The following is a 72,089-nucleotide window of genomic DNA, read 5'->3' as shown; positions in this document are numbered from 1 at the left end:
CAAGTAGTACCCTTCCTTAGCTAACCATACCATGTATAAAACGTTTGTAAACAGTTGTAACATGTATTCCACCCCCGTAGTTATAAAACTGAAAACAGTTAAAAGGAAAAGGGGGACATGAAACTCACAGTCTTGCGTCTTCGGGTCACAGTAACTCAAAGCTCCTTCGGTGAACACGACTACCTACAACGTACTAATGTTTATCAGACGAACGGGTCGTTCCTTGGTTTAGTATTAGTGTCTTTGAGTTGTCTTTCTTTCATGCCTTTGGTATTATTCCAAGTTATATAATTATTGTCAAAATAATTAATATTTTAACTTAAATTATATTTATCACAGTTTGGAATAATTGTTTAAACAATATATAGTAACTTAATACTTCCCAAGTATTGATACTTGTATTTCCTTCCCAAGGATGGGGGTATCTTATACATGTGTATTCGTATTCTTGAATTTGTATATCTTGCCATGTATTGGTGTTGTGTTCCGGTGTGTATTTATACGTGTGAAATACGTATTTTATGGTATGCATTAAGTATTTATATTAAACCTTCCGGAATATTATCTCTAATAAAAGTCCACCAATACATATACATATCTCCAAAATATGTATATTTAAGAAATATTCCTTAGAAAGATTATTTATAATTTTTCACTTGGCAAAATATTTGTAGTTCCAAATTAATATGTTTTCAAGTCTAACTTTAGAAAATATATATATAAACTTATTTTTATCCAAAAATAATGTATTTCAAGTTTACTCAAGAAAATATATATATTTATAGTTGTCAAAAATGCTATATTTTTCCTTTGTCAAAATATGATATAACTTTGTGATATTCATAAAAATCATATTTTTGTTTCCTTGTGTCCAAAATATTATTTACCAAAATACACTTGTGAATTTAGTTCCGGAATATTTTGTAAGTTACATTTCTTGTTCGGTTTTGCTAATATTTTGTGTGTAACTTGTATATTTATTCCTTGACACTTTGGTAATATTTTGGATTGTAATTTTTGGTGTTTTAATGTGTTATGTTATTCTAAGTCCTAAAATAATATAACTATTACACAAAGTATACAAATAATCACACATGTGTGTCTTTAATGTATATATATTCTAAATATATATCTAGCCACTTTTATTTATAAAAATCAACCTCCAATATTTGTATTTTGTAACCAAAATTTATGGCAAAGTTTATGTAACAATTTATGGTTTAAAATACACTTTGTTAATATTTGTTTGAAAATATTTTTCTAAGTGTTTGTATTTTTAGAAAATTTTACCATAGTTTCCCATAAAAATGGAGATTTCCATGCATTCAAGCATATCATTTTCTTTTGTAAAATCACCACAATCAATTCACAATCAACTTTAAACAACTTATACTTACCAATCTTGCCAAAATCATGCATATCCTTTTACTTCATGAACTTGAAAGCTTATGAAAACTTGTAGTAACTTGGTAGGGTGTTTAGTGAGTTTAGTTACCCTTTAAAGTGTGGTTGTTTATATAAACATCATTCTTGAAAGACTTAGATGTTTACAACTTGTATTCATGTTTTACAAAAATGTTTCTTTAAGAAATTTTCTTGTTACACAAGTGATTCTACACTTGTTTAACCACCAAAAATAGTGTTTGTTCATGTAAGAACCAAGTTTTAACAAAACTTATATTTTTAACTTGGTTTCTTTAGAAATCGTCCATAAAATTCCTAGATCTACAAGTATCACAACTTACTTTGATCATCATTTTACAAGAAAAACGATTTGTACTTCAAGTTCATGACTACATAAGGATTATCTATTGATTTCTTAACATAATCATCCTCTCATCTTGCCATATCATGTTTTTAATCATGATCTAGCAAGATTATATGATGATCTACATCATTTACGCAAGCTAACAACAATCATCAAGTATAACAACACATAAATAACATGATTTCTTCATGATTTCTTAAAGTTTAAGCTTATGTTCATGTTTCTTTCTTGTGATTCTTAGTGCTCTTCATAATAATCAACATGTAACACCTTTTAACCACTAAAAATAGATGTAAAATAGAGTGTTTAAGGATCTTACCACTAGCTCAAGGCTAGGGATGATTCAAGTGTAGAAAGTGAGTGGATAAAAGCTAACAAGAGAGGTCCTTCAAGCTCCAAAGCCACCAAGCTTCCATGTAGGATCTCTAACACCTTTGTATGTGTATGGATTGGATGAGAAGTGAATGAAGGTGAGGGATGTGGTGGAGGGTGTGTTCGGCCGAGAACAAGGAGAAGAGGAGGAGAGAAAGTGTGTGTTGGTGTGTGAAAGATAATGATCTCATAACCTTCCGTGTTCTTCTTATAACCACGTTTAAGCTTTAACCCTTGTGTAATGTGTTTAGGATAGTACTAACAAATCAAATAAAATCTTGAAATCAAATCTCCTTGTGGGACCCTTGTTGGAGCCGAAAATAGGTTGGGGGGGGGGGGGTCTAGCATAGGTTTTAACCATTAAGTTACCATTTAGTTCAAATCCAAGTGTAAGTTAAGTGTTTTAGTTACCAGATATTTTTCATGGGGTGTTATGATGTTCGGGGACCATAACTAGCTTGGAAATGTTAAAACAATGCTTCTAGTGTAATTTTGATGTTTCGGGTAGTGTCCGGTTGTTCGGTTAGTTACTAATTCGTTAAAGTGCTAAACTATACAGTTTAATGTTCTTTAGGTACCCTTTCGTGGCACTTTTTATTCCCGACACTTAGGAAAGCATTCAGGACCATTTTACCATATTTCTGCATCATATTAATGTGTTTAAATGCTGATTTATGCTGAAATTTGCTAAATTCACCACTTTGGGTGAGTTTTAGGCACTTTCCGACACTTAAACTATCACCTAGAAAAGCAGTGTTGTGATCCTTACTTCCCTACACTCTATACTAGTGTAGTACTTAGTTTCTGACTCAAACTATGTCTCAATACAACGTCTGTCTATGTACTGAACTCCGCCAGCATTTTCCCGGTTTGTCTGTTAACTGTGCTTTGTGCATCATTTATGTTAATATGTTTGCATGCAATAATGATATGACATTATGCAATATGTGATGCACATATGAATATAATGCAGTAATCAGAAAGCAGTTCAAGTCATTAATTGTAACTCGGCACAGTCATTAAGCATTAATCAAGATTGATTAATTGTACGGATACCTGGATTTTTGACAGTTGTCACATTCTCCCCCTGTTAAGAAAATTTCATCCTCGAAATTTTAAGCTCTACTATTAGTTGCTGGGGTGTTAGGAAATAAGTGCGGGTATTTTGCTTTCATGCGGTCCTCACGCTCCCAAGTAAACTCTGGGCTTTGACATGCGTTCCATCGAACCTTAACAAGCTTAACACTACTCCTCCGAGTCTTGTTAACTTTCCAATCCGTGACCTCAACGGGTTCTTCTGTAAAATGGAGTGTGTCGTCAATGTGAACTTCGTCGGCAGGAATAATCACCGTTTTCTGTGTTGGACTCTTTTCAGATTAGATACATGGAATGTATCATGAACACCATTAAGTTCCGCAGGTAGGTCCAACTTGTAAGCCACAAGACCAATCCTTTCCAGGATTTTGAACGGTCCAATATATCGTGGGTTTAACTTTCCACGCTTCCCAAAGCGTGCCACACCTTTCCACGGTGAGACTTTCAACAAAACCATATCTCCCACTTCAAACTCCAAAGGTTTCCTTCTTTGGTCCGCATAGCTCTTTTGTCGATCACGAGCCGCCTTAATGCGCTCTCAGATCTTCATGATCTTATCTGTCGTTTCTTGAACCAACTCGAGACCAACTAGCTGTCTATCGCCCGCATCTGCCCAGCATAACGGAAATCGACACTTGCGTCCGTAAAGAGCTTCAAACGGTGCAGCTTGAATGCTTGTATGGTAGCTGGTGTTATAGGAGAACTCAACCAAAGGTAGATGAGTGTCCCAACTGCCACCCAAGTCCATTACACAAGCTCGCAGCATGTCTTCAAGCGTCTGAATTATTCTCTCGCTCTGACCATCCGTCTGTGGATGAAATGCTGTACTCAAATTTAGTTGAAAACCAAATGCTTCCTGGAAAGATTGCCAAATCATTGACACAATTCTTCCGTCTCTGCCAGAAATAATCGAGATAGGCACTCCATGACGTGCTACTATCTCCCTTAGGTACAGCTCAGCTAGCTTACCAGTGTTATCCTTTTCCCTGTTCGGCAAAAAGTGCGCAGATTTTGACAGTCGGTCTACAATTACCCAAATCGTGTCATGACCTCTGGGTGTCTTTGGTAACTTTGTTATAAAATCCATTGAGATCTGTTCCCACTTCCACATGGGTATCTCGGGTTGCTGCAGCAGTCCTGAAGGCTTCTGATATTTGGCTTTTACCTTGGCACAAGTTAAGCACTTTCCAACATAAGTTGCAACATCACCTTTCAGTTTTGGCCACCAGTAGAAATCCTTCAAATCCTGGTACATCTTGTCCGATCCTGGGTGGATCGAGTACTTGGATTTATGAGCTTCATCGAAACCGAAGAGGGGAACCCAAATTCGTTTCATAAAACACAATGTTCCTTCCTTATTGGGAACCAACTGTTTCTCCATCCCACGGAGATATTCATCCTTAAGATTCTCCTTCTTAAGAGCTTCTCTCTGCGCAGCAAGAATGCGCAACGATAGGTCTGTTTGTATAATCATCTCCAAAGCGCTAACCGTGTATGGGCTTAATCCTCTCTTTTCGACTCAAGGCGTCTGCCACCACATTCACCTTTCCTGGGTGATACTTGATTTCACAATCATAATCGTTTAACAACTCAAACCATCATCGCTGTCTCATATTGAGCTCCTTCTGATCAAATATATGTTGTAGGCTCTTGTGATCTGTAAAGATCGTGCATCGGGTGCCATACAGATAATGTCGCCAAATCTTTAATGCAAACACCATTGCGCCTAATTCCAAATCATGTATGGTGTAGTTCTTCTCGTGAACCTTTAACTGGCGTGAAGCATAAGCTATAACCTTCTATCGCTGCATCAGCACGCAACCTAATCCCTGACGCGAGGCGTCACAGTACACCACGAAGTCATCGGTGCCTTCGAGTAGGGATAAAATAGGTGCATCGCAAAGCTTGTTCTTGAGCAGCTGAAAAGCTTCTTCTTGTTTATCTCCCCATTCGTACTTCATATCCTTTTGAGTAAGGGAGGTCAACGGTTGAGCGATTTTCGAAAAATCCTTAATGAATCTGCGATAATATCCTGCCAAACCCAAAAATTGTCGGATTTCGGTTGGCATCTTCGGAGTTTCCCAGTTGTTAATCGCCTCGATCTTGGTAGGATCCACATGAATTCCATCTTTGTTTACCACGTGACCAAGGAACTAAACCTCACGCAACCAGAACTCACACTTTGAGAACTTTGCGTATAATTTCTCTTTCTTGAGCAGCTCTAGGATGGCTCTAAGGTGTTGCTCATGCTCTTCCTTCGTCCTTGAATAAATAAAAATATCGTCGATGAATACGATTACGAATTTATCGAGATATGGCTTGCAAACTCTATTAATCAAATCCATAAATACTGCTGGCGCGTTTGTCAACCCAAACGACATTACTAGAAACTCGTAATGTCCATAACGAGTTCTAAAGGCAGTCTTTGGAATACTCTCCTCTTGAATTCGCAGCTGGTGATAACCTGATCGAAGATCGATCTTGGAGTAGTAACTTGAACCTTGAAGTTGATCGAAGAGATCATCAATTCTCGGTAAAGGGTACCGATTCTTGACGGTTAACTTATTTACCTCTCAGTAGTCGATACACATGCGAAAAATACCGTCCTTCTTCTTGACAAACAGAACTGGAGCTCCCCAAGGCGAGAAGCTTGGTCTGATAAATCCCTTGTCCAAAAGCTCTAGAAGTTGCGTCAACAATTCTTGCATCTTGGAAGGCGCAAGTCGATAAGGTGCCTTGGCTATAGGCGCGGCGCCTGGAACCAAGTCAATATGAAATTCGACTTGTCATTGAGGCGGCAATCCTGGCAAGTCTTCAGGGAAAACTTCAGGATATTCCCTTACAACTGGGATATCTTCCAGCTTTGGCTCATCGGCTTCCTTGTCCACAACGTGTGCCAAGAAGGCAGCACATCCATTCTGCAAACATCTTCGGGCCTTCAAATAGCTGATAATCCTTAGAGGCGTATCATGCTTCTCTCCATGCACTACAATCGTCTCTCCATTCGCCAGCGGGATGCGAATGATCTTCTTGTGGCATACGATCTCAGCTCGGTTACTTGACAACCAATCCATTCCAACTACCACATCAAAGCTTCCCAACTCGACTGGCAGAAGATCAGGCGTAAACTCATGCTTTCCAAGCTCTATTGCACATCCTCTAATTACTTCGTTCGCTTCTACTAGCTTTCCATTAGCTAGTTCTATCGAGTATGGAATATCTAGCTTACTAGCTACAAACCCAAGCATTTTCTTAAATTCTAAGGATACAAAGCTATAATCGGCACCAATATCAAACAGTACAGATGCAAAGTGTTGGTTGATAGGGAACGTACCCGTAACTACGTTCGGATCTTGGCCAGCTTCCCTAGCTCCAATGTTAAAGACTCCCCCTGAGCTTGGTTGTTCTTTGGGCAATCTCTCTTGAAATGCCCAACATCACCACAGCTAAAGTGTCACACCCCAACCGATGGTGGAATCATCGGGGCGCGACACTGAGCGAAACAGATTGTCCAGAAGTTTCCATAAAAACTATATTTACCAAATATTTAAAGCAACACGTCCCATACCATGTCATAAATGATAATGCAATTATTACAGAAAGATCTAGTCAAATTGTTCTGTTCCGACAACTCAGATTTTTATTACAGACAATTATTTATTGTTGACCTAGGTCTTTCCTAGCCTCAATATCACAGCAAAGAAAGCAAATAAGCATCCTAAGCACCTGTGACATACGTTAAAGTAAAAGTCAATACACATAGTGTAAAGGTGAGCATACAAGTTTGGTAGATATAATAGAGTTTGAAATTGTTACGCATAACCAGCACGTACACAGTGTAAAAGGAGGCATGTTAGTTATCGACATGAACCTATCGATACCAATGACTGCGGGTTGACTGCCCAAGGCAGTTCGCGATACACACTCACCACTGTGAGCCATGTAACTAATTGTCCTTAACAACCCCTGAGTAAACAGGTGCTGAGTCCAAACTATAGTACTATCGTTGCTAAGGCAGGAAGACAGCATTCCATGTGTAAACATAACAAACAAGCATTGATTAAGTCACGTATAACATGCGATAACGGTTAGCGTTTAAAGTATTTCGTAGTGTGTTCGATGTGATTTTAGAATAAGTAACGTATGTAACACCCAAAAGTGCGTAAAGCGAAAAGGGGATCGAGTATACTCACAGCGATTGGTGGATTGAAGGGAGCGCTAGAGAGTAGGGTTAGCCTAAACAGATTGATAGCATAACGATAAGCGACGCGTAAAACGAAACAAGTGCAAGTGGGTCGGACAACAGTTCGATCGGATGGTAGTCCGATCGCATAGCCGGTCGTTCGAGTGATAGTCCGCTTGGATGGTCATCCGATCGGGTGACCTTTCGAGTGGATTGTTTCTTCCTTTGAGAAGGATGTGTTTGTGTATGATGGCTTGACCTTTGAAGTTTTCGTTGTAGCATTTTGAAAACACAGAAGTATCACTACCTTTCAGGTCGGTCGATCGGACGGTCATTCGATCGGACGACAACCCGATTGGTTAAACACTTTAGTGAGAACAAGTTCACCGCAGTTTGTCATCTGATCGGATGGTAGTCCGATCGGGTGGCAATCCGCTGGTATTGAAGCATGTTGAAAATTGTCTAAGTGTTGAAGTCTGAACATTACATGGTTGAGTGGTAGTCTGATCGAGTGGTAATTCGATCGGTCAGTACTTCGTTCAATGTTCATCCTTCAAAGGTTTGAAAATAAAGTTGATTGTTGGACCAAGGTGCAAGTCGATCGGGTGACAACCCGTTCGGGTGACAAACCGGTCAGACGGTAGTCCGATCGGACGGCATTCCGTCCTGGTCGTTCCGTTCGTCTTACACTTGGTTGTTTTGATAGTTTGTCATTTTATCGAGATGATGTGATAACGTGTTAACCAACAGAAACCTCGTCGATACTTGGTACTCCTGATTGAACAGGAACCACCCAAATCCGATCAGTTAACTGTTCGAGACGGTGTTCCATGTTTAACCCGAAATCGGTAAACCTCGTGGATAGAATTCAGATCTTGGACCAACACAACCACATGAATGAGTAGCAAGTCGGTACAAGCTCCGACTCTATCGATTTTGGTGCATTGAGCGTAAAAGAGTTGAAAGAAAGTTGGAAAACCTTCTCTCAATCCTTTTCACCGTGAATATGTTTAGATCTTATGGAAGATCCTTGTTTTTTATGTGGAAATCGGTTAGATCCGAGTTGTTCTCGAAGGATTGAAGCCAAAACATGAAGTTCCTAAGAATACCATGATGACATCATCCTAGAACACCTCAAATCTAGTGATTTCACGGTTAAAAGTTAAGATTCAAAAGATAGAAAGGTGTAGAATCGAGTGTAGATCAAAGATGTACAAGATTTAGGTTGAGATCTTACCGGAATTGCGAGAAATCGGAGAAAAAGCAAGGTTGGAGCGCTGGTCGGGAGTCAGAGAGCAAAAGTGGAAAGTTTGATGGTGACATCGGGTATTTATAGGGTTACCCAAAGTGGAAAGGGGTTGGTCGATCGGGTGGCAGCCCGATCGAGTGGCTGGCCGATCGAGCGGCAGCTCGATCGATCGGCTGGTCGGTCGGCTGGTCATCTGGTCGATTAGCGTTTGCGATTCAATTTCGATTGAGTTTCGATTGCATTTCGATTAATCACCACAACATAAACATAAATAAACATGCACAAGTAACACATAAAAGGCACACACACGTATAACCATAACCCTGACACATAATTCGAGTTGCGAGCGCGATTGCGATAAGCGATAAACATCGATAAATAGCGAATAAACTTCGGTTATCAACAGGTACTCCACATAATACAACTAACGTACACAATACAATAGACAAATTATAAGTCAAAGAAGTCAAAACAGGATTAGAGCAAGGAGTGATAGATCGCAATTAGCAATCTTTTCTTCCTTTGACTTCAATCTTGACTTTGACTTTGACTTTCGAACACGGGGTGTTACAACCTCCCCTTATTTAGGGAATATCATCCCGAAATTAAGCTTCGGCCGTAACAAACAACTGTGGGTACTTCTCCTTCATGTCGCTTTCGAGTTCCCAAGTGAACTTTGCGCCTCGTTTGCCTTCCCACCGAACTTTCACAATAGGAATGCGCGAGCGTCTGAGCTGCTTGGTTTGGCGATCCATGATTTCGACAGGCTTCTCCACGAAGTGTAGTGTCTCGTTTATTTGGAGATTCTCGAGTGGAACTTGGATATCATGCTCAGCGAGGCATTTTCAGAGGTTAGACACATGGAAAGTCCGGTGAACGTTGTTGAGTTCCTCCGGTAGTTCGAGTCTGTAGGCCACTTTCCCGATCCTTTCCAGAATCTTAAAGGGTCCAAAAAATCGAGGCGCGAGCTTTCCTTTCTTTCCGAATCTGACCACACCCTTCCAAGGTGACACCTTTAGGAGTACGCGGTCGCCAACGGCAAATTCAAGGGGCTTGCGTCGTCTATCGGCGTAACTTTTCTGACGACTCCGAGCTTTCAGCAAGTTGTCTCTTATTTGGAGGATTTTGTCAGTTGTTTCTTGCAATAGCTCGGCACCGGTTAATTGCGAGTGACCGATCTCGTGCCATACAATAGGTGACCGACATCTTCTTCCGTATAAGGCCTCGAACGGTGCCATTTGGATGCTGGAATGATAGCTGTTATTATACGAGAATTCGACCAGAGGCAGGTATGTGTCCCAATTACCACCGAAGTCTATAACACAAGAGCGAAGCATGTTTTCCAAAGTACGGATCGTTCTTTCAGTCTGACCATTGGTTTGTGGATGGAATGCGGTACTCAGATCAAGCTCAGTACTGAGTGCAACTTGAAACGTTTCCCACAGACGCGAGGTAAACCGATCATCACGGTCAGAGATGATGTCGCGAGGCGTACCGTGACGACAGATAACTTCGTTTGTGTAGATTCGGGCTAATCTTTCTACGTTGTAGTCTTCTCGTATTGGCAGGAAGTGAGCTGATTTGGTCAAACGATCAACGATAACCCAGATGCTATCGTGACCTGCGGTTGTACATGGGAGTTTGGTTATGAAGTCCATGGCTATGCTTTCCCATTTTCACATCGGGATTACGGGTTGTTCCAGCAAGCAAGAGGGTCTTTGATGCTCGGCCTTAACCTTCGAGCAGGTCAGGCACTTTCCATATAGAGAGCGATATCCCTCTTCATGCCTGGCCACCAGTACTTGTAACGAAGGTCCTGGTACATTATATCGGCACCGGGATGAATAGGATACTGAGATTTGTGGTCTTCGTTCATCAAAATATCTCGCAAATCGTTCGGCTTAGGGATCCAAATTCGGTCCAGATAATGGAATATCCCATTCGATTTATTCACTAGCTGGGCTGCGTCGTGATGAATTCTTTCCTTCTCCAAAGTACTCTCGGTAAAACATGCATGCTGGGCTTCGTGAATGAGAGACTCGAGATGATGCTGGGCTGGAATGTTTTGGATGCTATGCAGATAGCTTCGTCTGCTGAGAGCGTCGGCAACGACATTTGCTTTGCCGGGGTAATAACGAATCTCACAGTCATAATCGTTGAGAAGTTCTACCCATCGGCGATTGACGCATATTAAGTTCTTTCTGGTTAAATATGTGTTGTAGGCTCCTATGGTCGGTGAAGACCGTACACTTTGTACCATAAAGGTAGTGTCGCCAGATTTTCAACGCAAAAACAACTGCGTCTAGCTCGAGATCATAGGTTGTATAGTTCTTCTCGTGGATTTTGAGCTGACGAGACGCGTAAGCGATAACCTTGTTCCGTTGCATAAGAACAAATCCAAGACTAAGGTTCGAGGCATCGCAATAGACGATAAAGTCATCGTTTCCGTCGGGCAGAGCGAGAACGGGAGCATTGCAAAGCATGTGCTTGAGGGTTTGGAAGGCAGTCTCTTGTTCATTTCCCCAAACAAAAGATCTGTCTTTGTGCATGAGAGTGGTAAGCGGCACGGTGATCTTGGAGAATCCTTCAATAAATCGACGATAATAGCCCGCTAGCCCGAGAAAAGAACGGACTTCAGACGGGTTCTTAAGTGTGACCCAACTCTTAACTGCTTCAATCTTCACGGGATCGACATAAATGCCTTGACTATTGACAATGTGACCGAGGAATTGAACCTCCTCCAGCCAGAATTCACACTTGGAGAACTTGGCATAGAGTCGATTTCCTCAGAGTAGCTCGAGAACCAAACGTAGATGTTGCGCGTGTTCGGTTTTCGACTTGGAATAGATCAGGATTTCATCGATGAACACGATGACGAAGCGGTCCAGAAATGGTTTACGCACGCGATTCATCAGATCCATGAAAACCGCTGGTGCGTTCGTTAAACCAAAAGGCATAACAACGAACTCATAGTGGCCGTATAGAGTGCGAAAAACGGTTTTGGGTATATCCTCCTCTTGGATGCGAAGTTGGTGATAGCCTGAGCGTAGATCGATTTTGGAGAAACACGAGGCACCTTGTAGCTGATCAAACAAATCATCGATTCGAGGCAGGGGATAGTGATTCTTGATGGTCAACTTATTCAACTCCCGATAGTCGATGCGCATCCTGAACGACCCATCCTTCTTTTTGACGAAAAGGACTGGCGCACCCCATGGAGAGGTGCTCGGGCGAATGAAGCCTTTATGAAGTAATTCTTGGAGTTGGCTTGAGAGTTCACGTATCGACACAAAACAATTATCGGCTCCAGTATCAAATAAACACGATGCATAAATACCTTTCACAAGGAACGTACCATTGAGCACGTTGTTGTCGGCCTGGGCTTGGCGCACATTGATGTTGAAGGTTCTGGCGTGGGCGGCTTGTTGCTGATGCTGTTGCTGAGGCTTCTGCTGCTGCTGAGGCTCTTGTTTCACTACCCTGTTCAGGCACATGTTTGAGAAGTGGTTGGGATCACCACATGCAAAGCAGACTCTGGCGTTGACCGCGGGTATCTGAGCTGCTTGTTGGCCTTGAGGAGCGGTGAGAAGAGCTTGTTGAGCAGGAGCGGGAGCTATGGTGTTACGGGGGCCAGTTCGACAGTTGGCGGTGAAATGGCCATACATATTACAGTGAACGCAATATCTGCAGGCAATACCCACCGGGTGATGGTAAGAGCATATTGGGCAAACTGGGTGGGGACCGGTGTATGCACGTTTAGCAGGAGGTGCATAGGTGATGGGAGCAGGAGCTGATCGGTGTTGTTGGTGTTGCGGTTGCTGTGGAGCTGGAACTGCTTGAAGAGGAGCGGCGGTAGTGATGGCACAGTTCTTGTTGCTGGAGCTGCTGTTGTTGTTCTTCCTCTTGCGACGAGAGGACTTTGACGATTGCGGTGCGGCAGTGGTAGCTTGGTGCAGGTTCTTTGAAGCTTTATCCCAAAAACCAGCTTTTACTCGCTTGTCGTTGATTTCGGCGGCAAGCAAGTAAGTTTCTTCGATCGTTGCTGGCTTTGCGGCATGCACAAAATCTGCAACACAGTCGGGCAGGGCTCGAATGTACTTCTTGATCGTCATGTCGGTTGTCTTGACTTGATCAGGACAGATGATACTAAGCTGCTTAAAGCGAGCAGTCAGAGCTGCATTCTTTCCATCCTTCTGCTTGATATGCCAGAATTCGTCCTCCAGCTTTTGGCGTTCATGGGGAGGGCAGAATTCATCCATCATAATGGCCTTCAGCTCTTCCCATGTCAGCTCATAGGATGCGTCATTTCCGCATTTGTTCCTCTCGGCCGTCCACCAGTCTAGCGCGCGAGACTGGAAGACGCCGGAAGCGTTTAGAGTACGGAGATTTTCAGGACATCCACTCTGGCGCAGAGTGACTTCGACGGAATCTAACCATTGAAACATAGCTGTTGGGCCATCTTCGCCAGTAAATTCCTTTGGTCCACAAGCTTTGAACTGCTTGAAGCTGAAAGCAGTCTTTGGAGTAGCTTTAGGAGCTTCGGTTCTGGACTCCTCGGATGATTTGCTCACATTTTCATAGATTTCACTCACGATCTGAGGAACTACCTTTGCTACTTTCTTTGCGACGAGAGCAGCAAGGCGTTTGTCTCTCTGTTCTTGGCGAGTGATTCGTGGGTGACGGGGTCCAGATGATGGTCCAGTCGACATTGTCTGCAACAGACATCGTCTTGGGTCTCAGACATAGTAAAATCGATTCTCACCTCACACATCTAATACTACTAAAGCTCAGGAACACGTATAATCACGTAACACATAGGCATATAGTCACAGATTCACATAAGTACAGAAGCACGTAAGCACGTAAGGCACAGAATTACAGAAGCACATAGTTCTCCTTGAAGCACACAGATGCAGTCAGAATACAGAAACCTATCATTCAAAGTCGTGCGAGCGTTCGAAAATAGCGATTGCGAGTACTTAGTGAGTCGTATAGCATAAGCGAGCAGCGATTCGTGTAGTGTGGTTTGTGTGTCGATTGAAGCGAGAAATGAAAGGCGAATAAATCATCAAAATCGAAGTGTATAAACAGTAAATCCATACATAAACACATATAAAATCAGCAAATATCAGAGTCAGTAGTTGCGGGCTCAGAATCGAAACACATAAAAATCAACGAAATTGCGATATCGAAATCGAGTGTAGATTGTCTTAGGCTGATTGACATTGACAACCCAAAGCGATTCGACTATTCACAATGACTTTTCGTACACACTTTGGCCTTCGGGACTGTGCTCTCGCCTCGAATCTGGGCGAATGGCACGCATCCTTCCAGTTACGGTGTGACTTCAAGTCGCTGGAGTCCGTCGAGACCTTGGTGGGAGTTTTGTAAAACAAAATAAGGGTTGGAACAAGTTGTCAAGGTTCGAGTTTCACCCCTAACTCAACAGCTTCGTTCCTGTTTTGATGAAAATAGAGACGAAAAATCCGCGTTAAAGTACGGATTTCACTCCTGTTTCAACGCAAATTCTCGTGTTTTATAGATAAATACAAATCAAATAAGCAATTTAATCGAGAGTTTGCGGTTTTCACACCTAATCTCGATCAATTACTTGTTTAGTTTCGAATAAGTGTGTAGTGATGGTGTAGTGCAGGCGAGAATAACGAGATATAGCAAGTAAACTCGTACCAATCCCTAAGGATCCGTACAAGTTGGTCTGTTGGTACTTAAACTATAGACTAGGTCGTTTCTAAGACATCGACCCGGACTAGGTCGAGTCTGGCCTAATTCCCTATAGTTATGGCTCTGATACCAATCTGTCACACCCCAACCGATGGCGGAATCATCGGGGCGCGACACTGAGCGAAACAGATTGTCCAGAAGTTTCCATAACTACTATATTTACCAAATATTTAAAGCAACACGTCCTATACCATGTCATAAATGATAATACAATTATTACAGAAAGATCTAGTCAAATTGTTCTGTTCCGACAACTCAGATTTTTATTACAGACAATTGTTTATTGTTGACCTAGGTCTTTCCTAGCCTCGATTTCAATGCAAAGAAAGCAAATAAGCATCCTAAGCACCTGTCACATACGTTAAAATAAAAGTCAATACACATAGTGTAAAGGTGAGCATACAAGTTTGGTATATATAATAGAGTTCGAAATTGTTACGCATAACCAGTACGTACACAGTGTAAAATGAGGCATGTTAGTTATCGACATGAACCTATCGATACCAATGACTGCGGGTTGACTGCCCAAGGCAGTTCGCGAGACACACTCACCACTGTGAGCCATGTAACTAATTGTCCTTAACAACCCCTGAGTGAACAGGTGCTGAGTCCAAACTATAGTACTATCGTTGATAAGGCAGGTAGACAGTATTCCATGTGTAAACATAACAAACAAGCATTCATTAAGTCATGTATAACATGCGATAACGGTTAGCGTTTAAAGTATTTCGTAGTGTGTTCGATGTGATTTTAGAATATGTAACGTATGTAACATCCAAAAGTGCGTAAAGCGAAAAGGGGACCGAGTATACTCCCAGCGATTGGTGGATTGAAGGGAGCGCTAGAGAGTAGGGTTAGCCTGAACAGATTGATAGCATAACGATAAGCGACGACAAAACCAAAACAAGTGCAAGTGGGTCGGACAGCAGTTCGATCGGATGGTAGTCCGATCGGATAGCCGGTCGTTCGAGTGATAGTCCGCTCGGATGATCATCCGATCGGGTGACCTTTCGAGTGGATTGTTTCTTCCTTTGAGAAGGATGTGTTTGTGTATGATGGCTTGACCTTTGAAGTTTTCGTTGTAGCATTTTGAAAACACAGAAGTATCACTACCTTTCAGGTCGATCAATCGGACGACAACCCGATTGGTTGGACACTTTAGTGAGAACAAGTTCACGACAATTTGTCATCCGATCGGATGGTAGTCCGATCGGGCAGCAATCCGCTGGTATTGAAGCATGTTGAAAATTGTTTAAGTGTTGAAGTCTGAACATTACATGGTAAAGTGGTAGTCCGATCGAGTGGTAATTCGATCGGTCAGTACTTCGTTCAATGTTCATCCTTCAAAAGTTTGAAAATAAAGTTGATTGTGGGACCAAGGTGCAAGTCGATCGGGTGACAACCCATTCGGGTGACAAACTGATCGAACGGAAGTCCGATCGGACGGCATTCCGTCCTGGTCGTTCCATTCGTCTTACACTTGGTTGTTTTGATAGTTTGTCATTTTATCGAGATGATGTGATAACGTGTTAACCAACAGAAACCTCGTCAATACTTGGTACTCCTGATTAGACAGGAACCACCCAAATCCGATCAGTTAACTATTCGAGACGGTGTTCCATGTTTAACCCGAAATCGGTAAACCTCGTGGATAGAATCCAGATCTTGTACCAACACAACCACATGAATGAGTAGGAAGTCGGTACAAGCTCCGACTCTATCGGTTTTAGTGCATTAAGCGTAAAAGAGTTGAAAGAAAGTTGGAAAACCTTCTCTCAATCCTTTTCACCATGAATATGTTTAGATCTTATGGAAGATCCTTGTTTGTTTATGTGGAAATCGGTTAGATCCGAGATGTTCTCGAAGGATTGAAGCCAAAACATGAAGTTCCTAAGAACACCATGATGACATCATCCTAGAACACCTCAAATCGAGTATAGATCAAAGATGTACAGGATATAGGTTGAGATCTTACCGGAATTGCGAGAAATCGAAGAAAAAGCAAGGTTGGAGCGCTGGTCGGATGTCAGAGAGCAAAAGTGGAAAGTTTGATGGTGGCATAGGGTATTTATAGGGTTACCCAAAGTGGAAAGGGGCTGGTCGATCGGGTGGCAGCCCGATCGAGTGGCTGGCCGATCGAGCAGCAGCTCGATCGATCGGCTAGTCGGTCGGCTGGTCATCTGGTCGATCAGTCACTTGGTTCGAGTGTTTGGTGCGACGAGTTTGGCCATTTCGATTGCGATTGCGAGCGTTGCGATGCGATAGAGTTTGCTAGTCAAATTACTTTTAATCCCAACTACTATATCTACAATATAATCATCCTATTTCACTTGCGTTTAGCGTTTGCGATTCGATTTCGATTGAGTTTCGATTGCGTTTCGATTAATCACCACAACATAAACATAAATAAACATGCACAAGTAACACATAAAAGGCACACACACGTATAACCATAACCCTAACACATAATTCGAGTTGCGAGCGCGATTGCGATAAGCGATAAACATCGATAAATAGCGAATAAACTTCGGTTATCAACAGGTACTCCACATAATACAACTAACGTACACAATAAAATAGACAAATTATAAGTCAAAGAAGTCAAAATAGGATTAGAGCAAGGAGTGACAGATCGCAATTAGCAATCTTTTCTTCCTTTGACTTCAATCTTGACTTTGATTTTGACTTTCGAACACGGGGTGTTACATAAAGCAACCTTGTCTATTCCCAGTACTACCCTGATTGTTGTTTGCTCCACGGTTTCCACTACCAGCTTGGTTTCCAAAACCATCACGATTTCCATTTCCTCCCTGGTTGTTTCTATTATCATCGTCGTTTCCACCACGGCTTCCATTGCCATTTCCTCTCTGGCCACCATTCCCACGTCCAGTACCAACCCAACACGTCTCCTTCGAATAACCATTCTTTCCACAAGTTTCGCACTTCCTAACTCTACACTGGCCGGCATGATGATACTGACATACATTACATTTGAGCAAAGTGCCAAAGTATCCTTTTCCTTTGATCTCAACCCCAGTAGCAGCACCAGTAGCAGCAACTTGTGCTTCAACTGGCGGGTTAGCGTCCTTACGCTTGTTGACATTGCTCGCGCGAGTACCCTTCTTGAAGTTGGAGAACTTCCGCTTGTTCTCTCCAAACGACTCGACATGAGTCTCCTTCTTCTTTCCATCAGAGATTTAGAACTTGTTCAGCCAATCGCTTCTTCCGTCAATGCCACGCTCAAATCAATAGCCTCAGTGATCGTTGAAGGCTTTAACATCGTCACCATGCTCATGATTTGGGGTGCCAATCCCCAAATAAAACGCTCGATTCGCTTGAATTCCGGATCAACCATGTAGGGAACAACGCGAGATAAGTCATGGAATCTTTGCACATATTCAGCAATCTTTGGACCATCCATCTTAAGATTCCAAAACTCGGTTTCCAATTTCTGGATCTCAACCCTTGAACAGTACTTCTTGCGCATGAGATCTTTCATCTCGTCCCAAGTCATGCATACGCAGTCTCTTCTCCCAGAGTCTGAACTTGGAGGTTCCACCATGATAGAGCTCCGTCTAAGAAAAGTCCAGAAATGTAGGTGACCTGGTGCTCCAGCGCACACTTGCTCATTCTCAGCACAGAATCAGTTTTCTCAACCCATCTAATGAAAGCTACAGCACCTCCAGTGCCGTCAAAATTCAGAGGCTTGCAGTCAAGGAACTGCTTATAGGTACAGCCTGTACAAGCAACATCATTCACAGAAAGCATTAGCAAACGCACATGGAATATCCAATTGTAACGTAATGTGTCTTTAGTGACTTGAACATTACCATGAGGTGGGTTAGTTCCTGAGGTACCTCCGATGTGTTCAGAGCGCAAGGCCTCGTGCTGTGCTATTGCTTGTGAAAACCGTTCTTGTAGTTCAGCCTCTGTTGTGGGCAACTGGCTGTTTCTTCGAGGAGGCATCTTCTAAAGAAGATTGTACAGGTCAGGCCTTATGCATATATTAAGTAAGTAGTACGTGTAATAGCATTTATCAACGCAGGTAAGCATATAACATCACATTCATATCACCAATGTATAATTCAACAATGCATATAATGAGAATGTTGCGATTGAGCTTTCATAAATGATCGACCACAAATACAGTTACATGTTCTACAAATGTATCGTATCACATCAAAAGGGACAACAGGGTCACACCACCCTTGTCCAAAATGTCTATCAGTCTACAACAGTCATATACTCAAAAAGCGGTCTCCAAAAGGCTCTGTAAGCTAGGCTCAATAGCGACATTCTCATCAAAAGAAAGCTACCTACATAAAACCAAAAACCAGCTATGCTGATGGCGGTAGAGGAGGAGGTGGACGAACAAAAAGCAAGAGATAACTGATCTAGATCATAACCGTGTCGCAACAGATAACTGATCTGCTGCTCCATGGTGATAAATCGAACTTTAAAATCTGGATAAGGCAAAAGAGGAGCAGGTGGAGTCGCAAAAGGTGACGGACATGAACAAGGTGGAGGACGTGGAGTCCTCTCAAGCTCCGTGACTCTACGACACAGGATCTCCTGCTGAAGCTGCAATGAAAAGAGTAGCTCATCCCTCGTGTAACCAATAAAGTGTGAAGGATGGTAGGGATCAGAAACTGGCATGGTGTTCGGCGGAAACCATATGAGTGGCTCGCCTGGCGGTGCAGAAGTAAAATGAGCAGTAGGTGTATACTGAGACATGTGAGGAAAAGCTGCTGACACGTGTGGAACATGGCTAGGCTGCTGGCTAGACGGGCCTTCCCCTAGACGGGGTGTGGGTATGTCCTGCAAGAAAGTGACAGGTAGGTCGGTGCGGTGAACATCGGACACAATCGGGTGAAAAGGGGCGACATCAACAGGTGCAGGTGCATGTGGGGGAGTAACGGGCTCAACGAAAGGGGGTACATCATCATCATCTATCCACCCATTGCTTGTGAAAGCGTAACGAGGGTCTATCTGATCAGCAAAAGCAACAGGGTCAGCGGGTGCAGGAATCGGGTCTGGTATGAGGGGTGCAACATCAGGTATGCCAAGTGGTACAGGATCAAGATCAGGCAAAGGCTCAGGAGCAAGTATAGGCTCAGGGTCAGCGGGTGCATCAACAGGCTGATCGTCGGGAGCAAAGTCAATCTCATGTCCAGGCTCAACGTCATGTGGAGGAATCGCTGCAGCCGACATGGCTGTGTCGTCATCAGTATCAGGGGCGTAACGTCGCAGTCCCACTGCATGCAAGGCGGTGGATGACACAGACTCGAAAGAATCTAGAACAGAATGATCAGAGGAAACCTCAATGATAGGAATCTCAACGAGTGGAACAACAATGACATCATCAGCTAAAACTCCATCTCCCTGGGCATCATCAGGGGGACCATCAATGAAAAGATCGACATCATCATCAGACAAGTCATCAAAAGGCAAATCCTCGAGAGGAAAGGCCGCAAGAGGCAAAGGGGTGAGGATCGGAGCCACGACATGCTTACCATCGGGATGTCCGAGGATGAGGTGGTCCTGGTCAGGAATAGGAACAAGAAAGGGATCCTCGTCGGGGAAACCATCAGCATGCGGTACATCATTGCCAAAGTCAGGCAGCGCAAAAGGATGAAAATCGTCATCGTCATCTGACATCATCTCCGGGTCACTCTCTGTGTTGGAGGTAAACATCTCCGGCTCTGGGATAATCTCATCGTTAGAAACAATGGCCATGGGGTCGACAGTATCAGACAGTCCACTCTCAGACGAAGACATAGTGTCTGTAACAAAACAATCACAGCATATGCACATATATCAACAATCATCAATAAGCATGTAATTAATAACAATATATTCACGTATCCATCCTAGTCTTCCCAGATTATCCCACCCAGCCTCTCAGACTGAACTTCCTAGTCTCTCAGACTAAACCACCCAGTTTCTCAAACTGAACTACCCAGTCTCTCAGACTGAACCATAAACATAACCCTTGAAATGTGTTTCATGCCTTTTGTTTGTAAAAATGTTTGTTTCCTGGATCTGGGCGTTTCGTGTATGCAATGAAAGTATGTTGTGAAAACGTTTTCATGAGATCCCTAATGATTGTAGTCTAGACTCGAGTAGGAATCCTAGTTCGCTACAATAGAAGCTCTGATACTAAGTTGTCACACCCTGACTTTTGCGGAAGCGTGATTATGGTGTGACTTTCTTAATATCATTGCATTCGATCATAACAACAACTATATGATAAAAACCATAGATTTGTCATCCATTAAATAAGTTTAAACGTAACGACATTGTTTTAAAACGTAGACTTCAAACTCAAGTTTTACAAACCATTCAAATTGTTTATGAGTTCACTAAGGACTCATCAAAAGATATTAAATAAAACCAGGGTTTTGAAAGACGTGTCTTGTCCAGGAATAAGACACACTGACCAAAACCCAAAGAATCATGGATAACACCTTTATTCCCTACGCAGCATAAAACTTCCAACGCCTGCCAGATCCACTTACTAATTCCCTGAAATACATGTAGTTTAAAAACATCAACAAAAGTTGAGCGAGTTCATGTGTTTATTTGTTTGTATGAGTAAACCTTTGAAAGTATGTCTGTATGTATGTAAATCCTGGTATGAAAGCAACAAGGAAAACAGATCACCAATGGTTTGCAAGGCCATTGATATGTGTGAAGTGATGCAGGAAAACTCAAACCTAGCAGATTTGTCTCCAGGAATAAGACATAGTCACCACATGGGCCACCCTGGTCCGCATGGGTGTGGGCTCGCTACACCTAAATAGATCTATCACGCATGTCCCTCGGTCCTACAATGAGGATTAATGGCCTTAAGTGTTGTACCCACCACTCACATGATCAAGTAGTACCCTTCTTTAGCTACCCATACCATGTATAAAACGTTTGAAAATAGTTGTAACATGTATTCCACCCCCGTAGTTATAAAACTGAAAACAGTTAAAAGAAAAAGGGGGACATGAAACTCACAGTCTTGCGTCTTCAGGTCACAGTAACTCAAAGCTCCTTCGGTGAACACGACTACCTACAACGTACTAATGTTTATCAGACGAACGGGCTCTGCCTTGGTTTAGTATTAGTGTCTTTGAGTTATCTTTCTTTCATGCCTTTGGTATTATTCCAAGTTATATAATTAAGTTCAAAATAATTAATATTTTAAGTTAAATTATATTTATCACATTTTGGAATAATTGTTTAAACAATATGTATTAACTTAATACTTCCCAAGTATTGATACTTGTATTTCCTTCCGAAGGATGGGGGTATCTTATACATGTGTATTCGTATTCTTGAATTCGTATATCTTGCCATGTATTGGTGTCATGTTCCGATGTGTATTTATACGTGTGAAATACGTATTTTATGGTATTCATTAAGTATTTATATTAAACCTTCCGGAATATTATCTCTAATAAAAGTCCACCAATATATATACATATCTCCAAAATATGTATATTTAAGAAATATTCCTTAGAAAGATTATTTATAATTTTTCCCTTGGCAAAATATTTGTAGTTCCAAAATAATATATTTTCAAGTCTAACTTTAGAAAATATATATATAAACTTATTTTTATCCAAAAATAATGTATTTCAAGTTTACTCAAGAAAATATATATTTTTCCCAAAAAAATAATATATTTTCTAATAATTCCAAGGAAAATATATATATTTATAGTTGTCAAAAATGCTATATTTTTCCTTTGTCAAAATATGATATAACTTTATGATATTCATAAAAATCATATTTTTGTTTTCTTGTGTCCAAAATGTTATTTACCAAAATACACTTGTGAATTTAGTTCCGGAATATTCTGTAAGTTACATTTCTTGTTCGGTTTCGCTAATATTTTGTGTGTAACTTGTATATTTATTCATTGACACTTTGGTAATATTTTGGATTGTAATTTTTGGTGTTTTAATGTGTTATATTATTTTAAGTCCTAAAATAATATAACTATTACACAGAGTATACAAATAATCACACATGTGTGTCTTTAATGTATATATATATTCTAAATATATATCTAGCCACTTTTATTTATAAAAACCAACCTCCAATATTTTTATTTTGTAGCCAAAATTTATGGCAAAGTTTATGTAACAATTTATGGTTTAAAATACACTTTGTTAATATTTGTTTGAAAATATTATTCTAAGTGTTTGTATTTTTAGAAAATTTTACCATAGTTTCCCCTAAAAATGGAGGTTTCCATGCATTCAAGCATATCATTTTCTTTTGTAAAATCACCACAATCAATTCAAAATCAACTTTAAACAACTTGTACTTACCAATCTTGCCAAAATCATGCATATCCTACTACTTCATGAACTTGAAAGTTTATGAAAACTTGTAGTAACTTGGTAGGGTGTTTAGTGAGTTTAGTTACCCTTTAAAGTGTGGTTGTTTATATAAAAACATCATTCTTGAAAGAATTAGATGTTTCACTTGTATTCATGTTTTACAAAAATGTTTCTTTATGAAATTTTCTTGTTACACAAGTGTTTCTACACTTGTTTGACCACCAAAAATAGTGTTTGTTCATGTAAGAACCAAGTTTTAACAAAACTTATATTCTTAACTTGGTTTCTTAAGAAATCATCCATAAAATTCCTAGATCTACAAGTATCACAACTTACTTTGATCATCATTTTACAAGAAAAACGATTTGTACTTCAAGTACATGACTACATAAGGATGATCTATTGATTTCTTAACATAATCATCCTCTCATCTTGCCATATCATGTTTTTAATCATGATCTAGCAAGATCATATGATGATCTACATCATTTATGCAAGCTAACAACAATCATCAAGTATAACAACACATAAATAACATGATTTCTTATAGTGTAAGCTTATGTTCATGTTTCTTTCTTGTGATTCTTAGTTCTCTTCATAATAATCAACATGTAACACCTTTTAACCACTAAAAATAGATGTAAAATAGAGTGTTTAAGGATCTTACCACTAGCTCAAGGCTAGGGATGATTCAAGTGTAGAAAGTGAGTGGATAAAAGCTAACAAGAGAGGTCCTTCAAGCTCCAAAGCCACCAAGCTTTCATGTAGGATCTCTAACACCTTTGTATGTGTATGGATTGGATGAGAAGTGAATGAAGGTGAGGGATGTAGTGGTGGGTGTCTTCGGCCGAGAACAAGGAGAAGAGGAGGAGGGAAAGTGTGTGTTGGTGTGTGAAAGATAATGATCTCATAACCTTCCATGTTCTTCTTATAACCAAGTTTAAGCTTTAACCCTTGTGTAATGTGTTTAGGATAGTACTAACAAATCAAATAAAATCTTGAAATCAAATCTCCTTGTGGGACCCTTGTTGGAGCCGAAAATAGGTGGGGGGGGGGGGTTCTAGCATAGGTTTTAACCATTAAGTTACCATTTAGTTCAAATCCAAGTGTAAGTTAAGTGTTTTAGTTACTAGATATTTTGTATGGGGTGTTATGATGTTCGGGGACCATAACTAGCTTGGAAATGTTAAAACAATGCTTCTATTGTAATTTTGATGTTTCGGGGAGTGTCCGGTTGTTCGGTTAGTTACTGATTCGTTAAAGTGCTAAACTACACAGTTTAGTGTTCTTTAGGTACCCTTTTGTGACACTTTTAATTCCTGACACTTAGGAAAGCATTCAGGACCATTTTACCATATTTCTTCATCATATTAATGTGATTAAATGCTGATTTATGCTGAATTTTGCTAAATTCAGCACTTTGGGTGAGTTTTAGGCACTTTCGGGCACTTAAACTATCACCTAGAAAAGCAGTTTTGTGATCCTTACTTCCCTACACTCTATACTAGTGTAGTACTTAGTTTCTGACTCATACTATGTCTCAATACAACGTCTGTCTATGTACTGAACTCCGTCAGCATTTTCCCGGTTTGTCTGTTAACTGTGCTTTGTGCATCATTTATGTCAATATGTTTGCATGCAGTAATGATATGACATTATGCAATATGTGATGCACATGTGAATATAATGCAGTAATCAGAAAGCAGTTCAAGTCATTAATTGTAACTCAGCACAGTCATTAAGCATTAATCAAGATTGATTAATTGTACGGATACCTGGATTTTTGACAGTTGTCACAGATATAAGGTATGACGTAGTAGCTACAATAACACATCAGGTATGAGGTATAACTAGCTGTGGTCGTATTATACACTGCTTTGGAGTATGGTACGCTAGTCCCTTCTTCATCACCGATGTATGTTGCAGGGTAAGTGATGCGTGTGTGGTGTGATATATTTTTAAGTATATTTTTAGCACTTTTTAACACATTAGTCAAGTTTTAAATTTATAAAACACGATATTTACTAACACCAAACACACATATGCGCAAGTGCACCCATCGTGAGCGTAGTATAGTGTTGGTAAGATACCGAGGTCGTCCAAGGACATAAGAGCTTTTAATACCGGTTTATCCTCAACGTCTAATCAAATCAAAAATTTAGAAAAAAGGTTTTAAACTAGAAAATGAAAACTAAAAATGCTGAAAATAAAAATAAAAATAAAAACAGATAGACAAGATGAATCACTTGGATCCGACTCGCCTTTAGTGTAACCTTTGATTATTTCCGCACTTTTGCACTTTTTAAGAGATTATCTTAGTTATAGTAGTAGGCCCCTCTTTTGAAGGTGACGTTACCCTCAACCCAGTAGTTTGAGTTAGCAAGGATACAATCCTAAAGGGTTTGATTATTGAAAGATAATTAATTAAGTTATTAATGCGTAATGTGGTAGGCCCCTGTTTTGAAGGTGACGTTACCCTCGGCTAAGTAGTTTGAGTCAGCAGGGATACAATCCTAAGTAGCCGGTTAATGTTTTAATAGTAGCTTACATATGAGGGGATCAAGAAATTCGAAACCCCGCCATCCAATACCAGTGGGTATTGAAGGAGGTCCTACTAAGCTTGACCAAGGTCCTTGCAGGATCAATACACTGAATAAGGCAAGACTCTTACCAAAGCATTCCCTTAACCCCCGACTAGGTAGCCAACATATCTCCATATAGACCGTGGAGATATGAATGCTGTAAATCTTTTATTTTATATAGACAATAAAATAACGCCAAGACACCACGGACAAATGATAAGGAAGATTCACCTTCAACATAAGAAACTAGTTATTAAAGTCATTAATATATAACCAAATAAAAAGTGCGAAAAGATTAAAAATAAAAAGTGTTACACTAAATGCTTGTCTTCACCAAGTGATGTAAGAGACTTAGGCAAACATGGCCTTTGATTGTCAAGAACTCTTACTATCAATCTTGGATCCCGAGACTACTACACACACTCTATGATGGATGATGGATGATGGTGGTGGATGTGGGTTGTGATGGTGGTGGTGGGTGGGTGAAGTGTGAGAGAGGTGGTTTGCCAAGGGATGATTTGCAAGTGAGCCAAGCACCCCTATTTATAGCCTGCACAGAAGCCCGGACACGGCTCCATGTCCATTGGGCACGACCCCGTGTCCATCCATCTTCTCTTTCTTCATTAAATGCAGTTTGTCTGCAATAGTTGACCATGCCCCCGTGTCCGCTGGGCACGACCCCGTGTGCAGAAGCGTATCTGTACTATCAAGATTTTCCTAGATTCTGCGAATCTTAGAGTTGACCACGGCCCCTTGTCCGCTGGGCATGCCCCCGTGGTGGGTGATAGAAGCTTCTATAACTTTGTCTTTTCTGCAGACACTTGGGCACGCCCCCATGCTCATTGAGCACGGGGCGTGTTCAGCCTTCTGTTCTCTTGTTTTTGCTTGGGAAGATGCTGTCGAGGGGTCGGGCATGCCATATTTATTCCTTTTCTTGTATTCTTGTTAGATTTAGCTGGCTTTTTGCTTATTTTGTTCATTTGAGCTCATTTAATCCTGAAAATACAAAAGGAAGACAAAAGCACACTTTTTCCAACATTATTACTAAAAAATGATTAGTTTTATGCCTCATTTAATGTAATTTATATGTTGCATTTTATACACATCAGTAAGACAGGGGGCTGGGGGCGTATGGCTTCAAGCATCAAAGTGATTTACATAACACTTTTTCTTAAACATTCTATTTACAATTAGATCATAATGTTTTATATCTAAACTCAACTTTAATGATTCACAATATAGTACAGTAACACCTAAAGACCTGAACCTGCTCCACTTATAAGTATACATCAGTAACTTAAAAGTATAACTTCCCATGTTTCTTGAGTCAACATTAATTTAAGTTCGTATTTATCCTCTCACAACACAATTGGACACTTTTAAATCTCATATGAATACCTGTCATAGGCCATAATTCCCCTTCATTTTCTTCCATGGATTCTACTAATTTCACATTAACAGATGGAACGAATGTTAACAGCCGTACATTACAATAAATAACTAAATAGTTGTGGCTTTCCTACACATTGATAGTGTGATGGTAATTACAATATTCACCAGTTATTAATCATAACTCAAAGCATCAAGTATCCTCACATTTATAACTCTACAATTAATATTTTACTAAGTGTTACTATATAGTCATAGACACACACAAAAAAAAACTATTCGAACAAATCATAAAACACTCACCTTTGCCCGTAGGTTTTACCGTATCTTGCTTTCCTTGTCCGACCCATTGGTTGGCAAACTCCAACAATAATACCAACTTGCAAGTTCAATACCGCACACTTAGCATACGGATCACGATTATTTCAATATAAAATTTACATAATACACCAGATGGCGTTATATTCCGTTTCACTTATCTTGACCCAGTACATGGAGTTTATATGAAACCACTCAATTTAGTAACTATGGTTTCTTTGTGGCATTTTATCGAACATCAGGTGTGCATCAACATTTCTACTACTTAAATATCATCATTTTGTTTATCTAGACTTCTAATTGAAAACATAACAGCTAGACTACAAACATTGAGCTATATAACACATAGGTTTTAGTACTTGTCATATGGAAAACCAGTTTATATATTATCGTGCACCAAAACTAGAGTGTATGAACTTAAAACATATTTTGATCACGTGAGAAGCATAACTAGCCATTATTCATAAAGATTTCAGTTCATAAATCGCTATTCCGATTACATAAATGTAACCCATCCTTCATCTAATGAGTAGATCAAAAAAATTACATACTTTGACTCACAATGGCGTCTAGATCTTAATCTATCTTCAATTTTGACATGCAACTATTTGTTTAAGAGATCCATACAAGTTTTTATCCTTTGATTTTGAGTGTTTATAGACGGCTCTTTGCTACCAGAAGACAGAGCCCTACCAGAAGTGTTCTTCAATTTTGGATGAATAATGAGACAGAAAATGGAACAATGTATAAAGATGATGGAAATAAGGTTTCCTAGTTTAATTTTCTAGGGTAACAAAAAATATATAATAATTAAAGAATATATATAGTTTCGATAAAATACATGAAAATACAAAAATCTTTAATTAAAACACCGACCAACCAACATGAATGAACATAAATGAGCGCAAATAAATAAATGTTCATGAATGTGTTCACGAACACCTTACTGAACGTTCATGAACACAATTGAACGAACGGGGCTTTTGTTCATGTTCGTTGATTTAATGAAATTTATTATTCATGTTCGTTCGTTTAATTAATGAACGAACGTAAAGGAACTTCCCGCCGAACCGTTCGCTGAAAGTTCGGATCGTTTACGGCCGTGATGGCTATTACGTGTTTCTATTATTTTAAGGTGCGCTCTTTGTTGGCAAAAAGACGATTCAATTCGAATACTCGTGATAAATCTTTATAATTTAATTAAAAAGACTTCATAGTTTATTTACATTTTAAATAGTGGGAATGCCCGCGCGTTGCGGCCGGTGTCCCGACTGATATCAGATTCATTTATGACGTCTATTACGAACCACAACCCATTCCGGATCTCTAACATTTTATTCCATTCAATAAAAATAGACGAAAAAGCTATAAGGTCACAAGCATGCAAAGAAAATCTACAAGCTCAATATAAAGAGTTAGATTTATTAAACCATAACAAATTTTCATCAAAACATCAACAGTAGGTTTATTTACAACGTTATTGTCATAAATGATATTAGGGAGATTAAATTTGTACATGTCCATATACTTCGATCCAATCCCGTTCTCAAATAATATACTTCAATGATATACGTCCATTCTATCTCTACCATGAAACTTGGTAAGATACAAATTTTGAACCCTCTCTTCCTTCGTCTAAAGCAAATGATGAAAACTTTTATCAAAAAGGACATTAAGCCTTGACCAATCAGCTGAACTAACAACAAACAAAAATAATAATCAGCATCCATAAGGCAACATATGTATATACCACAATATGCAACGGTAATGTACTTCTGATAGAAAGGAACGGAGAAAAGAATGGTAATATTACCTTTTTCAAAAGAATGAATTGTTCTTAAAATCTGACCGAACTCACTAAGTGGCCAACTTGGTTCGCCCTAATGTAAGCAGCTCAAGAACGATCAACTGGACCAGTGCAGTAATGTTACCGTCGACAGTTTTTTAATAAGTCCGACATTATCCATTTTATGAAACTGTTATGTTACCGTAAACCAGTAATGTTACCGTAAAATCTGACCGAACTCACCTAAGTAGTCGCGATTCTCGAACCCAACATCACATCTGACGAAGACGAATCGTCTCCCTTAATTGGCGTGTGAGGCCCACGCATAATGCATTTGGCTTTTGCACCGTATTCCAATGTCGATATTGTCTTATGCATTTCCTTTGGATCCGGGCTTGCACATAATATCATAAGAATCTTTGACTTGTCACCTTCGAACGAATCCTGTTGACAAATAGCATTTAGTCACCCATCTAGCATACTCATACATAATATAGAGAGATGGCGTGAATAACATGCTGGGATTTTTTTTAAAGCAAGTTTGGGGCGGGTTGAACCCCCCCAATTTGAGGGACCAGTTATAAAAATTCTCATATTGTATGTGGGGGTTCTTAAATCCTAATTATGGCATGAATAACATGCTGGGATTTTTTTTAAAGCAAGTTTGTTTGTGAGTGCACAAATGAAAGCAAATTTTGCACACTAATCAGAAACAAATTTCACATCTTTTGCTTATAAGTTGTCTTTAAGCATATCCAGATGGCCTTTTTGTGAGCGGAGAATTTAAAAAGTATATGTACATGTAAATGGTTTGATGTAGGTTAAATAAGAAATTTCCCAACCTCTTAAATCTTTTTATTTTATGATATATTAGCTTGCTATTGTATATTTGTATTACTGTTTATAATGGTCAAAAAAGTCAATAAAAAGACACAAAAGTGTTTGCGGGTCAACCCAACCTGACCCAGTCCATTTTTGTACGCTAAAAAATTACGAACGGGTCAAACTGTAACCGGAGATTCTGGTAAGGCCGATTTAAACAGGCCAGAACAGGATGAGTTGAGCTTAAACAACCTTTTTTCCGTACTGCACATCGATAGTTTACATCTTTCTTATTAAGTGAGTTTTGAGTGTGTGTTTTGTGAGGCCCCAACAAACGAACAACTGTTATAAATCTAAAAGGGCTTACTTTCATAACAAAAGGCTTCTCTCACTGCATCTGTAGCATAATTTTGAGAATTATGGCAACTCACTCATTGGCTCGCTCAAGTTAAGTACGCAATTTGGCTCTCCTCATCTGACTTGAAACTATAAACAGCACACTTTAGATAAAGAAGTTGATGAAAGGTAAAAAAATATCACAATAAAATGATTCAGTATATTAAAATTAAATCAAAGAAGCATCAATAACTACTTGGAGAAATCTTCTAGATGTCAAATCCGAGAACTTACTCATATTTTCTATAAAGAAATCGCAACACAAATAGAGCTCCATAACTTGCTGGTCCTGTGTGAACACATAACAAGCTTGTTTTTAGGTTTGCACTCGAGCTCGTTTAAGCTCGGCTCGTTTCAAGCTTGTTTTCGAGCCGAGTTTGAGTAGCTCAGCGCATTTGCACCCCTAGTTAAAAAATAAGATAAATAAGTCCCAAAAAAGCCTAGAATATATTCAAATTCACAAATAATTATAAAAAAATAGGGTGGATAAGGGTGTATACCTCTGGTAAGGGAAGGGTGTATACCTCTGGTAAGGGAAGGGTGTATACCATTAGAAGACTGAAGATCACATATTACCCTGATAAAGATCAAGTAGACATTGACTGTGTACATCATAATATCACAGGTTATACAACTTAAGCTGGAAAAGTAAAAGAAGTATTGACATATCATATATGAAAATATAAACAACAGCAATACCTTCCGATCGGGTGGGTGGTGCCTTTTTCCATAGCAGTAGCAACGGCAAGAGCTTCTTTCTCACACGTCGTAATGCAACAAGAAGTGGTAGCTTCATGTCCGTGTATGGGCTCAATCGCTTTGCACATAAACTCCCCTGTCCTCAATGTCCTAGTCTTATCAAATGCAACGGTGTGACAGGAAAGAGTAAAAGATGTTGCCAGAAGGATCATCAAGAATGAAAGTAAAAGATGAACTTCCTGTTGCACACGCTTTTAATTTTACTATAAACTGGTCTATTGCCTCAGCCGTTTGGGGATCCACTTTCTGAAAAGAAAAATTGCAGCTTCTCAAAAGTGGTGATTCAATGACAAAATTAGCCATTGCAGGAGACTACATGGAGTAGCACGTAGAATTGATGTACTCCGGTTAGTACTTCTATGCAAAAGCACATGCTCTGAACTCCAACCATTTTTGTTTTGAATAATCTATTCACACAGTTAGGCATAAATTTAAAGCTATTATTACAACTGAAGCATAAATTGATTAAAAATCACTACTGAACTAAAACATAAATTCACGATTTTTGTTAAACAAAAGGATGAATTAAACATATATTTCATTACATCATTTCACGCATAAAAGAAGCTATGAATGGAGGTATATAAGGAAGACTCGTGTCATTTACAAACCAAACAAGCTATGAATACCTTATTTAATTCATGGGAGGGAGCAGGGTATTATGTTACTGTAATTAAACAAACGCATGGGTTGGGTCTCGAACTCTTATGTCCAACCTATGTTCAGCCGTTTGGAGTTAACAGTTTCAAAACTTAAAGTTCCAGTTTAATTTACATATATGCGGTGTTCATTTTTCATATTAAATCAACCAATGGTGGTCCTATTGGTTACCTTAATTGTTGGGCGAGACGAATCCAAAACAAATGATTTAGAACGTGTCGCTTGCTGGACTCTACGCTGCTGAAACCAACCGCCGCTTTGTCGTTCGCGGCTTTGAGCGACTTCGCAACAGTAACGATCACAATGGATACTAATCATTAACACCCCCAAGTCATATCTCGATACATACACAGTAGCGGAAAAACAAACAAACAAAACTCTATTTTTCTCATTGAAACATATAGTATGTTCAACTTGTGTAAACCAATATTAGATTGAGTAATCCTTTAGTCGCAGGAAACAAATTTAGGCCTATAGAAACATATGTCATGAACTAGATCATAATTAATACCTCGAATAATGGATAGTCGTCGGCGGTTGTGTCGAACAGTGAAAGAAGGCGATTCGAACAAACGGCGACAGTTCCAGGTGGTTGTCAAGGCGAGTGGTGGCTGTCAAAATTGTGGGGGTCGGTAAACAAAATTACAGAACAAAGTTTATAAGGAAGAAGAAAGTGATCTCGGTACCTATTCATGAAGAGGACACCGGTGGTGGCAAACGCAGGTGCAGTGGTATCAACGCTGCATTCCAACCGTGTTCCAACCGCCCTCCTGTGATGCTGCACCTACCAAAATCAGTGGCGGAACTAGAACATTAACTCAGCGGTATCCAAAAAAAATCATCGTGCAATCGTACAATATTAAAAAAACGACAATAAATAAATAAAGTAAAACAAATACCTAATAGATTTGTCCTCTTCTTTTTTCATAGCTTGGAATCGTTCCATCACATCGTCGTCTTTTACTTCACGTAAAAAATCCTTTTCGACCGCACAAACCAATAACCATAGCATTGTTCAAATAAATATTATGGGCCCATTCGATTGCGTAAAACGTCTTGACAAGCTTCAATTTCGAAAAACATCTTTCAACGGTTGCGGTTGCAACCGGTAAAAGCAAAGCTAGCTTCACTGCCCGATAAACTGAAGGACAAGAACTATGCGTTCCCGTTTCAACCATAACACGCGCAAGATCACTTATTTCATGCAAGTTTGTAAATTTATCATAATCGCTTATAGTGTGACGAAATGGGCAATTGGGATTTGAGCTTATTATTTTCAATTGATTGGTATCCTCGTAGTTGTGTCGTGTCGTGTCGTGCATTAAAACTTCAGGGCAATTGGGCAATTATTTACAATCTTTTATTATTTTGGGCTAACATATTAGGTAATTGGACTTATTATTTACCATCTTCAATTGATTTGGGCTAATATATTGGCAATTGGGATTTGGGCTTATTATTTTCAATTGATTTGGGTTTACAGACCTTTTTTAAGGGTGTCCTCGTAGTTGTTTAGGGGTATCCTTGGTATACAAACCGAATAAATATTTACACTACCAATAAAAAGTTGAGCCGTAGCCCGTGCTATGGCTCAGTATATATAAGGTACGCCACTGACCAAAATAGAGTCATGGGGTGATTGTAGATCTCTGATTTGGATTGAAACGCAAGTGATGGCAATGGGTGGTTTTGATAAGAGAAAAATAATGAGGAAGATCTTTGGAATTCCTTATTGAATGTGGCGACCTGATTAGAGTCTGTTGGCTTTTCTTGAGGGCCGAGAAGGAAGATATTTTGAGTGTGTGAGTGTAGGGTGTAGGTTTGGTTTACCATTATACCCTTCTAGTGTCTTAAAAATTTATGCTTTTGATAATTTTACCCTCACAAAACAAGCATTCATTAGTTGTACATATTGCATAAAATGATGGACGCCTTGTAAAATTACATGTGTGTACATCACTTTTCCTTTATATAGTACTAGTGGGAAACCCGCGCGTTGCAGCGGAGTCGAAAACACGTGGTGGAAACATGGGCATTATGATTGGGTTGTAAGTTTTCCCTATATTTGAGCAAACATAATATATAAAATGAAAAAAATAACAGAGCTCGCAAAATACATGGAAAAAGTTACTATAAACTTCAAGTTTTATTCAAAATCACCATTACATTAGTTTACACCAAAGGATTTAGCAAGCTGCTAGAGTAAGTGTAGAAAACTGAAACTATAGCAATCACCTTTTCTTCTTGTTTTCCCGAGTTGGAAGTTCATCGACACTTGATTCTTTTGCAGCATCTGTTTTTATATCTGCAGCCTCATTTTTAAGTACTGAATGGGTAGCCCTCCTGTTTGTCACAGGACTCGGTTTCTTGCTACTTTTATTATCATCATCAAGAACGCCGTTGACTTTCTGTATTTATCCACGAGTCCATCTGGTTTCATTTGTACTAACATCTGATGATTTACTTTTTGAGAAAAGAGACTTCTTCGTTTTGTCTTGGGTACCATTTCTAGAGACAGCCTCGAAACAACACTAAGTGTCGCATGAATCTAAAAGTGGGCATTAATAAAGGGGAAACAACAATGCTAAAACAAATCACATAACTTAACAAACTGTTAAACCTCATTTGAACTCTCCACTTACGACTTATTAGCACCAATAATAAAAACTGAACCCGAGACTTCAAAATAACTATAATTCTATTTTAGAAGACTAATAAAAAAATTCAAGTAGGATTCATATTAGTAATAACAAGCTTTGTTTTTGTTTAGAATTGAACTTTAAAACCTCATGGATGACCCGTACCCATTTGCTCTAGCTTTGACATGTACCCATGAAGTTAACCTACTTACAAGTTCAAAAAAATAATTAAATGTTCAGGAAAAATACACAAATGGGTGGTAGAATGATAGGTCAAAACGGGTAGTATTGTTGACAGAACTATAGAAAACGCCTTTTGTAGAAAAAATTAATAAATAAGAAGTGGGTTACATACGATTACCAAAAATATATTATTATTGATATAATCTAACTTTTAAATAAACACACCCTGCATAACTTTTGACTCATTCAGTCCATTTTATTGTAAGCTATATTATTTATATAATCACTGGATTAGAGAGTTACACGGATCACGTAGCTTGATACAAATATCTATATAGGTTGTATTCGGGTTCATTAATTCAACCCATCAACTTAACACTATTGTCACTGGACTATGAATCAGGGAATCAATTATTATATGCACATATGATAAACGACATTGATGTACAAATACCTGGAATGATTTTTGTATACATGAAGAAACCAGAATATGTTGTTAATGTCTAAAGCTTTCTGGAAGTGTTGATTCTGTAAAATATTCCTTTCTCACATCATCCGCCGGGCAAAACCGTACCTTTAAATGTTAAAAAGCATGAAAGGAAGGAGCACTAGTGCTAGTTACAGATGGCAATTATGACGCATTTACTTGTAAAATGGGTTGATTTACGTTACGCTCAATCTATAACGGGTCAAACCGGTTTATAAAAGGAAGCGGGCAAAAAGTCACCCAAAACGTATTTTAATGCATAAAACCTATAAACTTTTTGACCCAAAACAATTTTAATACTCGAGACGAAATGTGTACCGGTCAAGCGAACTTGGCTCGTTTAAATAATTACGGGTTTTGACCCATTACCCAACCCACCTAGTTCGCCACTTCTACTATTTTGTATGGAAAGACGGTGTAAAAAGTATACCAGAGAAGCATACGACTTTACTAAGGGCTTGGCAAACTGCCAAATTGGCTGAAATACAAACGGAGCTTCCACAAATAGCACTTGCCCCAACCGTCTCGGGTAATAATAATACAACACATCAAACTGTCAATATTCAAGGAAAACATTAGCTTTCAATATCCATAATTTTAATGCCAGGCATTCTGCTAGTCTCAGTTATTTAAAAATAATAATAATAATAATAATAATAATAATAATAATAATAATAATAATAATAACTACAATAAATAAGCTATTATCCGTTTATTTGTGAATAAGTTGATTTGGGTTATGTTTTATCTTTAGCGGGTCATTCATAACTTACCAAAAATGTCAAGAATTTAAGATCTGAATTCTTCAAACTAAATCCGTGAAGATCAAATATTCCAAGTATCTCTTCTTTACCTTCTAGAAGTCTCCAAGTATCTCTTCTTTACCTTCTGGAAGTCTACTCAATGCCTTCTCTAGCAAGAGTACTACACATTTTTGGTACTACACATATCATAAAAAATGACAATTATAATAGTGTCACTTGGCCCGTTTAAACCGTTCAATAGAAACTACTCATTTGACCCGTTCAATGAATAGTACCAATTTTTTACTATCACTTGTAACCCATTTCACCCGTCCAATAATTTGAGACTAAACGAACATTGAACTCATGTGTTAAGAAACTTATATTTTAACTTCTTTGACGACATAATTGAGGAAAAATGGCGCAAAAAGTGACCATTACATTAACCGGGCCTAGAGATAAGTGGACATTTTTTTTCTTTAACCGGTTCGGGTTTTTTTAAGAAGGATTAGAACCGGTTTTTAGCCAAAAATAATATGAAAAATAGAAAATGTCATTGCATGTATTACAAATATGATATTAAATAAGTTCCAGCAACAGATGTTCAACTTGCTACATTGGTTTTCAATATAAAATCGAGATACCTGAAAGGCGGGCAAGCCGTACAACCTCAAACCAACTTTGATCATCGCTCGTCGATCCATCCATCCACGTCTGGTGCTCATGGAGTCATGGACCCAAGTGAACCCTTGTGACGGTTCCACATCCTGCAGGGAACGATACATCAAGAAACACATCAATGCTTTGTTACGGCAATTCCCATAAAACATCCTTAACAAAACATTACCTTTTCTCCTACAAATATATCGAATCTTCCTTTAGCCATTGTCTTTAAGTGATTCTGTTTATACTATTATAACAGTTCTTGTTTAGTGTGGGTAAACCGAAAAGAAAAGTATACCAAGTAAGAACTAAAAAACAATAAGACCGAGTTAAATTCCAAAAGATTAAGAAAAAAATACATACCAATTTAAAGAAGAGACTGCCAATTGACCCCGGTAGCACAATTTTATAGCAAGAGACTAAATATTAAACAGAGATGATACGTTAAATCGAATTTTCAAACATTAGAAAAAAAACACCAATACACAGTTATAGAAATTAATAAGTAACACTCTTGAATCTATGATAAAGTCAAACTGATATGACTGAAATTATATAAAAAAACCTAGAACTATATCATAATATATGACTGAAAGTAAACTAAATTTGTGGCCATCTACATAAGCAATTACATCACCAGCCATTACCGGTACATTTGATGATGAAGGCAACAACGAAAAAATCTAAAAATTTGACGACATGAAAGTTTCATATGAAAATTTAAGGTAATTATTTTAGTTGAAGATAAACTGAAACCCAAAAACAATCTACCTAAGAAGAAAACCCGCGCTACAGCTGTAATGACAATCCACAGAAAAAAAACATCCTATTCAACAAATTCTTGAAATATATCAAACTCTCCGGTTGGGTATAAGGAAAGATCCTAATAGCTCGTTAATATGATTCTTTATCTACTTTACGTAGCAATATAAGTATAAAATTGAACATAGATTTTGGTATCATACCTTTTTCCCAATTGCAAGTTCGATCAAGAAACCTAAATGGGCCATCACACTCGCCAGCGGCATATGTTTTCCGACTCCATTATGGTCGATTGGAAAGCCCTTAGGGTGGAGCTCCACCGTAGACGTGACGTGACGTGAACCATTGTCGTCTGACTTGTTACGACGGCTGTTACTTGATTGATCTCTTCTACTCTGTGATGCTTCTATGCTAATGGAACCCTAATTTAATATATACCATTACGATGTTGACGATCCATAACATCACAGAGATTCAAGTGATCATGAAATTGGTATATAAAGAAACCCTAACCTGGAACAAGGAAAGGCAGAGACGATTGGGATTCACACGAATTGATTGTCGGAGGAGTTTTGTACCAGAATTCTCCAAGCGTCTTGAATTTTTAGACCATGTTCAAGTTTAGCCCCTCTAAATAGCTTGTTATATCTTGTATATGAAGAGAGTAGGGGTAGAGTTGGAATAGAATGGTAAAAAATTAGGTATTTAAACTTGACTTTTCGACTGACATCTTAAAATTTAAAAAAAATTACTTTTTTGTACATGGGAAATGTATTATATAGTATATATATAGATATATAGATAGATATAGATTATAGATATAGATTATAGATATATCAGATTCAATTGCCTATATCAATTTCTGTTTGGTTAAACAATAATTATTTATTCTTTTTAATATATTTTCTGTTTCTTTCATTTATATAAAATATGAGAAGAAGAAATGTATAGGATGTTAATATTCACTTCTTATGTTCTGTATTTTTAAGAAACTAGATTTATCGTCCGTCGCAATGTGAATGGGGTGTAAAACCGTGCCGAATAGTATCAATGCTACACTACCACCGGCGATAAACAATACTGAAGTTACGGCGTGTTAACATAAAGAAATTAGACTGTAACGTAAAACATAGAAAATAATAACTAAGTCAATTTAGGATTCGCATGTTGTAACGAACCTATCAAACGAGAAAAAAATAGACTATGTAAAAACGTTGAACCAATATTAACTCGCAAAATCTAGTACGAAGCGTAAAACGAAACATAAAAACGTTGAACCACACGTGCACGTTACGCCGCGTCAAATTGCAAAATTTAAAACGAAACGTAAAACGAAAAATCTGTGAAATATGAAAAGTATGAGGGACCAAAATTGAAAGTAAGAAAATTATGAGGTTAAATTGCAAAAGATGAAAACTTTTGGTTTAAAAGTACAAAGTCAAATAGATTTGAGTTAAAAGTTGTTAGGTCTAAAAATGTGAGACTGATGCATCAAATATACAAAATGAGAATGGCAGCATATCAACAGAGGATATCCAGAGCATATAACAAGAATCTAAGGACTAGAAGGTTTCAAGTTGGAGATTGGGTATTAAGGAAGGCTTTTCAGAATACTATTAATCCTGTTGATGGAAATTTAGCTCCTAAGTGGAAGGACCTTATGAGATTGAATCGGAATCCGGAAAAGGAGCATACCGACTTAAGAATATGAAGGGGGATGTACTACCAAGATCCTGGAATGCTATACACCTCAAAGCCTATTTTAAGTGAGTTTAGAATTTAATTTCTAACTCAAGATGGTATGAATTCAGTCTCTTTTAAATACAATTCTATTTATTTTACCTGAACCCAACACTGACTTAAGCATCGGAGGGGTGTTAGCCAAGCTAACACCCACCTTAGTTTAAGGTTGTTTTGCAGAATATGCGTCGGGATACAACTCCAGGATATACATTTAGGATAATTCGAAAGATTAGAGAATTGGCCCCCTCTCTCACGTTTAAGGGATCCTGATCCCTTCACAGGTTTAAAGGTATTCACCTTTCTCTCGAATTGGGTTTAAACACCCCGCCTGGAGCGCAAGTTATCCAGTGATAGTTCAAGATAGCGGGACCAGTCCATGTAAATGTGACAACCCTCACAAATCCAGGTATCCGTACAATTAATTAATATTTAATTAGTGCTTAATTACTGTGCTTGATTACAATTGTGATTAAACTGCTTTCTGTTTTCTGATACATACATACTCATGCATCACATTTTATACTGTCACTCCATTTATTACACACAAGCGATAGTGACAAACTTGATGCACAAAGCACAGTTAGCACAGTGAGCTGATAACCCAGTAAACATGCTGACAATGCCAGCACTAAACAGACATTGTTTTGAGGCCAGAATGAGCCAGGAATAGAATACTACACTAGTAGTGAGTGTAGGGAGGTGAGGATCATAAAACTGCGTCACTAAGAGATAGTTATAATGACCGGAAGTGCCTAAAACATACTTAAAGTGCAAAATTCTGCACTAAATACCAAAATTCAGCATTTGACAATGCTAGTAAAGTGCAAAAACTTGGTAAAATAGTCCTAGATATTTTCCAAAGTGTTGGGAATTTAATGTGTTACTAAAAACAATATAAAAGACACTTTAAAGCTTTATTAAACACATTAACGGATCAACATCCAACCGAACAACCGGACTTTACCCGGAACATAAAAATACTGCCAAACACATTGTTTTTACTTTTTTGAGCTAGTTAGGGTCCCCGAACACCCTAACACCCCTTATATTAGATAACACACTAATATCCTAACTAAAGTCCTAACTAAAACTAACTAGATAGTTACCATCACATTACAACCCAACCCCTACACCCCCCCCCCCCCCATGCGACGGTCACCACAAGGGTGACCCACCCTCGCCTTTCTTTGATTATTTTAATGGTACATGTTGGTGGATTAGTAGCATTTTACATGTTGGTTAATAGGGAGATTGGATTATAAATTAACACATGAGGCATAACCATTTCATTCTAACACCCATCAAACAACAACTTTCTCTCCTTCCCTCCTTCACCACCTACGGCCGCCACCACCACACCCCACTACCACCACCATCAAGTCTTGTTCAATCATTTTACATACACACAAAGGAGCAAGGAGTCCTACAACTAAGCTTGGTGCACTCGGAATGTCACACCCCAACCGATGGCGGAATCATCGGGGCATGGCACTGAGCGAAACAGATTGTCCAGAAGTTTCCATAACAATTATCATTACTATTCAGTTTAAATAACACGTCCCATACCGTGTCCCAAATAACAAACAAATTATTAAAGATAACAACTAGTCAAATATTCTGTTCCGACAACTCAGATTTAAATAAGACAAATAAATATTGTTCAAATGCTCCTAAAGACCCAGCCTGACAAGATCTACAGACAACTATGCTCTAGTTGCTTTTTCCTGACAGACAACTATTTGTTGAGGGCCTCTAGAGCTTTATTCTAGCCTCGCTTTCCTAGCAAGCAAACATCTTAAACATCTGTCACATACGTTACAATAAAGTCAATACATATAATGTAAAGGTGAGCATACAAGTTTGATAATAGCATATAAAGTTCGAAATAGTTTACGCATAACCAGCACGTACACAGAGGAAAACGAAGCATGTTAATTATCGACATGGACCTATCGATACCAATGACTGCGGGTTGACCGTCCGAGACGGTTCGCAATACATGGTTACCACCGTAATCCGTGCAAGTAATTGTCCTTAACAACCCCCGTGTGAACGGGTGCTGAGTCCAAACTATAGTACTACGTCGTTAAGGCAGGTAGACAACATTCCACGTGTAAACACAATCAACAAGCATTCATTTAGTCACGTAATACATGCATATTGGTTAGCGTTCAAGTAGTTTGAGTAGTGTGATCGATTGTGTTTTGATAATAGTAACGTATGTAACACCCAAAAGTGTCGAAAGCAAAAATGTCACACCCCCAAAATCCCACACGCGGAGTACCACCGCTTGGAGGTGTGATGTGACCAGGATCAAGCCATCAATCATATCAAACATAGCATTTAAGTGTAAAAGTAGAAAATGTATTTCATCGTGACATGACTGATGTTCATAACCAAACATTATTTAAGTAGCGGAAGCATAATAATGAAATCCCAAAATAAGTTATAAGTTCAAATATCGTTCACGATCCGTATCCCACAACGACCTGCTCCTCCCTGTGCAAGCTCCATAATGTACCTAAGGTCCTGCAAGGCATGCAGCAGATAATCAACAACTAGTTGAGTGAGTTCACAGTTAACAGTTCAGTAATAGTATAATGTGAGTAGCGTTTTGTTCGTTTGTTAAGTCATGTATCGTTTAGTTCGTATCGCAGCCTCCCAGGCAGGTGTGCGAAGATATTAGGGGATGTTCCTCCCGAGTATTCTAGACTAGGTTTGTTTGTATCGCGGCCTACCAGGCAGGTGTGCGAAGATTAGCGGATTTCAGTTCGCGGCCTTCCTAAGGCAGGTGTGCGAAGTCAGTCATAATATCGCGGCCAACCCTTGGCAGGTGTGCGAAGATCGTTCAATAAGTGTTACTAGTCTAGCAGTAGGTTCTATCATCTATGTATGTACAGTAAATCATTAAATCCTCATTCCCACCCTGGGAACCCCATGCCTTGGCTTGTGTGAACTCACCTTGGGTTGCTCGGCAGATACACAGAAAGTACAGGTAAGCTAGTAAGTGGTCAACCACGTCCTATCATGGTTATTATACAAGTCAGGTTCGTATATAGCACGTATGTTCTACACGTATTGTATCAAGTATGATCATGGCAAATCACATAAACGTATCAGCAATCCAATAGAAACAGATAACAATTCTAAGTATTCGGCCCAAACAATTGGGCTGTAACAGTGCAGGTCCAATAACAAGTATTATCGGTCTCGAGTCGAGACTATCGGTCTCGAGTTATGCTGGTGTCGAGATCTCGAGTCGCAACAGGGGTGTTACTGAGTCGCAAGAGAGCTGGTCTCAGTTTGTCATGGTCCAGTCGAGACTGTTCGGTCTCGAGTCGCAACTGGACCCGCAACCTCGGTCTCGGCTGGTGCTGCTGTGTGTCGCTGTGAGGTCTCGAGTCGAGACTGAAGGTATCGACTCGCAATCTGTGTCGCAACAGAGCATGTGACAACTTTCCATCATTTTAGTCAATTAATTCCGTGATTCAAGCTAACAACTTAGGCAGTTTCGGAAACAGATCAATCACATAAATTTATTAACAGTTTCATATTATCAACAGATCATGTTCATATCAATTTCATATTATCATCATCAATCTATGATCATGCCTTCTAACCATGCCTAACAATAATCGAATACTATACCATAGCAATCAATTTACACACAATAGTTCCGGATCAGAACTGACTTCAAAACATGCAGCCGATTTTATTCATATATCCAAATCTGTTCTACATCATACGTAATCAATTCGACTCTATGCATACAAACGATTTTATGAACAGTATGAACAATCATAAACAATCATGTTAGCAAAATCCTAGATCATGGAAATCCGATTAATCATAACATCACCTAAACATATAAAACACAAAGTCATGGATATCATACTAACCGAGATAGAGAGAGGAGGATTCGGATTCAAAGTAACAAGGATGTTCGGCGGTTCTTCGGTTCCGAGTCGAGAGAGAGTTTGTGTGTGCTTGATTGCCAAAGTTGTGAAAACTAAACCCTAAGAGATGTATGTAATCATATACGTGTGGAAAAGGATGTGGGCCGAAACCCCACATGGGCCACCTAGTGGTCTCGAGTCGGACATGTGTGTATGTGGGCCGAAGAATGTTTTATGAAATCAGCTAAGTGTTCGGTCCAAGTAACTTATACACGTTCACATGAAATCGTATAGCACGTAACATTCAATCAATCAGCGTAATCACGTAATCACAAATAGTTCAACAGTTACACGTAATGTAAGAGACGGTAAAGTACGAGTTGTCACATTATCCCCAACTTAAAAGAAATTTCGTCCCGAAATTTGGTACGCACTCACTGAGGGAATTTGATAAGTTGTATCGTTCATTCACTGGTTTTCCTGGGGTGTCACAAAAAAGGGATCGAGTATACTCACTGCGATTGATTGATGGATTGAAGGGAGCGCTTGAGAGTGGGGTTAGCCTGAATAGTTCGGTAGTATAACGATGAGTAACACGTAGAATGGAATGAGTGTAAGTGGGTCGGACAGCCTGGTCGATCGAACACTAGGTTCGATCGAACGGGTTGTTCGTTCGGCTAGACAATCCGTTCGGACAGTCCGTTCGATCGGCCGGTAGGTTCGATCGGCTGGACTGTTCGAGTGGATTGTTTCTTCCTTTGAGTAAGATGTGTTTGTGTGTGAGGATTTGAACTTTTGAAGTTTTCGTTGTAGTATTTGAGGACACTGAAGTGCTCTTACCTTTCAGGTCGATCGATCGAACGGTCTGTTCGATCGGCCGGCTCAACGATCGGTTAGGAACTTCAGTAGTAGTCTTCAGCAGGATGTCACTCAATCGAACAGCCTACTCGATCGAATAGTATGCTCGATCGGGTGGCATTCCTATACGACAAACGAATTGAAAATCGACTAAATGTTGAAGCATAGTATCTCATGATCCGAGGAGTAATGTTGACAAACAGCTGTTCGATCGAACATCATCTCGTTCAATACTATACTTCATGAAATTGTCAAAGTGCGGGGCCATATGCTAGCCGATCGGCTGGCCTGGTCGATCGGCTGGCATGTCCGATCGGTTGGGCTGTTCGTTCGAATAGCCTAACCGTTCGGCCAGCATCCTGACCTGGTCGGCCTGTTCGTCTAACACTTGTTTGTTCTGATTATTTGGCGTTATATTGAGGTAGTTTGACAACGAGCTTAACTAGGGAACCTTCGTTCTTAATTGTTCCTCCTGCTCGGACAGGAATCACCCAAGTCCGGCCGGTGAACGGTTCGGAACTACGGCTTAACGTTTAACCTGAAGTCGGTGAACCTCGTAGATAGAACCCGGATCTTGAATCACACAACCATTGGAATGATTAGTGAGTTGGTTCAAGCTCCGTTTCTACCGGTTTGAAGGCATTGAGTGTAAAAGAGTTGAAAGAAAGTTGGAATTCCTTCTTTCAATTCTTCACATCATGTAAATGTTTAGATCTTTGATAGATCTTAGCTTGTTTATGTGGAAATCGGTTAGATCCAAGCTATTCATGGTGGATTAGAGCCAAAACTTGATGTTCTTGAAGAACACCATGATGACAACATCCAAGGATGCTTAGATCTTGGTGATTTCACGGTTAGAAATCAATATTTGAAAGATAGAAAGGTGTAGGAGCATGTTTTGATCAAGAAAGTACAAGATTTAGGACGAAAACTTACCGGAATCGGAAGAAATCTGAGAAAGGAAGAGGAGCACGAGCTGGTCGGTCAGAGCTTTCCAAAAGTGGTAAAGAGTGACAATGACAGCCCTATTTATAGGCTCCAAAAAAGGAAAGGGCTGACCGATCGGCCAGGCTTCCCCGATCGGACAGTCTGTTCGATCGGCTGGGCTGTTCGATCGGCTGACAACCTGATCGATTAACAGCCAGGTTCGAGGTTTCGGTGTGACGATTTTTTGATATTTCGGTTTCGTTTGAAGACGATACGAGTACGATAGAGTTCCCTATTCAAAATACTTTTAATCCCAACCACTATATCTAACATACAATCATCTACACTTCACCCTATCCTTACGTTACCATTCGTCATAATTCGATTTTGGTTGCATTCGATTTGAGTTTCGAGTTTCGATTCGAGTTTCGATTGATTCGATTGAATACCACACAATACATAAAGTAAGCACGCACAGGTAACACATAAGGCACACACGCACGTATAACAACCAAGGTTCGCGTAATTCGAGATTTGAGTTCGATGATAGTTAGATCGGTTTGATTACTGATTGGTTAACTTTATCGCATTGTTACTTCCGACTATTCACAGTCGTAAGTCGGTTCGCGTCGATCAAACATTCGATTACTTCGATTCTTTCTTGATTACAACACTTACTCCACATAATACAAATAAAACATAAAATAGACTAATTATAGTCAAAGAAAGTCAAATTTGACTTGGACTTTGACTTTGACTTTGACATTCGAAAACACGGGGTGTTACACGGAAGCTCAAGGACCACCCTAGTTTTCTTTTATCCACCGCTTTTACGCCTTGTTTCTCCCCTAGCCTTGTGCTAGTAGTAAGTGCTTAAAAACTTCATCTTGTTCATATTTATAGTGGTTAATAGATGATTGAATGGTGAAATGTTAAGAAACACTAAAGAACATAATCTAGTCTTGAAACATAAAGGATAAAAGGTGGATAATGAATGAAGTATGGTTAAATGATGTTGAAATGATGTTGATCTTGTGTTGTTATGATTATTAGATGATGTTAGTTAGTAGAAATAAGATGGTTCATCATCTAGGCTTGCTAGATCATGTTCAAGAGCATGAACTAGTAAGATGTAAATGTTAGAGTTATGGAGGATGATGAAACCATCCATACATGAATTTGAACTTGAATAAATATAAGATTTCTTGAAAAATAAAGATGTAAACTTGTAGATCTAAAGATCTATGAGTGGGTTTTCGGAAGAACCAAGTGAAAAATACTAGTTTTGTTAAAACCCGGATCTTGTATGAACTAAAAGCATTCTTGGTAAATAAACAAGTATATGAACACTTGTGTAACAAGAAAATTTTAACGAGGAAACATTTTTGTAAATCATGACTAGAAGTTGTGAACTTCAAATTCTTTAAAAATAAAGTTTTTAAGAAACTAATCATATTTTGAAAGATAACATGACCTACTAAACATGTTAGTGATTTACTACATATTTTTACAAACCTTCAAGTTCATGAGATTTATGATTTAGGCTCATTTTTGTCAAGTTTGATGATTAAAGATTGTATATTGTTGATTGGTAAATTGTGTGAATGATTTTACAAAAGAAAATGGTATGCTAAAAAGCATAGACACCTCCATTTACAGAGGAAACTCTGGCGAAATTTTTCTAGAATTACAACACTTAGAAATATTTTTCTAACAAATGTTTACAAATATATTTTTAACATGATTTTCAAAATAAACTTTGCCATGATCTTTATTACAAAAATTACCAAGTATCGGAGGTGGATTTTTGTAAATAAAACTTGATAAATATATATTTAGAATATATATTTTATAATAAAACGCTTGTGTGATTATGTGATTATTTTGTGAACTAGATATATATTATTTTTAGGGTGAAAATAGTATATAACTTGAAGATATTATGGAATTTCAACTCCAAAATAATACTAACGCTCTCACAAAATAAATATTTAAGTTTCACCGGTATTGCTATTACAACGCGAACTCTAAAACGTAACTTATGTATATTTTGGAAAGTACTCTCGTACGTATATTTTGATAAAGTATTATTTTGGAAAGAGTATGAAGTAAAATATAATATTTTTGGGAAAAATATATATATTTTGGAATTAAAGTATTTTAGACAAGTGATAAAAATATATTTTCTAAGTGAGACTTAAAAATATATTTTCGGAATTATAAAGCATACATGTATTATTACCCACATCCTTGGGAAGGAATATACTTATAAAATAAATAAGAAGTGTGAATACGAAATAGTTACCTAACTATTTCTCCAAAAACGTTAAACCCTAAGCCAAGGCACGGCCATCCGTCTAATAGGCATTAGTACGTGTAGGTCGTCACGTAGTAGGTTGAGTTGGGATCGACTATTTCACGAGATGCACTTCTGTGAGTTCATGTCCCCCCTTTTTCCCTTTAATGTTTTCAGTTTTATACTTCGGGGGTGAAATACATGCGGCAATTATTACAAACATTTATTACATGGTATGGTTAGCGTAGGGAGGGTTTATACTACTAGATCATGTGAGGGGTGGGTACAACACTCGAGGCCATTAATCCTCGTTGTAGGACCGAGGGACACAAGAGTGATAGATCTATTTGGGTGTAGCGAGCCCACACCCGTGAGGCCGGGGAGGCCCACACCCGTGAGGCCGGGGAGGCCCATAGAGGTGACTGTGTCTTACAGCCGAAGCTCGATAACAAATTTGGTAGGTTTGAGTTTCCCTGCACTTTCTCACACATACTAGTGGATTTGCAACCCATTGGTGATCTCTTTTTCCTTATTGCTACATACCAGGGACTTTTATACATACTTTAAAGGTTTATACTTACTCACTTTTACATGAACTCGCTCAACTTTTTGTTGATTTTTCAAACTATATGTATTTCAGGAAATTAAGGGATCTGGCAAGGTATGCATTGTCGTCAAGCTGCGTAGGAAAAATGATGTCATTCGAGTTTAGGAAAAGTGATCTTTTCCTGGACGGCTCACAAGTCTTAAACTGTGTTTTATTCATGTCTTTGGTCATGTCGTATGAACAAGATTTTTAATTATGTCATGTTGTAATCCGTTGCATGTGTCGACTCTTTAAACAATGTTGTTGTGTTAACTTTTTTTTAAACTTGTTGAATGGATGAACATCATATGTTTTAATTAATATAGCATTGTTGTGATTATGCTAAGGTATTAAGAAGTCACACCAAATAAACCCACGCTTCCACAAATGCCAGGGTGTGACAGCTTGGTATCAGAGCATAGATCATAGCGAACTAAGATTCTTTCTCGAGTCTAGACTATGATCACTAGGGCTCTCACGAAAACATTTTTACATTGCATACATTATACGTCCAGATCCAGGATACAAAACATTTTTACGAACAAAAAGTACGAGCACTTTTTCACAATTTATGGTTCAGTCTGAGGGACTGAGGGAGTTCAGCCCTAGAGGCTGGGGAGGTTCAGTCATGAAGACTGAGGGATCCAATCTTTGAGATTGGGGAGGTTTTGGTCTTAGAGGCCAGGGAGTTAGTCTGAGAGACTAGGATGTTCAGTCTGAGAGGCTGGGAGGGTAGTCTAGTAAGACTAGGATGATTACTTGTTTGCTTTATTGTGACTAACGTGTTTATTTGACTTTATGATTGATATATGTGCATATATGTGATTGTGTTACAGACATTACGGTTTCATCGTCAGACACAGGGATATCCGACTCGCTAGACCCCATGGCGATCGTATCAGATGACGAGATTCCGTCGGAGCGAGAGGTCTACACATCGGACACCACCAGCACTGACGACGATGACTTCCAGCCGTTCGCGCTACCTGATGTCAGAGTTGAGCCTGCTGATGGCCTTCCTGCCGGGGATTTACCACTCACGGTGATCCCTGCTCCTATACCGCTTGCTGCTTACCCAGTAGTAGATATGCCCCTCGATGTCGTTTCTGACGATGACATCGATCTGTTTGAGGAGGATTCGCCTGAGGCTGACTATGAGGGCGGGGCCCCTATTGCTGCTGATGTTATTCTTCCCATCGATGATGCCCCTATGGAGGAGCTTCCTGTTGGTTCACCTGTCCCGAACTCATTGGAGTCTGTGGCGTCTGCATCTTTACACGACCATGGAGTGCAGCCTCACTCTTCTGACCCTGACATGGCGATGTCAGCTGCACCCGGTCCATCGCATGAGTTCGAGTTCGACCATGAGGTTGATGATGATTTGGATCCAGTCTTTCCCCTGATTTCGATCCTGACCACGATATTGAGTTTATTCACATGGATCAGCCCCTAGAGGCACCCGTAGCTCCTATCGATCCTTTGTTTGACATCCCTGCTGATTTCGATATGGATCTTGTTGACCTGGAGCCTGTTGTGGCCCTAGAGCATGTAGCTGCTCCTGATCCTGCATTAGAGCATGACCCTGTTCATGATGATGCACCAGCCATTGCACCCTTTTTTGATGATGTACCCGTTGCTGACGTTCCTGTTGATGCTCCACTCTTGATAGAGGATTCTGTTGTTGCACCATTTCCTGATCCTGTGCCGGTGATGTTTGACCGTGCACCTTTTGCTACTCATGTAGATCCACGTTACGCCGACACCCGTAACGGGTGGATCGATGACGATTATCCACCATTTGTATTCCCTGTTACACCCCTAGTAGCACCCGTGTCTGCACCCACTGATGTTCCTTTGTTTCCCACACTCACCACGGATGTTCACCGCACTGATCTACCTATCACGTTCCTTCAGGACATACCGCCGCCCCGTCCTGGAGAGGGGTCATCTAGGCAGCCGCCTATTCCTGTTCCACCCATGCTATCATCATCTTTACCATTCACATCTCAGTTTCCTTCTGTTGCACCACCTACTGCACCATCGTTCATGCCATCGAGCGAGCCATTCTTATGGACTACGCCCCCTATCATGCCACTATCTGACCCGTACCACTCGTACCATGTTGGGTACTCTACGAAGGACATCCTTACATCCTTGATGATGCAGCAGGATGCGTTGACACGCCGTATTCAGGATTTGGAGAGAGCTCCACGTCCATCCTGTCATTGTCAGACCCCATCGGCAGCATCGCACCCTCCGCGACCACTTTCCTCCGACTCAGACGCTCGCTTTTGGACTTCTGAGCAGCAGATAGCATATGTGTTGCGCGTCTGTCGTGCTTTAGAGGAGGACTGGTTACATATGCGTCGCTTGCTCTTTTCTCATTTTCCTCCTCCTCCTCTCCTCCATCAGCATAGGCATTTTGACTCGATGTAGGTAGACTTTTGGTGAGAAGACCACGATTGTCCCGATTATATAGCATCTTGAAGACCGCATTTTGATGACATGACTTTTGATATTTTGTATTTGGTTGTTGTAGCTGATTAGATAGTTCGGACAAGGGCGATGTGGCCCTTTGTCACTGTTGATGTACGATACAGTTATAACACTTGTAAACATTACATTGTGGTCTTGATTTTATGATAGTGCAATCGCAGTATTCTCATTATATGTGATGTTGGATTGATTATTTTAATAACATGAGATGCTATGTGTTTGATTTATTTATAACATGAGATGTTATGTGCTTAATGAATGTTATTACATACGCATACTATTTATTTACTATGACCTGACCAACGTGAAACGTCTTTTAGAAGATGCCTCCAAGACGTGACCCGCGCATGCCCAATAATGAGGCAGAACTCCAAGGAATCATTGTCGCAGCTATCGCGCAATACGCTGCCTCTCATGCAGAAACGAGTGGAAATATCTCGCACAACCACGGCAATAACAATCCACCCAATGGTAATGTTAAGTCGTTTGAGATATACTATGATACATTTGGATATTCATAGCACGTTCGCTAATACCATACGTAAATTCTAACGTATGTGCAGGGTGCACTTACAAGCAATTCCTCGACTGCAAGCCCGTGAACTTCGATGGCACCGGAGGTGCTGTTGCGTTTGTTAGATGGGCTGAGAAGACTGAATCTGTCCTTAGAATGAGCAAGTGTGCTCCCGAACAACAAGTGACCTACATCTCAGGGCTATTTCTGGATGGAGCCCTATCTTGGTGGAATTTGCAAGTGCAAACTTTGGGTGAAGCTGCTGCTTATGCGTTATCATGGAATGAGCTGAAGGAGCTCATGAGAAGGAAGTACTGCTCGCGTGCTGAAATTCAGAAGCTAGAAACTGAGTTCTGGCACCTGAAAATGGAAGGTTCCAAGATTGCTGAGTATGTTCAGAGACTTCACGATTTGTCCCATGTAGTGTCGTACATGGTCACACCGGAGTTCAAACGTATTGAGCGCTTTATCTGGGGATTGGCACCTCAGATCATGAGTATGGTTACTACGTCCAAGCTTGCAACAATCACAGAAGCCATTGATCTCAGTGTGGCTCTTACTGAGGAAGCTATTCGATTGAACAAGTTTTCAGTGTCTGAGCAGAAGAAGAAAGAGACTCATGTGGAGTCGTCTGGCGAAAACAAAAGGAAGTTTTCAAACTTCAAGCAAGGTACAGGTAATGTAATCAAGAAGGGTGAATCAAGCACACCGGCCAGAGCTGCAACCGATGTTGAGAACAGAGGAAGAGGTTATATGGGCACTCTGCCCAAGTGTAATACGTGCCAGCGCCATCATACTAGCCAATGCAGATTGAGGAAGTGTGAATCATGTGGAAGGAACGGCCACACGAAGGATACGTGTTGGGCCGGAACTGGCGTTGGGCGTATTGGTAATCGAGGTTATGGGAATGGTAATGGGAACCGCCAGCAAGGAGGAAATGGCGGAAATGGAAACCGTGGAAACAATGCAAATCAAGCTGGGTATGGAAATCGTAACCACAACAACACTCAAGCTGGAAACGGAGGTGGTAATGGTCAAGGACCAGGCTGTTTTAATTGTGGAGAAGTTGGGCACTTTAAAAAGGAATGCCCAAAGCTGAATCAAGCCCGTGGTAGAGTGTTTAACATTGGAGCGAGGGAAGCGCGCCAGGATCCCAACGTTGTCACTGGTACGTTCCCTATAAATCAACGTTTTGCATCTGTTCTGTTTGATACTGGTGCCGACTATAGCTTTGTATCGTTAGAATTTAAGAGCATGCTTGGGTTAACCACTCGTAAGTTAGATGTACCGTACTCAATTGAACTGGCTAACGGAAAGCTAGTTGAAGCCAATGAAGTTGTTCGAGGATGTGTAATTGAACTGGGAGAACGCGAGTTCACCTTGGATCTACTACCAGTCAAGTTGGGAAGCTTCGACGTGGTAGTAGGGATGGATTGGTTGTCAAACAACAAAGCCGGGATTGTTTGTCACGAAAAGACCATTCGCATCCCAACAGAAGATGGAGAGACGATTGTAGTTCATGTAGAAAAGCGCGATACGCCTCTGAGAATCATTAGCTGTCTGAAAGCTAGAAAGTGTCTATAGAAGGGATGTGTTGCCTTCTTGGCACACATCGTGGATAAAGAAGCTGTTGAGCTGAAGATTGAAGACATCCCGGTGGTAAAGGAATATCCTGAGGGCTTTCCAGAAGACTTTCCAGGATTACCGCCGCAGAGACAAGTCGAGTTTCACATTGACTTACTTCCAGGTGCCGCGCCTATGGCTAAGGCACCCTATCGACTTGCACCTTCAGAGATGCAGGAGTTGTCGACGCAGCTCCAGGAGCTGTTAGACAAGGGATTTATCAGACCAAGCTTCTCACCTTGGGGAGCTCCAGTTTTGTTTGTCAAGAAGAAGGATGGTAGTTTTCGTATGTGCATCGACTATCAAGAACTGAACAAGTTGACTATCAAGGATATATATCCTCAGCCAAGAATTGGTGACCTATTCGATCAGCTGCAAGGTTCAAGTTTCTACTCAAAGATCGATTTGCGATCAGGTTATCATCAGCTGAGAATACAAGAGGAAAGTATTCCCAAAACTGCTTTTAGAACTCGTTATGGACATTACGAGTTTCTGGTGATGCCGTTTGGTTTGACAAACGCGCCAGCCGTTTTTATGGATTTAATGAACCGAGTTTGTAAGCCGTACCTCGACAAGTTCGTGCTTGTGTTCATCGATGATGTTTTGATCTACTCAAAGACGGAGGACGAGCACGAACAGCATTTAAGAGCTATTTTGGAATTACTTAAGAAGGAAAAGTTGTATGCCAAGTTCTCGAAGTGCGAGTTCTGGTTACGCGAAGTCCAATTTCTTGGACATGTGGTTAATGGAGATGGAATCCACGTAGATCCAACAAAGATCGAAGCGATAAAGAACTGGGAGACTCCAAAGACGCCAACCGAAATTCGACAATTCTTAGGTGTGGCTGGTTATTATCGAAGGTTCATTGAGGATTTCTCAAAAATCGCTCAACCTTTGACTTCCCTCACCCAGAAGGATAAGAAGTTTGACTGGGGAATCAAACAAGAAGAAGCGTTCCAGTTGTTGAAGGACAAGCTTTGTAATGCACCGATTTTGTCGCTACCCGAAGGAACTAATGATTTTGTGGTATATTGTGATGCCTCGCGTCAAGGTTTAGGTTACGTGTTGACGCAGCGACAGAAAGTTATAGCATACGCGTCACGCCATTTGAAGGTTCATGAGAAGAATTATACCACGCACGACTTAGAGTTAGGCGCAGTGGTATTTGCGCTGAAGATTTGGCGACATTATTTGTATGGTATGAAATATACAATCTTCACTGATCATAAGAGTCTGCAGCACATATTCGACCAAAAGGAGCTTAACATGAGACAAAGACGCTGGGTAGAGCTGTTGAACGACTACGACTGCGAGATCAAGTATCATCCAGGGAAGGCGAATGTGGTCGCCGATGCCCTAAGTCGGAAGGAAAGGATCAAGCCCATAAGGGTTAGGGCTTTAGAGATGATTGTCCAGACAGATCTCTCACTGCGCATTCGTGCCGCGCAGAGAGAAGCTCTTAAGGGAAGGAATGTTGAAGACGAATATCTCCATGGGATGGAGAAGCAGTTGGTACCAAACGAGGAAGGAACTTTATGTTTCATGAAAAGAGTTTGGGTTCCTCTGTTCGGTGGGTTGAGAAAGGTTATTTTCGATGAAGCTCACAAATCGCGGTACTCAATTCACCCAGGAGCGGATAAGATGTACCAAGACCTTAAGGATTTCTGCTGGTGGCCTAGGATAAAAGGCAATGTAGCAGTTTATGTTAGCAAGTGTTTAACGTGCGCCAAAGTGAAAGTCGAATATCAAAAGCCTTCAGGTCTTTTGCCGCAACCTGAGATACCCAAATGGAAATGGGAACAGATTTTGATGGATTTCATCACGAAACTACCAAGAACACCCAAAGGTCACGATACTATTTGGGTAATAGTAGACCGTCTAACGAAATCTGCGCATTTCTTGCCAATCAGAGAGAAGGACAACACGAGTAAACTTGCTGAGATATACATGAGAGAGATCGTTGCACGTCATGGAGTGCCTCTCTCAATCATCTCTGATAGAGACGGAAGATTTGTGTCAAGGATTTGGCAATCCTTTCAAGAAGCATTCGGTTCCCAGTTGAACCTGAGTACAGCTTTTCATCCGCAAACGGATGGACAGAGTGAACGAACGATCCGGACATTAGAAGATATGCTGAGAGCTTGCGTTATGGATTTAGGTGGAAGTTGGGATACTCACCTACCATTAGTTGAATTTTCATACAATAACAGTTATCACGCAAGTATTCAAGCCGCACCGTTCGAAGCTCTTTATGGACGCAAGTGTCGATCACCGATCTGCTGGGCTGACGCAGGTGATAGACAACTAGTTGGTCCAGAATTGGTCCAGGAAACGACATATAAGATTGCACAGATCCAAGAGTGCATCAAGGCGGCTCGCGATCGACAAAAGTGTTATGCGGACCGAAGAAGGAAACCTCTGGAATTCGAGGTAGGAGACATGGTTTTGCTGAAGGTTTCACCCTGGAAGGGTGTGGCACGCTTCGGAAAGCGTGGAAAGTTGAATCCGCGTTACATCGGTCCATTCAAGATTTTGAAGAGGGTTGGTTTAGTAGCGTACAAGTTGGACTTGCCTGCCGAACTTAATGGTGCTCATGATACATTCCATGTATCAAACCTGAAAAAGAGTCCGACTCAAGAGACCGTTGTCATTCCTGCCGATGAAGTTCATATTGACAACACGCTCCACTTCATTGAGGAACCAGTTGAGGTTACTGACTAGAAGATTAATAAGACACGCAGGAGTAGTGTCAAGCTTGTCAAAGTTCGATGGAATGCAAGACATGGTCCAGAATTCACATGGGAACGTGAGGACCGTATGAAAGCAAAATACCCCCATTTATTTCCTAAGACCCCTGCGACCAGAGGCAGAACTTAAAATTTCGGGACGAAATTTTCTTAACGGGGGGAGAATGTGACAACCCTCACAAATCCAGGTATCCGTACAATTAATTAATATTTAATTAGTGCTTAATTACTGTGCTTGATTACAATTGTGATTAAACTGCTTTCTGTTTTCTTATACATACATACTCATGCATCACATTTTATACTGTCACTCCATTTATTACACACAAACGATAGTGACAAACTTGATGCACAAAGCACAGTTAGCACAGTGAGCGGGTAACCCAGTAAACATGCTGACAATGCCAGCACTAAACAGACATTGTTTTGAGGCCAGAATGAGCCAGGAATAGAATACTACACTAGTAGTGAGTGTAGGGAGGTGAGGATCATAAAACTGCGTCACTAAGAGATAGTTATAGTGACCGGAAGTGCCTAAAACATACTTAAAGTGCAGAATTCTGCACTAAATACCAAAATTCAGCATTTGACAATGCTAGTAAAGTGCAAAAACTTGGTAAAATAGTCCTAGATATTTTCCAAAGTGTTGGGAATTTAATGTGTTACTAAAAGCAATATAAAAGACACTTTAAAGCTTTATTTAACACATTAACGGATCAACATCCAACCGAACAACCGGACTTTACCCGGAACATAAAAATATTGCCAAACACATTGTTTTTACTTTTCTGAGCTAGTTAGGGTCCCCGAACACCCTAACACCCCTTATATTAGATAACACACTAATATCCTAACTAAAGTCCTAACTAAAACTAACTAGATAGTTACCATCACATTACAACCCAACCCCTCACCCCCCCCCCATGCGACGGTCACCACAAGGGTGACCCACCCTTTCCTTTCTTTGATTATTTTAATGGTACATGTTGGTGGATTAGTAGCATTTTACATGTTGGTTAATAGGGAGATTGGATTATAAATTAACACATGAGGCATAACCATTTCATTCTAATACCCATCAAACAACAACTTTCTCTCCTTCCCTCCTTCACCACCTACGGCCGCCACCACCACACCCCACTACCACCACCATCAAGTCTTGTTCAATCATTTTACATACACACAAAGGAGCAAGGAGTCCTACAACTAACCTTGGTGCACTCGGAAGCTCAAGGACCACCCTAGTTTTCTTTTATCCACCGCTTTTACGCCTTGTTTCTCCCCTAGCCTTGTGCTAGTAGTAAGTGCTTAAAAACTTCATCTTGTTCATATTTATAGTGGTTAATAGATGATTGAATGGTGAAATGTTAAGAAACACTAAAGAACATAATCTAGCCTTGAAACATAAAGGATAAAAGGTGGATAAAGAATGAAGTACGGTTAAATGATGTTGAAATGATGTTGATCTTGTGTTGTTATGATTATTAGATGATGTTAGTTAGTAGAAATAAGATGGTTCATCATCTAGGCTTGCTAGATCATGTTCAAGAGCTTGAACTAGTAAGATGTAAATGTTAGAGTTATGGAGGATGATGAAACCATCCATACATGAATTTGAACTTGAATAAATATAAGATTTCTTGGAAAATAAAGATGTAAACTTGTAGATCTAAATATCTAGGAGTGGGTTTTCGGAAGAACCAAGTGAAAAATACTAGTTTTGTTAAAACCCGGATCTTGTATGAACTAAAAGCATTCTTGGTAAATAAACAAGTGTATGAACACTTGTGTAATAAGAAAATTTAACAAAGAAACATTTTGTAAATCATGGCTAGAAGTTGTGAAACTTCAAATTCTTTAAAAATAAAGTTTTTAAGAAACTAATCATATTTTGAAAGATAACATGACCTACTAAACATGTTAGTGATTTACTACATATTTTTACAAACCTTCAAGTTCATGAGATTTATGATTTAGGCTCATTTTTGTCAAGTTTGATGATTAAAGATTGTATATTGTTGATTGGTAAATTGTGTGAATGATTTTACAAAAGAAAATGGTATGCTAAAAAGCATGGACACCTCCATTTACAGAGGAAACTCTGGCGAAATTTTTCTAGAATTACAACACTTAGAAATATTTTTCTAACAAATGTTTACAAATATATTTTTAACATGATTTTCAAAATAAACTTCGCCATGATCTTTATTACAAAAATTACCAAGTATCGGAGGTGGATTTTCGTAAATAAAACTTGATAAATATATATTTAGAATATATATTTTATAATAAAACGCTTGTGTGATTATGTGATTATTTTGTGAACTAGATATATATTATTTTTAGGGTGAAAATAATATAACTTGAAAATATTATGGAATTTCAACTCTAAAATAATACTAACGCTCTCACAAAATAAATATTTAAGTTTCACCGGTATTGCTATTACAACGCGAACTCTAAAACGTAACTTATGTATATTTTGGAAAATACTCTCGTACGTATATTTTGATAAAGTATTATTTTGGAAAGAGTATGAAGTAAAATATAATATTTTTGGGAAAAATATATATATTTTGGAGTTAAAGTATTTTAGACAAGTGATAAAAATATATTTTCTAAGTGAGACTTAAAAATATATTTTCGGAATTATAAAGCATACATGTATTATTACCCCCATCCTTGGGAAGGAATATACTTATAAAATAAATAAGAAGTGTGAATACGAAATAGTTACCTAATTCTTTCTCCAAAAACGTTAAACCCTAAGCCAAGGCACGGCCATCCGTCTAATAGGCATTAGTACGTGTAGGTCGTCACGCAGCAGGTTGAGTTGGGATCGACTATTTCACGAGACGCACTTCTGTGAGTTCATGCCCCCCCCCCCTTTTTCCCTTTACTGTTTTCCGTTTTTATACTTCGGGGTGAAATACATGCGATAATTATTACAAACATTTATTACATGGTATGGTTACCGTAGGGAGGGTTTATACTACTAGATCATGTGAGGGGTGGGTACAACACTCGAGGCCATTAATCCTCGTTGTAGGACCGAGGGACACAAGAGTGATAGATCTATTTGGGTGTAGCGAGCCCACACCCGTGAGGCCGAGGAGGCCCATAGAGGTGACTGTGTCTTACAGCCGAAGCCCGGTAACAAATTTGCTAGGTTTGAGTTTCCCTGCACTTTCTCACACATACTAGTGGATTTGCAACCCATTGGTGATCTCTTTTTCCTTATTGATACATACCAGGGACTTTTATACATACTTTAAAGGTTTATACTTACTCAATTTTACATGAACTCGCTCAACTTTTTGTTGATTTTTCAAACTACATGTATTTCAGGAAATTAAGGGATCTGACAAGGTATGCATTGTCGTCAAGCTGCGTAGGAAAAATGATGTCATCCGAGTTTAGGAAATGTGATCTTTTCCTGGACGGGTCACAAGTCTTAAACTGTGTTTTATTCATGTCTTTGGTCATGTCGTATGAACAAGATTTTTAATTATGTCATGTTGTAATCCACTGCATGTGTCGACTCTTTAAACAATGTTGTTGTGTTAACTTTTTTTTTAAACTTGTTGAATGGATGAACATCATATGTTTTAATTCATATAGCATTGTTGTGATTATGCTAAGGTATTAAGAAGTCACACCAAATAAACCCACGCTTCCGCAAAAGCCATGGTGTGACAGTAAAAGTGGCTGACAATTTCGTTATTGTTGGCTATATCCTGGATCCTAAAGGTATATGAGATTGATCACCCTCTCTCGCGAAAGGCTATTTTCATACTCTCTAATGTTTAAAGGTTTTCACCTTTCTAAGTCTTGGAGTTTATACACTCCCGCCTGTAGCGCACGGAAATTTTGGATTTTCCCCAGTATGCTCAGGGTTTATCCCCAGAATATTGAGGATCTATCTCCAGGATATTTAGGGTGTATCCCCTGTGATACTAAAGTTATAATTAAGTGCGAAATCAGTTGTGATCACAAGAGTTCCTAAGTATTTAACAATGACATTGACAGGGGACATTCCTACTAAGGCATTGTGAAAAGCTCAAAAGATCAAGCTTGGGCCTAGTTCATTAAGTATCCCAGAATGGGGACATCATCGGTGGAAAGGTTGCAAAAGGATTGAAGTTTAAAGATAGGGTTGTACTCTGTATCTGGTATAATCTTTCCTTTTTTGTTCCTTTAAAAGCCTTATCTAAATTGTCTAAATTTCTGAAACTGTGTTTAACAAAAGTTTGGTTATAACATTTATGAATATCCTAATCAGGATATATTCTCAGGATATATTCTCAAGATGTATTCTCAGGATATATTTCAGGGTATTTGGTCAGAATGTTTGAGATATGATACTTAGATTGAAAATTGAAACTATATTCGAATCAAACAACTGTTATCAAAACAAGCTTTGCAAAATATAAAAAGGACAACAATAGATAAGGTCATAAAAATGTTATATTATTAAGATAGCAAAAGATTGTGCTTTTGGTTTCATCTCAAACCGAGACCCATCCACCAAAAGCACGATTAGTTTTCTACCATATTTACTTAACAATTGAAGGCTTCATCTTGGAACCCAAGATACCTCCACCTTCAATTGTTAAAAGTGTTCAAAATAAACCATATTAACTGATGACCAAGGGCTTCATCCTGAAACTCAGGATCCCTCCACCTTTGGCCATCATATTGTCTACATGCAGGAAAGTAAATTGTTTAAAGGACAGAAAGAGGAAATTGTTCAACAACCACAACCAACAAATTTAGAAAGTGGGCTCCCGCCTCGGCAACAATATCCATCATTGCCCACTCCGCTGCTTTCAAGGAGCAGCACCTTCTTCACCAGCAGCATTTCCTCCGGCATCCGCTCCAGCATCACCTCCAGCATCATCCCCAGCATCCACATCAGCATAGACCGCCTTCTCAGCCACCTTAGCGGGCTCCTCGACAGCAGGTTTCACAGGATGCTCCACGGGACTGCCACCGAGATCCCTCAACTTCGCCTCCCAAGCTTCAACATTACATGAAGGGCATTCAAGGCCCATGGTCTTGGCTTCGTAGGCCATTTTCAACCTTGCTTGGAGGAGAGAGATAACGACGGAGCCCTTAAGACTTTCCCGATAAGAAGCCAAGTCCTGTTCGTGCTGAACCTGAGCTGCGTCATATTTGGCCTGGGCCTCTTGGGTGATCTTCTTGATGGTGGCCTGATGCTCCTGGGTCATTGCCTTATACTTGTCCTCGTAATGCTTAGACTTGGCGGCGGCAATGGTTGCTTGGTCTGCGACATCCGTCTCTGCCTTCTTCAACTTGATCTCCAACATCTTAACCAGTCCACACAAGTCTTCATACAAATGCACCAACCACTCAAGACCCTGCAATCGGGTGAACAGGCATCAATATGTGTACTCGAAATATATAACCAGCATACAAGTGCAGGATATTATGTAAGGATACTTACCTAGTTAAGAAAGCCGATCATGAACTTGCTGGATTCTGTGAATCCATGATTCTTATATGGAAAGACGTCGGAGGCAACCGGGGAATCTGGCTCCTTCCTTTTGCGGGAGCTTGAGGCACGCGTTTTCACGATAGGAGAAGGCTTGGGTACGGCTGTTGCTTTGGAACTGGTCACTAATTTAGAAGCGGTAGAAGGTTTGTTGGGCTCCTTCTTCACCTGGGCAGGGCCGGAATAGCTGTCTAGCTCTTCAAGCTCGAAGGTCTCTGGAATCTTGACTGGTGCTGCATAACAGGGAAAATCTAAACCTCTGTTCGTATTTTATTAATTATATATATATATATGTGTGTGTGTTTGTGTGTGTGTGTGTGTATGTGGAAAATTTTGGTTCTTACCAGACATTTCAGATGAGGAGTATTGGGTTGAACTTGGAAGATGCGATGAAAAAGATCTATCACTGTCAGGCAATTGATAGATTCTCTTGATTCTTTCTTGGGACTTTTCAGTAGGCGGAGCCAATTCCTTGAAGTTTGCTGCATAAAAAACATAGGAATGTTAGTGCAGGATACATCATCAGGATATTTTTGGGGATATTTTAGACCCTAAACCCTACTGGAAGTCAACCATTTCACTGGAAGGCTATTGCCTTCGTCAATGGAGTCCCGTTTAACAAAGAAAAATTTACGTTGCCACCCATCCTCATTTATGCTGGCTTTGAGGATGAGGGGGTTGCTGGAGGTTGAAAAAAGCAAGAAACGGCTGTTGTCGTGTGATCAGAGACGGTAAGCGATCAGAAGGTCTTCAATACAAAGGTCAGGGACATGAAAGGTCTTGATCACGTTGAGAGTAAGGAGTACCCTCCAGACCATGGGCATTGTTTGGGCGAAACAGAGACCGGTGGTTCAAAAAAATTCCATGATGAATTCTGGAAAGGGATATTGAAGGCCAAGAAAGAATGGATATGCTAAGAAGCAGATCCATTCATCAGATGAAACATCTGATCGGATGTTTCGGTCGAAAGGACGGATGATTGCCTTATCGGGAAAAGCACTGGAGTTCCGTAATGCAGCAATGTCGGCGTTATTAAAGGAGCACACCTCCTTCCCAGGGTGACTGATTAAGTTCTGGTTGACGAATGGCGAAGGTGAATCACCGGAATGTGATCGAGTTCTGGTAGCCATAAAACAAGATAAGCAGCAAGAGTTTCGAAAGAAAAGAAGAGAGAAAATACCTGAGATTTCTGGAGAGGATGAAGGGTTATCAATGAGGAAGAGAGAAGATATAGGGGCTAAATGGATAGCCATTGAGTACAAAACACTTTGGAAGTTGCAGCTTGTCACTTCAACCATCGTTTCAACTTAATTACCTCGATTCACGAGATAAGATTTTTAAAATATATCTGTTGGAATTGGTATACCAACAGATATACTTTGGGGACAATTGTTATGGGTGGTTTTCTGCTCATATATCCTGGACAATATTCTGATTGTAGTTCTTTTTATTGTGATCAGGATACCGGATCATGATATTGGTAACATCCTGATGTAGTATCCTGATGTTAACTAATTAATTCACGTGCAGATTAATGAAGCAGGCGTCTAACGTTCGGATGGACTTGTTCTCCAGAAGACTCGGGCTAATCTGTTGAAATAGGAACGTTGAAGCCGGAAGACGTGGACTACAATGTTCACAAAGGGAATATTCGCTATATCCCGGATTTATAGGCTAGTTTGTTAGTATTGTTTTACTATAAATAGGATTGATCGAATCAGATAGAACACACACAATTTCTCGAACACTCTTGCTCTCTACTAGCTGCAATCACTCACACTTACACTTGTATTCAAATCGCATTGTAACACCTAGTTGATCCGTATCATATCCTGCACTGTATTCTGATATTTAAAGCAATAAGAAGAACAAGGTAGCTACGATTGTCAGCTCCCGAGGTTTTATGCCGGCGATCTAGATTGATCAAGGGCTTTCCTCGTACATCCCGTGTCAACCTTTACCTTTTTGCTCATTGTTTGATTGTAGATACAGCTCGATATCCTAAGCCGTATCCTGAAAACTCTTTTTGTTAACAACTTAATCAGCATATATTTTTCAAACACTTCTAGCACACTACCTCACTTAACTAATTTGATCACTAAATTGCTTAGGTAATTTTTGACCAAAACATAAACAAAACAACAAAATGTTGTATGATAAAATTGAGGCACTAAAGAAAGATATAGTGCAACTGAAACAAGATCTATATGTTTTGGAGTGTTGGAATAGAAATGCAAGAGACAGTCTTCATTCAAAAACTGCTGAGTTGAATGCTTTAAAAGAAAATTTTCAAAAAAATGAAATAAATGTTAAAAGTTATGAAACTTCAAGAAAAATTGTTAAGAATATCTGTAATGTGCAGCTGGAATACAAAGAAAAGAAACGGATGGGTTTAGGTTATGAAAAGATTCATCCCTCGTATAATCACAATTTAACCAATATGCTAGTTACTGAAGAAGAACTTGAAAATGAGCAAAATATGGTATATGGTAAGCCTGTCGAAGCAACGTCTTTTGGAAAGGGTTCAACTAAACCAGTAGATGTGACATTTAATTGTCTGAATGATACTAATGCTTCTACTTCGTGTGCAGATGAAGTAAAGATTGAGGATTGGGACTGTGAAGATCATGAATGTGATGTCTTTAGTGATCCATCTTTAACAATTGTTTCTGATACTTCTGTAAGAACTGATTCTGGTGCGGGATTTGTTGTTGGTAATAATGAACCTTGATTAAATGCTTGTTCTAAGATTTTAAAAAATCCCAAGGTTTTGAAAAATCCTAAGAATAAAAAATCCAGATGTGTAAATGCTTGTGATGCAAAAATTGTTTTTGTAAAGCCTGACAGTGAAGGCAAACATGAAAAACTTGCATTTAACTATTCTAACAATGAGTTTTGCAAGGTTACGGAAAAATGATAGGAAGAATTCACCTTCAACATAAGAAACTAGTTATTAAAGTTATTAATATAAAACCAAATAAAAAGGGCCGAAAGATTAAAACTCAAAAGTAATACAATAAAAACTTGTCTTCACCAAGTGATGTAAGAGGCTTAACCAAACATGGCCTTTGATTGGCAAGAACCCTTACAATCAATCTTAGATCCCGAGACTACTACACACTCTAAAGATGGATGATGGATGATGGTTGTGGGTAATGGTGTTGTAGTGGTGGCAAAGTGGGAGGGTAGTGGTTTGCCAAGGGGTGCCTTTAAAGTGAGCCAAGCACCCCTATTTATAGCCTGCACAGTGCTCTGGCCACGACCCCGTGGCCAGCAGGCACGCCCCCGTGGCCAACCTTTTCTCTTCCTTCATTAAATGCAAGTGTCAGCAGAGGGTCCCACACGTCCCCGTGTCCAGTGGGCACGGCCCTGTGGTCAGCATCGTATCTATACTATCAAGATTTGGCAAGATTCTGTATATCTTTGCGTTGACCACGCCCCGTGCTGAGCTGGGCACGCCCCCGTGGTGGGCGTAGAAGCTTCTACAGGTTTGTCTTTTCTGCAGGTTTCTGACCACGCCCCCGTGCTCGGCTGGGCACAACCCCATGGTCAGTCTTCTGTTTCTTTGTTTTTGCTTTGGGGATGCTGCCGAGGGGTCGGGCATTCACGTTTATTCCTTTTCTTTGTATTTACGTTGGTTTTGGCTGTATATTTGTTCCTTTTGTTCGTTTAAGCTCATTTGGTCCTGTAAATTCAAAAGGAAAACAAAAACACACTTTTTCCAACATTAGTACTAAAAAGGGTTAGTTTTATGTCTCATTTGATGTAATTTATATAATAATATGTTACATTTTGCACAGCATGTACACAATGTAAAATTACCATAAGGGTAGAAAGCCTAGTTTGCTTAATAAGGTAGTATAGATTTACTGATTTGAATGAATATTTATCATATCACAACAATTCCATTTTATGATGATCATTAAACCATTCTACAAGTCTATGTACAAGCACTTTATGCACATTTACTTCAGAATCATCACAAGATTAATCAATCTTATTCATTCATTTAATATGACATATGACACATTTATATCTCATTCCTTATTCAATCATCATACAAAAATCATTAAACACATGCATCTTAACTATGATTCAAGAACATGCAACAACTTAAAATTTCACAAACATGCCTAATAAATTTCGGCCATATGTATGAACATATACTAACGTTATTTCAAATCAAAAATCAAGATTCAATCATTCCTTTATATCTCTAACACGTTTGCACATAATCTTGTTCATTCAAACAAACATCTTACAAGTATTATTGCAAATGTAATTTAAAATGCAATCACTAGATACATACACATACTTTCGGCCATCAACACACACACATATCACCACTTTTTATTTGATTAAAACCATTTTCTTGTTTAGTATATTCAAGTTTGTGAAGAAATTCAAGTATTTGAGAAACTTTCCATCATCATCATCATCAAAATTCAAGAATATAATTTTTAAAATAATTTATACCTTTAAGAAATTTAGTGGGTTTTGATGAGATTTTTGATGATATGGAGCTTGTTCTTCTATGAAATCATTTGAAAACACCTTTTGATTCTTCACACCAACTTGGAAATTACTTGGAATGAACTTGATCTTCAAGAACAAGGTTTAAAATTTGGAAGTGGTGTTGTAGGTGTGTGTATACGGTTATGGTGTAAGGAAGTGAAAGAAGTTTGTGAATTTATTTCTTGAAAAATGTTATATTTGCATGTAAAGGTATAATTTGATTGGACCAACATTTCCTAGCTTCAACACTTGGCATAAAAATGGAAGAAAGTGACAAGGATGAAGATTCCTTGGTCGACACATGTACTACATACACACTTTCTCATATGCACACACACATATATAATATATATCTAGTTAAAACAGATATTTAACTGACTATCGGGTATTTTATCTCGCATTTAATTTGCGTTTTAAGGCGTCTAAAATTATTTTTATCACTCTATAAAAATAAACTTGCCATAATATTGCTAAACAATATTTTATTTGCCTAGATTGGCTGCGTTGTCTGCGTTTTGTAGTATAAGCGCGGTATTGTGTTGTATGCGCTTAAACTCGAAAAATAACGTTTTTAAGAGTTTTAATTAATTTTTCTTCATGAGTATGATTAAAAATAGAATTTTAATAATCAATGAAAATTTTTAGGTTTTTAACAGTATTCGGGCGGTCACCGACGTTCGTTTCGCATTTCGTTCACTACGCGGTAAACGTTTATCTTATTATTGCCAACATAATTTTTAAGAATGTTTGGATTTACGAACACATTAAATATCACATAAATCACACCTTATTTACTAAACTATTGCCTTTATTTATTCATAACACGTGTCACACTAGTACGGTACGGACTCAAAATAGCCGGGTGTCACATTAACCTACCTGGGTTATTCACTTATCCTTGTGACGCCCATTGATTACCCTTTATTTCTCCCTCAATTGCGACACGATTGAACGAAATGAGTGATGTTGAAGAAGTAGAATTGCATTAAAGATAACGAGAAGAAGTCTGATGATAGCCACCGTAATTTAATACGTTGAATTTTACTTCGACTGAGCCTTTTTTCTACAACTTATTCATTCAATTGGGCCTCTCCACATATGCTATATATAAATAAAAAGAGCCCTTATTTTTTGGGGCGACCTAGGCCCTTTCCTAGTCTCAAAAGCCCATTGGGCCGGCCTGTTCAATAGTGTGACATACAATATGACAACGTTGCTGGTTGCCTGGATATATATATATATATATATATATATATATATATGATAATGCTAGATAAAAAACCCTAAAATTCTTAGAAAACTCTGGAAACCCAAATGGGAAGCCATTTTTACCCAACCTCCCGACATTTTTTTTTTTTTTGAAAAAAATTACACATGTAATATACATGTTTTAGAGTGTTTTGGGCCAAAAAAAACAAAAAAGCGCCGAAGGGATTTTTTTAAAAAAAATAAACAAATTTCAGCTCCTAACACGTGTTAAGCAAAAAATCCATAATTTCGCTGAAAATTGCTGAAACTTGTTTTTTTTTTTTTAAATATCCCTTCGGCGCTTTTTTGATTTTTTTGGCCCAAAAGTCTTAAAAACATGTATATTACATGTGTTATTTTTTTCAAAAAAAAAAATGTCGGGAGCTTGGGTTTTCTCGGGTTTTTTATATATATAGGGTTTTCTATCTAGCCCTACCCTATATATATATATATATATATATATATATATATATATATATATATATATATATATATATAGGGAGGAGATCATGCGAGAACCACCTCTTATTGTGAGAACCGCGAGAACCAATGTGAACACACCAAAAAATGCCTAAAAATAGCTAAAAATCACACAAAAAAATTTTTTAATATTTTTTATAAAAAAATCGCTACTTTTCGAAGCCAAAAAAAAATTTTAATTTTTTTTAAAATTTTTTTTTTTTTTTTGCTTCTAAAAGTAGCGATTTTAACATAAAAAATTCAAAAAAAAAATTTTAGATTTTTTTTTAATTTTTTTAGATTTTTTGGGGGTTTAGTTTTTAGCATTTTAGCTTGGGGGGGGTGGGGGGGGTTTAGGTTTTTGGGGGTGGGGGAGGGGGGTTTAGGTTTTTTTTGGGGGGGGGGGGGGTGTTAGGTTTTTTTTAGGTTTTTTTTAGCATTTAGCTTGGGGGGGGGGTTAGGTTTTTTTTTTTTGGGGGGGGGGGGTTTAGGTTTTGGGGGGGGGGGGGGGGGGGGGTTAGGTTTTTTTAGGTTTTTTTAGCTATTTTAGGTTGTGTTCACATTGGTTCTCAAGGTTCTCACAATAAGGGTGGTTCTCGCATGAGCCCCTCCCTATATATATATATGTGTGTGTGTGTGTGTGTGTGTGTGTGTGTGTGTGTGTGTGTGTGTGTGTGTGTGTGTGTGTATGAGCGGCAATGTTTTAAATACCGGTATGAACCCGAATACTGTAATTACCTAGTGCCGGTTAAATGGATATCGGACATGAGTCCGATACGATAAAGACTGGTAAAACCCGAATACTGTAAATCCAATTCTATCGGTTCAAATCGTTGAACCGGTTTGCATTATCTGAAGATTTGTTTTCTTTATTTTAATAACATACGATATTAAGGTAATATTGATCTTCCAATGTTTTCGGTAATTACCTAGTGCCTTCTATTCCAATGTTTCATTGTTGTTGAAACTGTTACTCACCTGGTACAATGCAATATTGTTTATAACTAATAAAAATATTCTTAAAATGTTTAATAGTTTACAATAAAAATAGTTATTTTTAGACACAACTATGATGAGTTACATAAATCCTAGTTGAGATTGGATTGTTTTTTGAGATGAATTTGTATTTTATAGAATTTATAGGGTTAACTAGTAACCCGGTTCAACCACCCGGTTCAACCGGTTGAACCATTTTATAGCCCAAACCGGTATGACTTAAAAACCGGTTTTTAAAACATTGTCTGCTCCTGTATTCACAGTGCATGTTGTTGATAATGCATTTCCAAACACTGCTGCAAGACCGTCCTACATTCAACTCTTCAAGTAAACATATTCCTATTTGTTAACTTCAACTCTTCAAGTATTATTAGTCTTTTGGTTATGTGGAAAAGAGTAATAACCATACTATCAATATATAAATTCTTTACAAATATTCAAGTCATTCAACATTGAATCTCATGATCTTGCCAAACAAGTGAGGTAATCAATTTAATTTAGTATGGTAAACTGTAATAATTTTAGGTGTTCAACATTAAAAGGCTCTTTTATTTACAATATAACTTCCTATTAACATGTTAAATTCATTTTAATTTTATGTTTTACTAATGTATGAAAATCAATTTGAAATAAAAGAATTTCATTGCCAATCCAAAAATACTGAAAAAAAAAACACACATATTGTAAATACAAATCTAAAAATTATCAGTAAAATAATCTTCTATAATTGTTCACAAATTAACGTGCAAGTGAAATAACATTTAACATTTTTTTTTTCAAAAGTAGATTTTGAAATTAGATTTCGATTTACCTTATTCAAAAACGGTTCTTAGGAATTTGAACGAATTCGTTGACTACGTAACCTCGTCAAAGCAGATTGATCGTAAGTTACGATCGAAAGAAGATTGATCAGAAGAGTAATCGGAAGTTTTCATCGAAATGGTTGTAGCCTACGTCTCCGTCATGAATCTCCATTGTAAATTGCTCATTGAATTGGTACTATAGTTATCTACCTTTTTAGTGTTTCCCAATTAACTTTTCCAATGAATTTAATATTACTACACACTAGGTGGTCTCATATTTAACTTTTTCTTTTATTTCTATTTCTTTTATAAAATCTACAGCTGCTTTAAGTTTTTAAATATTAAAAAAATTAATTAAATCATGTAACCAATTCTTTTCTAAAATTTATATACATTTCATAAAAAAACTAATTTTCATTTTGAATATCTACAAACACGAGTGTCGGGGGCAATAGTTGTTGCCCTTTATTGGGTGACATGGGCGGCAAGGGAACAGTGCCAGGCAGCTACCTGGCACTCCCCTATTGGCCTAATTAATATATGATTTTATCTTCGCTTTAAAATTACGATTTTGCCGTCGGTTCAAAATTACGTATTTGCCTCCAGTTCAAAATAAAATTACTTTTTTGCTCCCAGCTAAAAATTTTCAATTTTGCCCTCGGTTCAAATTTACGGTTTTGCCCCGTTTAAAGTTACAGTTTTGCCATTAGTTTCAAACGGGGGAATAGTGCCAGGCAGCTGCCTGGCACTCCCCCATTGGACCAACCAGTTTATTATTTTATACTAACTTTAAAATTACGTTTTTGCCACCAGTTTAAAATTACGTTTTCGACCCCAACTCAAAATAAAATTATGTTTTTGCCTTCTTCTCAAAATTACGAATTTGCCCTCGGTTCAAAATTACGATTTTGCCCGCAGCCCAAATTTACGGTCCCCCCCCCCCCCCGGTTCAAGATAAATTTATGTTTTCCCCCAGCTAAAAATTACGATTTTGCCATCTGTTAAAAATTATCATTTTGCCCCCAGTTCAAAATACAATTATGCTTTTGCCCCAACCTCAAAATTACAATTTTTCCCTCAGTTCAAAAAAATAAGGTTTTCCTCCAGCTTAAAATTACGATTGTGTCCTTAGTTCAAATTCATATCACGATGTTACCCCAAGTTAAAAACTTATGCATATGGCCCTGCGCAAATTTACGATTTTGGTTTTGTCATCACTTTAGCTTTTGGAAAACAATCAAAAAAATACAACTTTGCCGTTGTCATTGTTTTGGTTTATTTTAGGAAAACTATAAAAGTGTTTTGTTTTCATTACTTTACTCAATTTAATTGTTTTTCGTGTCAAATAGCTGCCTAACACTCGCTCATTAGTCCTGACAAATTACCGTTTTGCCCTGAGCTCAAAATTACGGTCTTGTCATCGTTTTAGTTTTGTTTCTAGCAAAACTATATGACTGTTTTTTTTAGACCTGGCAAACGTGTTGGGTCAGGTCAGGTCATGGGTCAAAACGGGTTTGGGTCGAAACGGGTCAATTAAAAAAAGGGTTGTTTTGGTTCGGGTTGAAACGGGTTCGGGTTGAAACGGGTTTGGGTTGGAACGGGTTCGGGTCGGAACGGGTTCGGGTCGGAACGGTTTTCGAGTCGGGTCGTTCGGGCTGAGAATTTACTCTGTTTTTTGAGATTTTTTGCTGCATGATTAACCGTTAACAATTAAATTTTATACATATATTTTATAGTTATACTAACCGGCACGAGAATTAAATACGCATATGAAATTAGGTAAACCGGACTTCATATTTTGCAGAGTTGACTATCATGTGTGGCTATGATATATCCAAATTCAATCTCCGATTGTTTATTTTCACTGCAAATTATTGGATCTGCAAATTATTCATAGACATATATATAGCATCGCTACATATTTATATCACACAAACTTGCACATACAGTTGCTATAACGATATATAAAAAAGTATAATATAACGCTACATAAAGTTTATTTTGCAATTGATCGGTGTTGGTTCGTATGTCACTGATGATGGGATCGGTTCTAGTCGAAACGGTATGGGTCGAAACGGTACGGGTCGAAACGGTATGGGTCGAAACGGTACGGGTCGACGGTGTCGAAACGGTTAGCAACGAAACGGTACCGGTCGAAACGGTACGGGTCGGAATGGTACTGGTCTACTGGTCGAAACGGTACGGGTCGAAACAGTTCGATTCGAAAGGGTTCGCGTCGAAACGGTTCGATTCGAGACGGTACAGGTCGAAACAGTACTGGTCGAAACGGTACGGGTCGGAACGGTTCGCATCGAAACGACAAGGGTCGAAACGGTTCGCGTCCCGATTCGAAACGGTACGGGTCGAAACGGTTCGATTTGAAACGGTTCGCGTCGAAACGGTTCGATTCGAAACGGTACGGGTCAAAATGGTTCGCGTCGAAACGGTACGAAACTCGCCCCGACTTGAAACCCGTCTCGTGCGGAAACTCATGTCGGCCCAAAACCCGTTGTGATCCGAAACTCGTCCCGTGCAAAAACCCATGTCGGCCCGAAACCCGACCCGAACCGACCCCGTTCCGATCCAAAACCTACGTCATGCCGAAGCCTGTCTCGGCCCGAAACTCAATTTGAACTGAACATGTTTCGTGCCGTAACCCGTGTCGTGCAGATACTTATGCCGGCTCGAAACCCATTCTGACCCGGAACCTTCCCCGTTTCTTTAAGACACTAACCCACATCGACCCATTTCTTTAATATTGTCGACCCGCTTTGACCCGAAAATAAAAAGATAAAATTTCAAGTGACCCATTGTGACCCATTTAGTTAAAATATCTAACCCAAACCAACCTATATAATTTTAAAATCAACCCTAATTGATCCACTTGGAAGGCTTTGGGTCAAGATTGCCCTCTCTAATTTTTTTAATTGGTTGAGAATTATTCGACCATCGCCCCGCAACACAGGCGGGGCATCAACTAGTTAAGTTATATAACCAAAGCAAAGGAACTTGCTGTATCCGTGAGAGCTATATACAAATAAATATGAACGGTTTCTTTTGAGCGGGACAACGACAATTCAGGTTATTTGTGGCTACATGAGAAGTGCTTCCAGTACACCAATGTAATTATACCCATGGCATTATACCCTAGTGGTATTGGGGGTGGGATAAGGCTTATGACCATCAGGTCATGGGTTCGATTCCCACAAAGAGGGTTTTCTCAGATTTATTGGGTTTCCTCCTGAATTGGTGTATAACCATTATTGCCTAGTGGAGATGGATATGATCGGATGGTTCTGCTGGTACTCCAGTAGTCCGTCAGTAATCCAAATTTACCGTTCAAAAAAAACTCCAATGTAATTATTTATGTATTGAAATAAAAAAATTAGAATTTTAATGGGGTGAAATTTGACAACTTCAAGACTATTTATTTCTATATATTTTAAAAAGAGGGGGGGGGGGGGGGGGGGTTGAATTTAGCTCATCCCTTAAATAACTAACACACTATCTAAACCGATATAGAGTGTAACTAGGTGTGCAAACGAGCCGAGCTTGACCAGGATCGAGCTCGAGCTCGGCTCGATTCTAGCTTTATTTCTAAAGCTCGAGCTCGGCTCGAATGTAATTTTTCAAGCTCGAGCTCGGATCGGACTCGACTCATTTAGTATTTATTAATTAATTTTTATTAATTATAATTATTGCTATACATATAATATAGTTATTTTTTTTATATTTATATAAATGGTAAATATTATTATTTAATATATGTTTAATATATTAATAAAAAATATATAAAAAGAAAGCTCGTTATGGCTCGCGAGCCGGCTCGAACTCGATAAGCGAAGCTTGATTCGGGCTCGTTTACTGAATGAGCTTGTTTTTAGGCTCGTGTTCGAGCTCAAGCTCGTTTAAGCTCGGCTCATTCTAGTT

General features: G+C 39.1%; 1 protein-coding gene and 2 long non-coding RNA genes across 3 annotated transcripts; 1 reads left to right on the top strand and 2 right to left on the bottom strand.

Annotated features, from left to right (window-relative positions):
* Window positions 1-29,140: 29,140 nt before the first annotated feature.
* LOC118491306 lies at window positions 29,141-30,777 on the bottom strand. The gene is made up of 5 exons (XR_004891213.1): window positions 30,741-30,777; window positions 30,566-30,643; window positions 30,276-30,330; window positions 30,013-30,131; window positions 29,141-29,267 (listed from the first exon to the last, which is right to left on the bottom strand). It is a non-coding gene; the product is annotated as an uncharacterized LOC118491306 (long non-coding RNA).
* A 4,405-nt stretch (window positions 30,778-35,182) lies between these two features.
* On the bottom strand, window positions 35,183-35,761 carry LOC110934921. The gene is made up of 3 exons (XR_002588726.2): window positions 35,655-35,761; window positions 35,543-35,622; window positions 35,183-35,322 (listed from the first exon to the last, which is right to left on the bottom strand). It is a non-coding gene; the product is annotated as an uncharacterized LOC110934921 (long non-coding RNA).
* Window positions 35,762-48,129: 12,368 nt separating this feature from the next.
* Window positions 48,130-49,790, top strand: LOC110933732 (cell surface glycoprotein 1-like). Its single transcript, XM_022176938.1, has 3 exons — window positions 48,130-48,612; window positions 48,690-49,464; window positions 49,783-49,790. Exons 1-3 carry the CDS (start codon window positions 48,130-48,132, stop codon window positions 49,788-49,790), a joined length of 1,266 nt encoding a protein of 421 aa, XP_022032630.1.
* Window positions 49,791-72,089: the final 22,299 nt, after the last annotated feature.

Source organism: Helianthus annuus, chromosome 4 (genome assembly GCF_002127325.2).
Source record: "Helianthus annuus cultivar XRQ/B chromosome 4, HanXRQr2.0-SUNRISE, whole genome shotgun sequence".
NCBI classification, from domain to species: Eukaryota; Viridiplantae; Streptophyta; class Magnoliopsida; order Asterales; family Asteraceae; genus Helianthus; species Helianthus annuus.
The sequence above is the reverse complement of the archived record's forward strand: the minus strand, read 5'-3'. Positions and strand labels throughout refer to the sequence as shown.

Excerpts from the sequence above, each read along its gene's own strand:
- LOC110933732 (XM_022176938.1), top strand. The coding sequence starts at position 48,130 with ATGGCGATCGTATCAGATGACGAGATTCCGTCGGAGCGAGAGGTCTAC. Across the intron at positions 48,613-48,689 it reads AGTTCGAGTTCGACCATGAG|CCCCTAGAGGCACCCGTAGC; the intron begins GTTGATGATGAT and ends CACATGGATCAG.